The sequence below is a fragment of the Schistocerca serialis genome, chromosome 5 (genome assembly GCF_023864345.2).
Source record: "Schistocerca serialis cubense isolate TAMUIC-IGC-003099 chromosome 5, iqSchSeri2.2, whole genome shotgun sequence".
NCBI lineage: Eukaryota > Metazoa > Arthropoda > Insecta > Orthoptera > Acrididae > Schistocerca > Schistocerca serialis.
The window spans coordinates 487,439,156-487,511,244 of NC_064642.1; positions in this window are offsets into that span (position 1 = coordinate 487,439,156).

Sequence of the window (72,089 nt, forward strand, 5' to 3'; positions counted from 1 at the left end):
TCTCTTTTGTGGGAGTGACTGGAATTTGGTCCGCTGACTTGATTTAATTTTAACACCTGTGCATAACGCTACGTATACAACTCATGTGGTTCCTGCCAACTACGGATGAAGATCGAGAGGCAGATTTCGTATTCCTAGACTTCCGAAAACCATTTGACACGGTGCCCCACTGCGGAATGTTAACTAAAATATGGTCACACGGAACGGATTCCCAGAAATGTGAGTGACTTGAAGACTTATTAAGAAGTAGAGACCAGTATGTTGTCCTCGAAGGCGAGTGTTCATCAAGGACAAAGGTGTGGTCAGGAGCGCCAAGTGAGATACTTCCGACGTTGTTCTCTGTATATGTAAATAATCTAATGGATAAGGTAAGCAGTAATCTGGAGCTGTTTTCTGACGGTGCTCTACTGTACGGAAGGGGGCCATGTTGAATGACTTAGAGAAAATTTGTAGTTGTTGTGACGGATGGCAGCTAGCTCTAAATGTAGAAAAGTACAGCATCAGTAATGTGTAGTTGACAAAGTTTTTATTCTATCGCTTGCGCCTTGTCATGCGGTGATGTAGGGTCGGCCATGGTTACCGGATTTGGCATGTTAATGGTTATGGGGTGGCCGGATGCCCTTCCTGCCGCCACCTCGTACCCCCCAGGACGGATTTACTGTACCCCCAGCTGTCTGCGTCGAGTGTAGATCGTGAAATAGTGTGAACGGGTCTCAAATGCTTGTGAGTCGTGTAACTGATGCCAGACGTGGGGACCAGCCCGGTATTCACCTAGGAGGATGTGAAAAACCGCCTAAAAACCACATCCAAGCTGGCCAGCACACCAGCCGTCGTCGTTAATCCGCCGGGCGGATTCGATCCGGGGGTGGCGCGCCTACCCGAGTCCTGGAAGCAGCACGTTAGTGCTATCGGCTATCCTGGCGGGTTGTAGTTGACGAAGTCACGTCGATTAAATATCTCGGCGTAGCATTCCAAAGCGATATGAAATCGAACGAGAGTATATAAGGTTTACAGTGGCGAAGGCGAATGGTCGACTTCGGTTCATTGTTAGTCTTTAGGAAAGTGTGATTCATCCGTAAAGGAGACCACATATAGAGCACTAGTGAGACTCATTGTAGAATACTGCTCGAGTGTTTGAGGTTCCCACCAGGTCTGATTCACGGAAAATATCGAATTAATACAGAGACCCGCTGATCGATTTCATTGTGGCAAGTTCGATCAACAAGCGAGTGTTACAGAGATGCTTCGGAAAGTCAGATGGCCATCATGAATGGCAACAGTGTCTGTGTTGATGAAATAACTACATCTGTTACAATACAATATCCTTTAGACATTCATGCACGTCTGAAGAAACACACACTGACTCTCACGATTTGCAGCTATGAAAAGTCCTGAAATGGATTCAAATACTGTGAATACATTTTGGCGTCTGTTGCTTGTGACAAATAGAAATTTGTGCCGGATGGGTACTCGAACCAATATTTTCCGCCAGATATGAGCGGTTGCTTTAACCATTTTCTTCTTTTTCATCTTAAATGAAACATCACTGCCTCTACAATTACCTTTTAGCCACTGGCCAGAAATTATACACTACTGGCCATTAAAAATGTTACACCAAGAAGAAATGCAGATGATAAACAGGTATTCATTGGACAAATATATTTTACTAGAACAGACATGTGATTACATTTTCACGCAGTTTAGGTTTATAGACCGTGAGAAATCAGTACCCAGAACAACCACCTCTGGCCGTAATAAAGGCCATGATACGCCTTGGCATTGAGTCAAACAGAGCTTGGATGGCGTCTACAGGTACAGCTGCCCATGCAGCTTCAACACGATACCACAGTTCATCAAGAGTAGTGATTGGTGTATTGTGACGAGCCAGTTGCTCGTCCACCATTAACCAGACGCTTTCACTTGGTAAGAGATCTGGAGAATGTGCTGGCCAGGGCAACAGTCGAACATTTTCTGTATCCAGAAAGGGCGGTAAAGGACCTGCAACATGCGTTCGTGCATTATTCTGGTGAAATGTAGGGTTCGCAGGGATCGAATGAAGGGGAGAGCTACGGGTCGTAACACATCTGAAATTTAACGTCCACTGATCAAAGTGCGAACAAGAGGTGACCGAGAAGTGTAACCAATGGAACACCATACCATAACGCCGGGTGATACGCCAGTATCGCGGCGCCGAATACACGCTACCCAGGTGCGTTCACCTCGATGTCGCCAAACATGGATGCGACCATCATGATGCTGTAAACAGAACCTGGATTCATCCGAAAAAATGACGTTTTGCGATTCGTGCACACAGGTTCGTCGTTGAGTACACCATCGCAGGCGCTCCTGTCTGTGATGCAGCGTCAAGGGTAACCGCAGCCATGATCTCTAGCTGATAGTCCATGCTGCTGCAAACGTCGTCGAACTGTTCTGCAAATGGTTGTTGTCTTGCAAACGTCCCCATCTGTTGACTCTGGGATCGAGACATAGCTGCACGATCCGTTACAGCCATGCGAGTAAGATGCCTGTCATGTCGACTGCTAGTGATATGAGGCCGTTGGGATCCAGCGCGGCGTTCCTTATTAACAGCCTGAACCCACCGATTCCATATTTTGCTAACAGTCATTGGATCTCGACCAACGCGAGCAGCAATGTCGCGATACGATAAACCGCAATCGCGATAGGCTGCAATCCGACCTTTATCAAAGTCGGAAACGTAATGGTACGCATGCCTCCTTACACGAGGCATCACAACAACGTTTCACCAGGCAAAGCCGGTCAACTGCTGCTTATGTATGAGAAACCGGTGGAATCTTTCGTCATGTCAGCACGTTGTAGGTGTCGCCACCGTCGCCAACCTTGTGTGAATGCTCTGAAAAGCTAATCATTTGCAATCTTCTTCCTGTTCGTTAAATTTCGCGTCTGTAGCATATCATCTTCGTGGTGTAGCAATTTTAATGGCCAATAGTGTAGAACAGAGGTAACTAAGGAAACTATTTTGAGTTTTCTCCTATTTTCTTTTCGTTTAACTAGGCAGTGTAAAGAGAATAACAGCAATTTCCTTTAATTAGCATAGTAAACATGAATAAATAGCACCAGGATGCTCCTTATGTGCGAAAACAAATAGGTGACCGCTCGTTTTGAATAAGTCGGTTGTGGAATGCCATCGGGATGCATCGTAAAGCCTTCGATGGTCATGAGAATACAGCTGCACCTATCAACCCTGCTCTCCATGGAGGTTCTGACTCCGGGTCAAGCCGCGACAAATGCTCCATCTTCGACCACTTCAGCTACCTGAGCACGCTCCCATTGCCGGTTCAAACCTCCATCAGTCACGCAGCTGCAATCCAAATGTGCGCACACGTATGAAACTAATGATAGGAATATGATAGTTATTTTGTATCGTTATTTAAACCCCGCTAGGCGTGATTATATCATTGGTGGCGACAGTGTGTCTATGAAGTTTCTGCATGCGAATTCCTTGACATGCATACATCCATTCAGGCATGAATGCGTAACATTTCTCTTTTTATGCGTAGTTTTACGAATGTACAAACGTTTGAATTGAGATTGCATTGCATATGGAGGCTTCCACTAGCGCTTGGACCTTGCTTGGATGGCCTGAGTGGTCGATAGTGTGAATCCACTTTATGAAATAGGTGAATTATTTTTCGAGAAACACTGTTGAGAAAATTTAGAGAAGAGGCATTCGAAGCTGATGGAGAACGTACTTTTCTCGTAAGAACATAAGAGATATTGGTGTTCGTACGGTGGCACACAGTCGTTTCTCGCTCGTTACATTTGAGAGTGGAACAGGAAGGGAAATGACTAGCAGTGCTACAACGTACCCTCTGCCAAGCACCACACAGTTGCCTGCGGATTATTTATCTAGATATGGATGCAGTTGTATACTACAAACGTAAATAATAAAAAGCAGTGCATGAAAAGAGGATACGGCGGACATCTTTAAACCACTCATAGAGTCGTGACTTCGAAAATAAGTATTCACCTTAAAAAATACTAACTTTTCTCAGCACCACAAATTAGGATGCCAGTCAATGTACACAAAGATGCGAACGTAAAGAGGTTTCTTAGTTGTCGAAAAGTGGGTGTCGCGTGTACATGCTAGTATGAATAAGAAACCCTCCACTGCTGCCTCACTGAAGAGCGCGCGCCACGCAGAAAAGCCACCGAGCTCTGAGGCGCTCGATCTCCGGCGCAAAATGAAGTAGAATGGCACAGTGGCATTATGCTCACCAGGCGGGGTCCCCCTGGTCTTCTGTGCTGCTCCCATCCCCCTGTGAGAGGCTCCTGGGATTTCAGAGGGAGACAGAGACGGTAAGAGAGGGGAAGAGAGTGAGAGCGGGTGGGGGGGGGGGGGAGGGAGGGAGGGAGGGAGGGAGGGAGGGAGAGAGACTACCGAAGTAAATAGCTGTGCAAGCAGACCGCCGTTGCGAAGAGACGCGATCTGCTTTCCGCCTCTTTGTTTACTCGCACTTCACAATTAGCTTGATTGCTGTACCGTGGCTAATAAACAGACGCAAAGTGGTGCTGCCGAGTTGAGATTGCCTGCTCCGGCAGTTGAGTGGGCTGTATACATCGAAGCTGTGTTTCGCAATACGGCTTTTTGTTGTAGACATTCCCATTCTTACGGAGACGTATGATGCTGATGCAGTAAAAGGGATAGTTTTTTCTTTTAGTAGTACTATCAGTGTGATACATATTCTAACGGGACTTTTTGTTCCGCTTATAAGTAAATCGGAGGACTTCATATGAGCATAGTCGTCAGCGTCGTCATCTTACATATGGGGATTCATCATATGCCTGTTCTGTCTGCGCAAACTCTATCTTCACCGTTTCCTTGGTCAACCTACGTTCCTTCTTCCTTTCCTGTCGTGATTAAGGATATTATTGTGCGATGTTTCATCTCTCATTGTCTTTGCATGTTCCGTCCGTCTATCAGTGTATTACATGTTTTTTAGCATGTACATTCAACTTATTTCCGTGACATTCCATATTAAATCTGTTATTGTGCAGCTGTTTACTCTCTTTAACGGTATATTTGAATCAAGATGTCTTAAGATCAAACCTAACAGATAATCCCATGTGACGTAGATTAATTTGCATGGATACGGAACGGAATGATCACATAGACGAAGTCATAAGTTAATCATGTGGTAGACCCAGGTTTATTGGTAGTATAGTGGGGAAATAGTCAACTTACAAAAAGGAGGTTGTTTTAAAAAGTCTATTGTGGCCCGCTCTAGAGTATTGTTTAAGTGTGTAGGACCCTTAGCAAGTATGACAACAGATGACATTGAATGTATACAAAGAACGGCAGCAGGAATGTTCGGAATTTCCTTTGCCTCAGCGGAAAAATGTCACGGTTGTTGAAGAAACTGAAGTGGCACACGCTTAGAGGTAAACGCAAACTATCTCTCGAAATCCTGCTTAGCAATATTTTAATTTGAGAAATCCAAGACTATATTACAACCGCTCACACATAGCTTTCGAAGTGTCTGTGACACTAGATTGTGTTAATAACAGTGTTCACCCTGATTCTCAAGCAGGAAGAAACCCTAATAAGTTGTACAACGGAAAGCACCTTTTGGCACGCACTTTTTGGTGGTCAGAAGTAGGTGCAGTTCTATAAAATCTGCTTACAGTAGGCTATAATATGTTAAATGACCATTTTGAATTAAAAACCATTTTGAATATGTCCGTAAGTGACGCTCAGAGCGGCACGCTCTTCTCACTAGTTCTCCAATGCAGTCTCTCTGCTTCAAACGCTTCCTTGCACGATGAGCGTGGAACCCTTATCGGCACTATGCTGTTGACTCATATACTGATCCCTTCACCTCTTTTATGGTTGAGTCCGTGTTGTAGAATCTGTGTTTATTCAATCAAAAAATTGTTCTAATTTTGAAGCCTGCGTTCAGGCAATATACACGGCAACCCAGAAGTCCGTCAACATTTTGAAAACTCACTAATTGACGGAATAAAATAGATAGCGAGTTAAAAATTGACACACATGTCTGAAATGATATGGGTTTTTATTAAAACGAGTACAAAACTGGCCAACAGATGGCGCTGGACAGTAGCATTTCAGGGATGCCGCACGAGATTCGTGTATAAAACGAGTAGTAGTGAGAGAGGCAGTCAGATTATCCCTAACGTGACTGATAAACAACTGCTGGAAGGTACGGTTTCCTGCAGGATGGCGCTCTACCCCATTTCGCTACAATTGTGAACGGCCTGTTGCCGCATCGTATGCTGAGCATCGCATGCTCAGCCCCTACACCTGTCATGCTTAGCCTCCGAGATCCCACTTCCTCAGTTCGTATGATTATTGACAGGAGGTTACCTGGAGTTGCAAGCCTAACACGATTGTCTGACCTCATTAGGTATGTTTCAATCACATCGTTCGACAGCAATATCTCACCTAACCGATTCATGCATAGTGCTCTTCACACATTGTCCCTCGACCACAGGCATTGTTCAAGAATGGCGACCAGCATGTTGTTACGAAAAAGATTTTCTTCGCTAAAAATCAATTATTATGCTAATTATTGATTTTATATCATATTATGAAGTATCATCTTGTGTCGAAGAAATCTGATGTCATTTTAAACTTTTGCGTGATGGTTACCTCACTATTTACAAAAAAATGGTTCAAATGGCTCTGAGCACTATCGGACTTAACATCTGAGGTCATCAGTCCCCTAGAACTTAGAACTAATTAAACTTAACTAACCCAAGGACACCACACACATCCACGCCCGAGGCAGGATTCGAACCTGCGACCGTAGCAGCACAGCGGTTCCGAACTGAAGCGCCTAGAACAGCTCAGCCACTCCGGTCGGCCTCTATTTACACCATTACATGAAGTATTGAATTTTCAAACATTAACTATCTTTGGGGCACCCAGTATATATTTCTACAGTCTTTTTATTAAACATGTATGCGTAATAGATCAAGTCATGGGGAACAACAACTGTTAGAGACAAAATGTTCACTGACACTTTCTAGTGACACTTTGTGTCCTATTCAGTGAGTATGCCCCTCGGAAATAGCATGACGTAGGTAACCAAACCGCTCTTTGCTCCATAGTGTGATGCACATTATCCACTCATCTGGGCTGGACCGAGCAAAATTAAATTTCCTGGTTCTATTCTGTATCCGCTTACAGACACTAGATCGGCTTGTTTTCTTATTGAAAATCAGGCTAGAAATTTACTGGAGTGCTCAGTATGCAGTAAACCTAGTTTGTATACCATAATCCTTTAGTGAAATATCGACGTTTCAAGGCCAGGGAATACTAAAAGCATAGCCGGGAAGCGTCAGCGAACATTTTTCTCCCCATGAACTGATCTAGCCCTCCTAAACAATTTATGAAATATCACAACGCCCCCTCTACAGAATGCCAGGGGCATAAGTTAATGTACTCCTTTATGCAGTACCTAAATATGTACACACATCAACATGTTGGTTATTTGTTCTCTGCAGTGAACAGTCATCCCACAAGTAAGTCACAGACTTTGTGACCTGATGTTTTCTGCGTCACTGGACTTGAACCGCGAATTGAACGACGCTTGTCAGTATAGGTTACCCGTTTGCCATCCATGTGTCGATACTTCAACAATTGACTTGCTGCCCAAGAGAAAATAAGCGTTAATGGCTTGCTCTGACCACATGTACTTGTAGGCACTAACCAACCTAAAAACATACCACTCCTAAGAGTCATAACTATTAGTCTAGGAAAGAAGTAAATACCTACGTTATGTTATTCAGTACACGGTCCTCAGTTACCGATAGGAATATCTGCACTTATACCCATTACATTCTCTTCATAATGTCTGATAACATAGTTAAATATTTTATTGTATGACATACCCCATTTCTGTATACGTACTAAATTTAACTTTACTTAATTCATGTTTATTTTTTTTATGTGTCAGGTCCACCACCTACGTCTTCTAAAACTGTGGAACGTAGAAAAATGCGTTGACTGCAAGCCAGATATGTGTGTTTAACGAGTTATGCTGTGTGAATTATCATTCCTTCTGTCAACTAAACAATCGGTGGTAACTATATTCTTTGTATTTTAGCTATATTATAGATGATGTGTATTTGAGACACCTGAAAACGGCTAAACAGCTGAACCTGTGAATTAGTGAACTATATGTAACAAAAGGACGCTTTGATCCCAACAAGAAAACCACTGCAGCAAATTCATACTATTCAAACAGTTAAAAGTTGATTATCGTGACTCATGCATTTTGACAACTATTTTCTTTCGCCACCATTCGTAGATAATAACGACGTCCAGTGTGTGTGAATATGCCAACGTCAAAAACAAAGCGAATAATATCCCTTAGTGAAATGCGTTGAAATCAAATAGTCTGTAAACTCACGTAAGCTGCACTCTAGTTTTGTAACTACGCTTCGCTTTCCAACGTCAGTGAGAGAGGCCTCAGACTGTCAAGATCTCGCTGTTCAGAGGCAATACATCTGTTAACCAACTATCATATATCGTTTAAAAGTACCGAAATAAAACGAACGAAGCGATGGGGAAGAAATCACTGAAGATGCAATGTCATGAAGTTAAATCAATGGAAAATTTTACATTTAGATATGTTGCACCTGTGATGGAACAAACCTACACCGAGAATCCGAAATCTGTTCCAGACTAGGACTCGGAACGAGGATATCCTACTTTCCGTAAGCATTCGCCTCAAGAATGAGTCACTCAGACAGGTGGGGCTTTTACTACCACTGATGCTATCATCTAAATATTACTACCAGGAGTTCTTCCCCAAGATATCTGGAAATAGCACTACTGAAGGGAAGGATTTCATCTCCATCGAGTCAATCATTTCATTTCATTATCGAGCACTGAATCAATTTCGTAAATTTCGATTGTGGCAGGATAAGCCACGGTCCTCCACCGGCTCTGTTCCTCCGGTGGTACAGTTCCCACATATCCCGTGGAGGACCTGTAGTGACAGTGTTTGGAAATCACGAGTGGCAACACGAGTGACAATGGATGTCTAGTATGGCCAGGAGGAATGGTAAGAAAGACATGGTGACGCATGCAATGCGTCAACATTTCGTTTTTTCATAAACATTATGTCCGCAGCTCGTGGTCGTGCGGTAGCGTTCTCGCTTCCCACGCCCGGGTTCCCGGATTCGATTCCCGGCGGGGTCATGGATTTTCTCTGCCTCGTGACGACTGGGTGTTGTGTGATGTCCTTAGGTTAGTTAGGTTTAAGTAGTTCTAAGTTCTAGGGGACTGATGACCATAGATGTTAAGTCCCATAGTGCTCAGAGCCATTTTGAACCATAAACATTAAACTGTGGAGACAAACTCAAAGTAACTTACACTGACATGGAAAACAGTCTGCGGAAAATTTTTCGACCTCAGCACGTGCGGGGAAGATAATGTGTAACCGAAACCTGAGTGAAATGATCCGCATGTCGAAACGCAAAACCAACGAAGTGTGCAGTACGTGGCCTTGCTCCATCTTGAAGAACCACTGCGGGTTGAATGGCAACGCAGTAGCAAGAAACTGTGGAACGAATTTATTGCGGAACATGCTCGAATAATGTGCACTCTTCACAGTTTCTTGAAAGAAAAAACTATGTTATCGTTCATGAAGCACTTGCAAATTTTCAGTAGCCCAAAAGTGTCCATTTTGAATGTTAACCATGTGCCTCGTTTGAAAACCAAACGTTGTTGAACGTTTGTTCCCCTCCCTCTACCAAGCAGGCAAATAGTAGTCTCCACCTCTTGTGATCTGCAGTGAGCTTCTGAGAAGAGGCCTTCTGGTACATCCGCAGGTGACTTTTAAGAATCCGTTGAACGGAGCGTCTGGATTTGCTCAGTTTCACTGTTGTCTTTCTCCCCGACTTGCCGGGGCTTCTCTGCAGAGCAACTCGTGCGGCTTTGTTATTCCCCGACGAACAAACAGACATCGGCCGAAGTCGAGGTCGCCTCGCTTCCAATATTGATACTTGCAGTACAAATTCATCATACAGCCTGTGAATTGTTCTCTTGGAAGGGGCCCACCGTGTGTTAAACAGTTGTTGAAACCGCGTCTGAGTAACAACATCACTTTTCGTTTCGTGGTGACAGTGCAGCAGAAGTACACTGTTAGTCGTCTATTGTGCCCACGTTGTAAGCACTTGTCTCCCAGCGAAGGTATGGTGAATTACGCGCCATTTCATAACTCGTTTGTTTCTCCAAGTTCTACTGTTTCGCCGGCAGCGGTGGCCGTGCGGTTCTAGGCGCTCCAGTCCGGAGCCGCGCTCCTGCTACGGTCGCAGGTTCGAATCCTGCCTCGGGCATGGATATGTGTGATGTCCTTAGGTTGGTTAGGTTTAAGTAGTTCTAAGTTCTAGGGGACTGATGACCTCAGAAGTTAAGTCCCATAGTGCTCAGAGCCACTTGAACCTCCCAATGAGGTCGTTCTAGTGATCGACACAGGAACAGTTCATCGCCCTTGGCGAAGCAGTGGCGCAATATCTTCTTATTATAAAGACATGTAAGCAATGTGAAGAATTTTGTAAATCCGACACTGGTAAGCGTGCTTTCTAAATAAATCGAACTAAAATCAAAATTTGGTTATTGGTTCCTGTTGCATGTGCTTGTATAACTCTCTGTAGCTGTACATTATTTATTGACCTGCACATAGAGCACAATGCCTGTCTTGCGAAATGGTAAGGCGACCAGAACTCCAGCGAACCCACTCTGAGCATTAACGTCCGTGAGCCTCTTCGCCGACTAGCCTGAGGGCGATTCTTGGGTAGTTTTCCACGATCGTTTAGGCCACTGTTGGGCTGGCCTTCAGACCCCGCATCGGATTATACGATAAAGAAATAGTTAAGATAGGATCACACACAGAAGAATATTTACGCAATTCTCAGGCGACTTCCCTCCCTTAGGTTACCTTAACGACTGTGCCTTTAGAAAGGACATCCGGCGTCAAAGTTAAATTGTAAAGTAATATATTTCAAAACCTAAGAATGTGGACCTGGTACTACACGGGATAGTCACTGGGTAAAGGATAGAAATTCGGACTCATTTATCCTTTATCAGGAAGTTGCATAGCTATGTCACCAAATCACCATGTCAGTCGATGCTTTTTGACCAAATTTGTTGCTGCATCAGTGTGTCTTTGACACATGATGCATTAGAGATGGCTGTTAACCATACGCTGAGGTGACAAAAGTCATACGATACCTCCTAATATCGTGTCAGTCCTCCTTTTGCCCGGATACTGCTTCAGCTCAGTTGAGCTGCTCGACGTGATATGTACTGGAAAAGTCATTAGAAGTCCACTGTAGAAATACTGAGCATACTGCCATTATAGCATTCCACAATTTAGAATGTGTTGCCGGTGCCGGATTTGGTACGCGTACTGTCCTCTCGATTACGTCCCATAAATGTTCGATGGGACTCATATTGCGTGATGTGGATGGATCAATCATTCGCTCGAATAGTTTACAATGTTCTTCAACCAGTCGTAAACAATTATGACCAAGTGAGGTGGCACATCATCATAGCCTCACGGGGTAGCCACGTGGTCTAGGGCGCCTAGTCACTGTTCGCGGAGCTCCCCCAGTCGGAGGTTCGAATCCTCCTTCGGCCATAGGTCTGTGTATTGTCCTTCGCGTAAGTTAGTTTAAGGAAGATTAAGCACTGTGTAAGCATAGGGACCCATGATCTCAACAGTTTGCTCCCATAGGAACTTACCACCACCATCTCGTCATTCATAAAAATTTTATCATTGTTTGGGAATATGAGTACATGAACGGCTGCAATGGTCTCAAAGTAGCCGAACATAACAGTTTCGAATCAATCATCGGTTCACTTGAACCAGAGGATCCTATCCACTCCACGTAAGCACAGCCCATACCATCATGGACCCATCACCAGGTTGCACAATGCCTTACTGACGGCTTGGATCCGTGGCTTCGTTGGGTCTGCACTGCACTCGAACCCTATCATCATCTCTTCCTAGCTGAAATCGGGAATCAGAACACATCGACAGTGGCCCTGTTTTCCAGTCGTCCAGGGTCCAACCAATATCGTCATGAGTCCAAGCAAGACCCTGTAGGCGATGTCGTGCTGCTAGGAAAGGCGCTCCCGTCGGTCCTCTCCAGCATAGAGCATTAACGCTAAATTTCACCGAAATGTCCTAACGGATACGTTTTTTTCGTACGTCTCACATTGATTTCTGCTGCTGTTTCAAGCGGTGTTGCTTGTCTGCAAGCGCTGACAACTCTAAGCAAACGGTAAGTGAAGTCAGTCGACCATTGCGTTGTGCGTAGCCAGAAGTAATGCCTGAAATTTATTATTCACAGCGCATTCTTGACACTGTGTATCTTGAATGTCCTAATGTTTTCCGAGATCGAATGTCCCTTGCACTTAGCTCCTACTACCATTTCGCGTTCAGTCCATTAACTCCCGTTTTGCGGTCATAATCACGTCGTACATCTTTCCAAATGAATCACTTGAGTACAAAAGACAGCTCCGGCAACGCAATGACCTTTTATGCCTTGTGTACACGATTGTACAGCCGTCGATATATGCACACATCGCTAACCCATGACTTTTGTCTCATCAGTGTATTTCGAAATATCAGCTGCTGAAACCACATAAGGAATGGTGACTAAGCATTGTTACAAACTCAAGAAAACCTTAAGTGACATTCTCTTCGTAATATTAAATCTGTCTGAGCCAAGAAGAAGAAGAAGTGTCGAAATTTGTTGATTTTCATGTAGATTCGTTATGCCAGAATTGTAAAAAATAATTCCACTTTACCGCACAATGTAGCCGCTCGGTCTTAGGCGCCATGCCACGGTACGCGCGACTCTCCCCGTTGGAGCTTCGAGTCCTCCATAGGGCATGTGTGTGTGTGTGTGTGTGTGTGTGTGTTGTCCTAAGTGTAAGTTGGCTTAAGTTAGATTAAGTAGTGTGTAAGCTTGGGGACCGATGACCTCATAAGTTTGGTCCCAAAGCATCTTACCACAAATTTCCAAAAATTCCACTTTATTTGGAATATATCGCCTTTCTCGTGTGAGTGCACTGATTAGTTTAGCGTGGAAGTTATCACGGTAACATCAGACCTGGAGCTGGCTGTCATAGATGAGTATAGGATGAAAAAGACACATGTGTTTACAACCAGGTCCTTGGTACTATATGCCATAATGCTTGCCGTCATAGAAGTAGACACAATATGCTTCATTACCCCCGCATTGACGAGTTATCGTACACACTAGCGGAGGCCAACTATTTCGTTGGGTAGAAGTGTTCATTTCACACCGTTGTTGATCTGCTTGTATGACAAGGCCACTACTGTTATAGCCCTCATTACTGAGATACGAAGTATGCAGGGACATTTCGTAATTCATACTCATCTGATGACTAACTTTCTGAGATATACATCATTGTGGAATTACTTGTAGGTCAATGACCAATTACTAGTCGTAAGGAATCGTGTGTTATTTCCAAAGTTACACGAGTCTAGTTCAAGGCCTAAACCTGCCAGTAGCTTTATTAATTTTGAGGCTTTCCGTTTTGGTAAGAAACTTGCTGGGAACCTTTTATAGAACATAGTTTTTATTATAGGAAATAGCGATCTATAATTATTATAAATAAACTGGAAGCAGCCTTGATGGCATAATTTTTTTTATGTTGTGACCGGTTTCTTTCGAGGGTTGCCATGCGCCACCGCGACCGGCAGACAATGATGGTCTGAAGATAGATCTTATGATAAGATCGAAACCGATCAACACATTAAAAAATTTATGCGATCAAGACTGCTTCCAGTTTATTTAAACATGCTTGGATAACTCATTTCGTAAAAGGTTTGTTCTTTAGTGAAACTTTCATGATGGGATCACATTGCTGTGACAACGAAGCAGCTGTGTAAATTAAATTAAATGAGCATTGTTCGCAGTCTGAATCCAACTGATGCCTTGTGTTTATGGTAACCGGATGCCTCTTCCCGTTTGCTGTAGCACGCTTTTGTAATTAGGTGGGATGGGCCTTGGGGAAGAGGGGAAGGGAAGGGGTGACCGGAGAACCGAAACAATAGCTCTGATCCCTCTTCTGTCGTCTCCTGGCCACCATTGAACGGCTGATGACGACTCGTTCCACATTTCCTAATTGTAACTAGAATATTAGTTGAATAGTTCAGCAGTTCGTTTGTCTGTATTCTTTATTATATTTCCAGTAATATTCGATAGAAAAAAACTGTAATATTCCTTACTGTAGTTGTTCTACTGTAGTAACAACAGATCATCATTGGCTCACAATTACTACAGTACCTCTTTCATAAAACTCAGGAAAATTCGAAGTACAGTACAGATCCGAATTCTTGCACGTGCCAAACCTTTTCATCTGTCTCTCTTTACAAGTTGAAAACAATCTTTCGCTCCTTGTATGCTATCCCGGTAAATTTAGTATCTTAATGAATATATTTCAGTCAGAATTGTCAAAGGGTTTCTGTAAATCTACAAATATTGTGGATGAAGGTGTCACTTCTTTCAGTTTAACTTCTACAATAAATTACGTCAGTATTGTCTTGCGTGGCCCTATATTTCTTTGGAACATTAATTAGCCATTGCCTAGATCGACTTTCGTCAGTCGTTCCATTCTTCCGCCAAAAGTTTGTGTTAGTATTTTTTCAGGTACAAACGATTCCTGAAACTACGGGCGCTTAACGGTAAACGAGCGACAGTTCGCCCTGCACATGGACCACCTAAACTGAGATTCATGCAAGTAGTACTCGACTGTACAGTAAAAGAATCTCTGGGCATGCGGCGATGGCACAAATCTTGGGAAAGCGTGTACTAACTCTCTGCCTTGAGTCATTTATTTACTCAGTTTTTTGATAAGCGCCAGTTTGCCATCTACATTTTGCTTATTGATCTACGTGTAACATAATTTACGAAATTTTATGAGACATATTAAATACATCTTATAACTTCTTAAACATAACATCGAAAGTGTACTCTTGCTAAGTTCCAGCGGTGTAGTGGTGGTGGTGGTTAGTGTTTAACGTCCCGTCGACAACGAGGTCATTAGAGACGGAGCGCAAGCTCGGGTTAGGGAAGGATTGGGAAGGAAATCGGCCGTGCCCTTTCAAAGGAACCATCCCGGCATTTGCCTGAAACGATTTAGGGAAATCACGGAAAACCTAAATCAAGATGTCTGGAGACGGGATTGAACCGTCGTCCTCCCGAATGCGAGTCCAGTGTGCTAACCACTGCGCCACCTCGCTCGGTCCCAGCGGTGTAGTAACACCTATAAGTGGTACGTAATTTATCATTTTGCTGCTTTAATTAGACATACACTGGTGATTGCCGTATTAGCAGGTTAGCGGTTATGGGTGATAATATTATGTGGTTCCAACGCTTGTTTACAAAAGTGAATAGTGGGTTATAAATAAACTTCTGTACAAGCAACAGAGATGAGGTTTCTATGAGCGGTAAAGGGATGCGCACAAGAGCCGATAGAATTCGAATTTCTGAAATTAGAGAAGAACTCAATATATTTAACAACATCTATAAGATACAAGAAAACTGGATAAAATATTCCTTTCTTTAATGGGAATATTCTACTATTTCCTGTTCCAATTTCCCTCCTCTTGTTATTTATTTCCGGAAGAGAATGACTACATGGAGGTAAAATCTTAGAAATGTATCTTACCTAATGCACTTAATATGTTTGTCATTTTGTTACCAGTGGTAATCGTATGATCTGTGACAATCATAAAGTTCACGTAAATTTTAACGTTTCTTGTATAACTGGAACTTGGTTTGGTTTTCATATGCATTATGGCGCTTCTACCAGCTGTACAGCATTTCAGGCATCTTTTAAGTTAAGTTTTATATTAATTGGTGAAATTCTCACTTTCAGTCTGTATGTGGCTGTCGACAGCTCCGCCGTTATCTCTGTCAGTATAGGATCTGAATGGAACAGGTGCGATAGTCTTCAACAGATGTAAATCGTATAATCGTCCTCACATTTGATTGTCATCCAGGTGTCATCCGTAGTCTCTCTGTCTCAAGTGTTATTGTGAATTTTGAAGGATAGTCGAGACGAATATCGTGAACATTTTGTGGATTGGTATTCAACAGTAACAAAGTTTTTGCCACAGTTGCTTACACAATAAAATGTCCCATAACTCTTATCACGGAGAACGGCAACGACGAGCATAGAGGTAAAATGATATAGACACATTAAAAAAAGTTTTGCATCACCTCGGTTCTGAGAGTTTCGGGACCAGTAGAGAAAATTGGAATAGATATCAACATAAATATCATTTCCGCCCTTTTCATTCCTCATTAAAACCACACATTGCATGTTTTACCACCATACAGCGAGACCTTCAGAGGTGGTGGTTCAGATTGCTGTACACACCGGTACCTCTAATACCCAATAGCACGTCCTCTTGCGTTGCCTGTATTCGTCGTGTCATGCTATCCACAAGTTCATCAGAGCACTGTTGGTCCAGATTGTCCCACGGCTCAACGGCTGTTCGGCGTAGATCCCTCAGAGTGGTTGATGAGTCACGTCATCCATAAACAGTCATTTCCAATCTAAGATTGGATATGTGACCAAACTGCTGAGGTCGTCGGTCCCTAGGCTTACGCACCACTCTATATAACTGAACGTAACTTACGCGAAGGGCAACACACAGACCCATGCCAGAGGGAGGACTCAAATCTCCGACGGGGGCAGTTTTCAATCTATCCCAAGCATTATCGGTAGGGTTCATGTCTTGAGAACAAGCTGGCCACTCTAGTCGAGCGGTGTCGTTATCCTGAAGGAAGTCATTCACAAGGTGTGCACGATGGGAGCTCGAATTGTCGTCCATAAAGACTAATGCCTCGCCATTATGCTGCCGGATGATTGCACTATCTGTCGGAGAATGGCATTCACGTATCTTACAACCGTTACGGCGCTTCCATGACCACCAGCGGCGTAAGTTGGCCCCACATAATGCCACCCCAAAACCGCAGAGAACTTCCACCTTGCTGCACTCGCTGGACAATGTGACTAAGGCGTTCAGCCTGACCGGGTTGCCTCCAAACACGTTTCCGACGGTTGTCTGGTTGAAGGCATATGTGACACTCATCGGTGAAGAGAACATGATGCCAATCCAGAGCGGTCCATTCGGCATGTTGTTGGGCTCATCTGTACCGCGCTGCGTAGTGTCGTGGTTGCAAAGATGAACCTCGCCATGCACGTCGGGAGTGAGGTTTCGGATCATGCAGCCTATTGAGCACAGTTTGAGTCCTAACACGACGTCCTGTGGCAGCACGAAAAGCCTTGTTCAACATGGTGGCGTTGCTGTCAGGGTTCCTCCGAGCCATAATCAATAGGTAGCGGTCATCCACTGCAGTAGTAACCCTTGAGCGGCCTGTGTGAGGCATGTTATCGACAGTTCCCGTCTCTCTGTATCTCCTCCAAATTCGAACATCATTTCTTTGGTTCACTCTGAGACGTCTAGACATTTCCCTTGTTGAGAGCCCTTCCTGGCACAAAGTAACAATGCGGACACGATCGAACCGCGGTATTGACCATCTAGGCATTGTTGAACTACAGACAACACTATCCGTGTACCTACGTCCTGGTGCCATTACTGGAACTGATAGGCTGTCCGGCTCCTTTCATCTAACAGGCGCTGCTCATGCTTGGCTGTTTACTTCTGTGGGCGGGTTTAGTGACATTTCTGAACAGTCAAAGGGACTGTGTCTTTCATACAATATCCACAATCGTCGTCTATCTCAGGAGTTCTGCGAACTGGGGTGATACAAAACTTTTTTTGATGTGTCTATTAATTTAATGTGACAATATTTACACATTTTCCATTTGGCAAGGTATGCAGTAACAGCAGCAACACAAGCCCACAACTGCTAAACAACATCGTTGTTTTATGCTTTGCATTTTAATTATGTTATACCTAATGTATACCTCTGACACCTGAGAATGGATGCTCATCCGAAGGTACGTAGTAGCGAAGAATATAGAAAATAGTGGATGACTTAATAGTAACAAAAACACACTGCACGGCAACTTGATATCATTCAAGAAATTTTTCATGGTGTGGACACTTGTGCGACTACAGTTGCTGCTAACTGACACTTCGTCAGTAATGAGCTGTACCTCCATCTTCATCTACATAGAGGCACCGCAAGCCACTGTAGGGTGCATGGCGGAGGTTACCCTGTACCACGACTTGTCATTTTCCGTCCTATAAGACTCGCAAATAGACCGAGGGAAAAACGACTGTCTGTACACCTCCATGTGATCCCTAGTTTCTCGTATCTTATATTCGTGGTCCTTAAGCGCGATGCATGTTGGCAGGAAAACAATCGTTCGGCAGTCAGCTTCAAATTCCGATTCTCCAAATTCTCTCAATAGTGTTTCCTGAAAGAAGTCTGCCTTCCCTTCAGGGATTCCCATCTGCGTAATACGTTTAGTTCGAATCTACAGGTAACAAATCTAGCAGCCCTACTCTGAATTGCTTCGACGTCTTCCTTCAGACCGACCTGGTGCGGATCCCAAATACTAGAACAGTACTCAAGAATAGTCAGCACCAGCGTCCCATATCTTTACTGTCAAGCAAAACACTAGTCGTACCGTATCCGAACATTACACGTTTGATCTTCCTACTTATCCTCATTAACTATACCTTTCCCATTTAGGGCTAGCTGACATTCATCACACCAACTGGAAATTTTGTCTAAGTCGTCTTGTATATTCCTACGGTCACTCAACTTCGACAGCTTATCGAACACCACGGCATCATCAGCAAACAACCGCAGACTGCTACCCACCCTGTCCGTCAAGTCATTTATACCGGGTGATCAAAAAGTCAGTATAAATTTGAAAACTGAATAAATCACGGAATAATGTAGATAGAGACGTACAAATTGACACACATGCTTGGAATGACATGGGGTTTTATTAGAACCAAAAAAATACAAAAGTTCGAAAAATGTCCGACAGATGGCGCTTCATCTAATCAGAATAGCAATAATTAGCATAACAAAGTAAGACAAAGCAAAGATGATGTTCTTTACAGGAAATGCGCAATATGTCCACTATCATTGCTCAACAATAGCTGTAGTCGGGGAATAATGTTGTGAACAGCACTGTAAAGCCTGTCCGAAGTTATGGTGAGACATTGGCGTCGGATGTTGTCTTTCATCATCCCTAGAGATGTCGGTTGATCACGATACACTTGCGACTTCAGGTAACTCCAAAGCCAAGAATCGCACGGACTGAGGTCTGGGGACCTGGGAGGCCAAGCATGACGTAAGTGGCCGCTGAGCACACGATCATCACCAAACGACGCGTGCAAGAGATCTTTCACGCGTCTAGCAATATGGGATGGAGCGTCATCCTGCGTTCCAGCAGGTGTTTATCAGTCGGGCTGGGGATGATGCGATTCTGTAACATATCGGCGTACCTCTCACCCGTCACGGTAGCAGTTACGAAACCAGAATCACGCATTTCATCGAAGAAAAAAGGCCCGATAACGGTAGATGTGGTAAATCCAACCCATACCGTGACTTTCTCGTCGTGTAATGGAGTTTCCACGACAGTTTAGGATTTTCGGTAGCCCAAACTCTGCAGTTGTGGGCGTTGACAGACCCACAGAGCGTGAAATGACCTTTGTCGGTCCACAACACGTTACTCAACCAATCGTCATCTTCCACTATCGTTTGAAATGCCCACACTGCAAATGCCCTCCGCTTCACTAAATCGCCAGGTAGCAGTTCATGATGCCGATGGATTTTGTACCGATAGCATCGGAGGGTACGCCTAAGTGCCAACCAAACAGTAGCGTATGAAATGCCGGTGTGACGTGCGACTGCACGAGCACTGACTTCCCCGTGCATAGACGAACCCGCTACAGTCTCCATTTCTTCCAGAACTGTCTCAGCAGCATTACGCCTTGTGCTCGATCGGCCACTACGGGGTCTATCGTCTAAACAACCCGTGGCTTCAACTTCGAAATCATTCTCGCCGCAGCTGCATTTGTCAACGCACCTTTAGCCGTTCGAATCCCCTTCCTATGGCGATAGGATCGTAACGCTGAACTAGCAGATTCCCCATTCTGATAATACAGTTTCACTAAAAGCGCCTTTTCAGGTAACGTCAACATGCTTTGACTGCTGGCGCATCTGATTCTCTCTCTCATTACAGCTCCTTTTATACACGATTGTCATGCGCAGTCACTGACATTTTGCTGTCCAGCGCCATCTGTCGGACATTTTGTGAACTTCGTTTTTTTGGTTCTAATAAAACCCCATGTCATTCGAAGCATGTGTGTCAATTTTTAGCTCTCTATCTACATTATTCCGTGGTTTATTAAGTTTTCAAATTTGTACTGACTTTTTGATCACCCGGTATATAGCGAGAGAACAGCGGTCCTATCACACTTCCCTGGGGCAGTCCTGACGATAACCGTGTCTCTGATGAACACTTGCTGGATAACATACGGGGTTCTATTATTTAATAAATCTTCGAGCTACTCACATATCTGCGAAGTTGCTCCATATGCTCGTACCTTCGTTAACAGCCTGCAATGGGGCACCATGTCAAATGCTTTCCGGAAATCTAGAAATGTGGAATCTGCCTGTAGCCCTTCATCGATATTTCTCAGTATATCACGTAAGAAAAGGGCAAACTGAACTTCGCAACAGCGGATGCTCTCTAAAACCATGCTGATTTGTACAGATAAACCTCATAGTCTAAAGAAAGTTTATTATATTTGAACTGAGAAGTTAGAGATATTGGTCAGTAACTTTGTGGGTCCGTTATTTTGCCTTTCTTGTATACTGAAGTCACCTGTGCGTTTTTCCTGTTTCTTAGGACTTTGTGCTGTGCGAGAGATTTGTGATAAAGGCAAGCTAAGTAAGGGGCCAGTGCCGTAGAGTACTCTTCGTAAAATCGAACTGGGATTCCATCTACACGTCATGATTTTTTTTTTTTTCAAATCTTTAAGTTGCTTTTTTACGCCAGGTACGCTCAGTTCTATGGCGTCCATACGGGAGTCTGTCTGATGGTCAAATGACGATATGTCCGTACGGTTGTCCTGCGTGAATGGTTTGTTGAACGTAACATTTAAGACTTCGGCTTTCGCTTTGCTATCTTCAACAGACACTGGTCAACAAGGGACTGAATGGAAGCCTTAGACTGGTTCAATGATTTTACATGCGACCAGATTTTTCGCGGGTTCTCTGCCGGATATTTTGCTAAGATGCAACGGTGGTAGTTGTTGCACGCTTCGCTCATAGACCTTTTCACAGACCCACGAATGTATACTAACCTTCGCTTGTCGTCGCTTGTGTGTCTCCTTTTGAACTTGAAGTGCAATAGCCTCTACTTCCTCGGAATCTTACGAATTTCGTTGTTAAATCGTGGTAGAATTTTTCCATCCTTCATCCAGTTACTAGGTACGTAACTCTCCTGACAATCTGCTTAAACTTTGCCCATAATTCCTCTACATCCATGTTACTGGTGCTGAAATGTCAATTCACTATCCAAGCAAGATGTTAATAACTGCTCATGTGTCCTATCTAGCAGAAACACTCTCCCAGTCTTCTTGACTGATTAATTAACTTTAGTAATACTTGGTGGCTATAATGACATCATGGTCGCTAATCCCGGTTTCTATACCGACATTATCGATAGGTTCCGGCCTGTTTCTAGCAATAAGGTCTAAAACATTTCTGTTGCGTGTCAGCTACCAAGATAGCTGCTCAAGAAAATTTTCAAAAAACGTGTTCAAAAGTATTTCGCATGACAGTCTCTCCATATCCCCCCCAATGAATCCACATGTTAAAGTTTCCTCCAAATTTTCTTCAAGCTTTGTGCACCAACTTCCGCTATTGAGAACCGTATAAGAAACTCATCGCTTTAACGTCTCAACAGCGACTGTGCAAAGGCATTAAATTTAAATTCACAGCCCGCATTCTGTTGTAACAAAATATTGATATTAGAGTCACAAATACAGTATAATGTTTTAAATCATGGCGAAATGCTTGAGATTTCCATGAGTTTTTGAGAGTATATCGATACTGTGCTAATGTCATTGAAACGGAGGAACTGTAGCAATAGATTCATTACTATTATATTATGAAACGGGATCTGTATATCTAAACAGAGATACAAGTATGTATCACAGTACGATTGGTTTAGCTTTCCTGATACCATCGATCGCGTTACCTGTGCACGGCATTCGATTAACTTTGGTTCTCAAAACGTTTGAAATACCTGTTTGTAGTTTTCTGCATCAATTTTATAACAGAGTTCTCCAATGCAAAAGTAAATGAAAAGACAAATCGCTCCAAAAAACTGACATTCATATACAGTCTCAGATATATCTCCTTATTGCTATTGTTCTTCAGATTCTTTTAAAATTCAGTGATCAGTTACAGCATTGCATTTGTGGGAATGAATGGAGTACACTTGTATTATTCATAGAGTTTCAAATACTTCCAAGATAATACACAAATTTAATACTATGCTGAGTAGGGCAGACATATATCTCACTCGAATGTCCGTTTCGCACATACGTTCACAAAACAGGAATCGGAATTAACACTTCCCACGCGTTTTAGATCGTAAAATACGCCGTCGTGTCTATAAATACACCCGGCGCATTGAATGGGCGTCGCGTGCTGCCCTGCAGTTTCAGTGCGGGCGCACGCGATGCCCTTCGCCCCTGCGAGCAAACAGCCCGCACACCACGTTCCAGCTGCGGCATTCTTACTATTGGACCGTAAGAACGTTGCTTCGGCAGTTTCCATCATGCGCAAAGGGCTATAGGGCACGACCAATATTTCAACATTTGTAAATAGAAAGACGCAACTCTCAACCGTTTTGGGGAATATTGAGGTTGAAAAACTTTTGCTTCATGTATGATCGGTGGGATTGAAGGAGCCAATTGTCCAGTGAGTAAGAGCTCAGTTTCATAAAGATTGAGGCTTGTGAACAGTATTCCGTTGCCGCTACTGCTTTTTGTTTTTCATTTCCACTTAAACTTTCCAGGAAGGAGCTGCTTTGCCAAGTGCAATATTCAAATAATTCCTCCAAAGTGTACTCCGCTGTGCGCACTTGCGACGTTTGCCTTTAAAGGCATGTAGAGGACCTTATAAAAGAACTACAAAAATGTACGTACGTCATGGAAAAGAATAGAGAGACAGCTCCTAGATAAGACTGCATGAAACTTCTATCAATCGTATACCATCACTTGTCAGTGCCAATATTTGTTGAAATGCTGCGACATGCACGGTACGCCGCGAGATTATGTGACGACCAAGAATAGTTTTTGAATGTAATCGAAGTTTTTTTTGTAATAGAAAAAAACTAGAACGTGCAAAAATTCAGCCCTCACCACGTGTGCTATATTATGGAATAATTATTATTTCCTCGTTTCTGCGATCGATATCATGTTAATTCGTGCAGTGCTCCATAGGTTACAGGTTATATTTGTCACAAATGTAGGTACAGCAATGTACATAAATTAACTGTAATGATTCCATTAGAATTTGTCTTGTATCTTTTTTTGATACCAATCTCCTTACGAAAAAAAAAAGTTTTCCTCCATTTTTCACCAAATAAATTACAAAAATAATAAATGTCTCATTAGCTATTGTGATCATCTGTTGTTAGAATTATGTGGTAATAAAAAAGCAGTATCAGCTGGGAGATTCGATCGAGACACCTTGGACTTATGAAACACTGTGCTTATGCTCTTCACTCTTCATTTCTTTCGTCATTGTTCACGGAATATCGTCTGGACGGACGTCACACGGCGGCGCTTCGAGTTCACGTTATATCCTTCACCCAGGTTTCTTTTTTATTTATTTATTATTATTTTTCTTTCCCGTCTCAGAAGTTAGGTCTGGTTGAAAATGGAAAGTGACGCGGACCTTGATCAAGCGTGACTTCCTTTTAACTGTACAGTATATGTTACATTTCATTTAGGAACTTTCGGGTAATTGAACATATATCAATAATTACAGATTTCTGTAGTTGTATATATAAGTTTGGATGTAGCTGTATTGTATTGATGTACTGGTGGATATTGTGTGGTATGACTCCTGTAGTTGATAGTATAATTGGTATAATGTCAACTTTATCCTGATGCCACATGTCCTTGACTTCCTGAGCCAGTTGGAGGTATTTTTCAATTTTTTCTCCTGTCTTCTTCTGTATATTTGTTGTATTGGGTATGGATATTTCGATTAGTTGTGTTAATTTCTTCTTTTTATTGGTGAGTATGATATCAGGTTTGTTATGTGGTGTTGTTTTATCTGTTATAATGGTTCTGTTCCAGTATAATTTCTATTCATCACTCTCCAGTACATTTTGTGGTGCATACTTGTATGAGGGAGCGTGTTGATTTATTAGTTTATGTTGTATGGCAAGTTGTTGATGAATTATTTTTGCTACTTTGTTATGTCTTCTGGGGTATTTTGTATTTGCTAGTATTGTACATCCGCTTGTGATGTGATCTACTGTTTCTATTTGTTGTTTGCAAAGTCTGCATTTATCTGTTGTGGTATTGGGGTCTTTAATAATATGCTTGTTGTAATATCTGGTGTTTATTGTTTGATCCTGTATTGCAATCATGAATCCTTCCGTCTCACTGTACATATTGCATTATCTTACCCATGTGTTGGATGCGTCTTAATCGATGTGTGGCTATGTTAGATGATACGGGTGCTTGCCATGTAGTGTTTTCTTTTTCCAATTTACTTTCTTCGTATCTGTTGATGTTATGTGATCTAAAGGGTTTTAGAAGTGGTTATGAATTTGCAATGGTGTAGCCGATGTATTTATATGAGTGATTGCTTTGTGTATTTTGCTAGTTTCTGCTCATTCTAGAAAGAATTTTCTTAAATTGTCTACCTGTCCATAATGTAGGTTTTTATGTCGATAAATCCCATTCTTCCTTCCTTTCTGCTTAATGTGAATCTTTCAGTTGCTGAATGTACGTGATGATGTATTCTATATTTGTGGCATTCTGATCGTGTAAGTGTATTGAGTGCTTCTAGGTCTGTGTTACTCCATTTCACTACTCCAAATGAGTAGGTCAATATTGGTATAGCATAAGTATTTATAGCTTTTGTCTTATTTCTTGCTGTCAATTCTGTTTTCAGTATTTTTGTTAGTCTTTGTCTATATTTTTCTTTTAGTTCTTCTTTAATATTTGTAATATCTATTCCTTTTTTTTGTCTGTATCCTAGATATTTATAGGCTTCTGTTTTTTCCATCGCTTCTATGCAGTCGCTGTGGTTATCCAATATGTAATCTTCTTGTTTAGTGTGTTTTCCCTTAACTATGCTATTTTTCTTACATTTGTCTGTTCCAAAAGCCATATTTATATAATTGCTGAATACTTCTGTTATCTTAGTAATTGGTTGAGTTGTTGTTTTGTTGCTGCCAGTAGTTTTAGGTCATCCATGTATAGCAAATGTGTGTATTTGTGTTGGTATTTTCCAGTAATATTGCATCCATAATGTGTATTATTTAGCGCGTTGGAAAGTGGGTTCACAGCAAGGCAGAACCAGAAAGGACTTAATGAGTCTCCTTGGTATATACCACGCTTAATCTGTATTGGCTGTGATGTGATATTATTTGAATTTGTTTGGATATTAAGTGTGGTTTTCCTATTTTTCATTACTATGTTTAGGAACTGTATCAATTTAGGATCTACTTTGTATATTTCCAATATTTGTAGTAACCATGAGTGGGGTACACTATCAAAAGCTTTTCGGTAATCAATGTATGCGTAGTGTAGCGACCTTTGTTTAGTTTTAGCTTGATATGTCACCTCTGTATCTATTATCAGTTGCTCTTTACATCCTCGTGCTCCTTTGCAACAGCCTTTTTGTTCTTCATTTATAATTTTGATCTGTGTTGTATGTGTCATTAATTTCTGTGTAATGACTGTAGTTAACATTTTGTACATTATTGGTAGGCATGTTATGGGGCGATATTTTGAAGGAATTTTATCAGGGAGTGTGTATGGGTCTGCAATGTAACTATTAAGTAATTTAATTAGATGTGAATGTGTTGAAGTGAACTTCTTTAGCCAGAAATTTGCTATATTATCTTTTCCAGGGATTTTCCAATTGTACATAGAATTAATTGCTCGGGTGACTTCTTGTTGCAAAATTATCACTTCAGGCATTTGTGGTATCATCTTGTGTGTCTGTTTCTGCTTGTATCCACCGTGCATGCCTATTATGTTGTACTGGATTTGACCATATGTTGCTCCAGAAGTGTTGCATGTCTGTTATGTTTGGTGGGTTGTCTATTTTAATGTGTGTATTATCTATTGTCTAATAAAATTTCTTTTGGTTTGTGTTGAATGTTTGGTTTTGTTTCCTTCTATTTTCACTTTTTTTGTATCTTCTAAGTCGTTTGGCCAATGCTTGTAATTTCTGCTTCTTTGATCTAATTGCTCTATCACTTCTTGTTGTGAGATTTTACCTAACATTTTTCGTTTTTTTCTGACATTTCATTTCTTATAAATTGTGTTAGTTGTCCGATCTCTTTTCTCAGTTTTTCTATTCTGATCTGTAGCCTGTGTTGCCATGCTGGTTTTGTGGGTTTCTTCTTTGTGTTGGTTGGTTCTGATCTCTGCCTAGTGTGTATATTTAGTGTAGTGAGTGCTCCTACATAAACCAGTAGTTGTAACTCTTCCATAGTTGTGTTTTCATTTATTTTGTTGTGTATGATTCTGTCGATAGTTTTTATTGTTGTTTCGACTTGTGGGTTATTTGGCGGTCTATGCAAGAATGGTCTAATGTCTGTATTTGTGTCTTTGTATTTTATATATGTCAGCTGAAATTTTTCTTCTATATCTAACATGTGTGTCACTTCGTGTTCTATTTGTGCTTGTTCTGGTGGCTGTCTTAAGATTTCGTTTTCCTCTGACTGTTTAATTGATGCGTGTTGTCCTTTGTTTGTTTGCTCTGGGATGTTTGAGTCCATTACTGTATTTTCTTCTTCTTCGGATTGCACATTATTTTGTTCCAGTATTTGTTGTACTTGTTGTTTGATGTTTTCTAATTCTGACTGGGGTATCCTGTTATTTTTGATTATTACACGGATATGATCAGCTAGTCGATGTTCTGTTAAAAATTTTAATTCTGGGTATCTGGTAATAAATGTTGTGTATACTTGTGATCTGTATCCAGTTGTGTTGGTTCCTAGGTTTGTTGCTTTGTAATAACAGAACATGAGGTGTCGATTAACTTCATCTGACCATCTCATCCCCTGTCTTTGTTTTCCTTCTAGGGTGGTTGCAGGAAGCATGTCCTGCAAAACACCTCTATTTGGATTTGAGTCATTTTCCAGTTGGCTAGCAGTGTCTTTACCATTGTGGGCGGGCATAGGGTTCAAGCGTCCTCCCCGACCAAGACGGCGCTTGTTCGAGGCTTCTTTAGTTCTGTCCTGAACCAAGTAATCACACTAAAATGGGGGTTAGCCCTATTAGTGGTTTGTTCTTTTCGTCGCCTTTTACGACTGGCAGAACATCCCGGAGGCCCATTCTTTTCCCGGGCCTCCACGGGAATTATTGTTATTATTATTATTACTATTACGGAGAACAGGCAGCCCTCTCACAGAATACACCGTGGTACCGTGCCGGCGATCACTTTTCTGCGGACTACAAGTATAGACTATAAGTAAGCCTAAAGCATTTCAAACTGGATTTTCTCAAAAACGATTGAGAGTTTTGTTTTAGTGTTTACAAATGTTGAAGTCATAGTTGTGCCCTACACACCATGTCGATATGATTCAAATCGGTCAGGGCAAGTTCGTACCTTGCCCTTGTTTGCACAGCTAGCCTACTATTAGTTGCGTTCTTAGCGTTAGGAAGTGCAAACGCCTTAAGAATGTAGTTGATATTAACAGCATGAGTTATTTATTACGAGTATAAACTACAGGTACGTTATGATTCAATGATTACGTAGTCCAGTTTACTACCATTACTATCCCATCAGCTGTTGACGACCTCTGTAAATTGCCCTACATTGATCTTCTTTTACAGCTATTGAACTCCCTTGATTGTATTAAGCATTCAGAAATGATAGCAAACAAAAGTATTTCGTCTAATGAGGATATCTACTGCGTTGATATGGAAATGGATGACATGTTGCACGTCTGGAACCCATCACTGCTCAGAAGAGGGAAGTGTACCATGGGTAAATGGAAAAATTTAACTTCAGAAGTATAAAATAAGATTCTGCTACATCTTGCCTAACTGATTTCGTGAGTACGGAAATTTATTTTATTCTAATCCCATTTGTTGCCGGAAGCCCTGTTGTTTTTCGCCGCAATTAATGTAAGAGAGGGAACTCGTGTGCGCCTTCTGCGTATCTGTGTATGAATCGCGTAAACATTGCTTTGTGCGTTATCATATGTTAACTGTGTGTGTATTGCATTTTCTAAGGCAGAGAGTGAGTACCAGGCTTGTATTTTTCTAAACAAGAGTGAGAATCCGCCTAAAAGCCACACTTAGGTTGGATGGTGTGCCACAGCAACGGCCGTTTTTGGGCCGCGCAGTTTCATTCCGGGACTGTATCGTCACCCTCTTTCGCAGATTAGATAACGGCTCCCTAAGCAGGAGGTTCTAATGCCGTTCTATTGAAGGAAATTTAAAATTAGATCTTCATATGAAGGAAAATATTAAGAGACATACCAAAGTATGCGGGACGAACGGAATCTATGAAAAATGTGCAACTGAATGAATCAGGGGTAAGTGACGCATCCTCTAAGGATTGTAAGTATCGATAACTTGCTACTGAAAGAGACAATACAGAGAGAACCTGAGCAGGCGCAGATTGTAGCTACAATGTGCGTAACTGATCAACAAAAATAATGGGTTTGGTAGATATGAGAAAGAACTATACATAAACAATATTGACACTAGCAATTCATTTTCGTAAAAACTATAATTATATTTGAGAAATTCAAACTAAGTTTTTACAAGCACTAGTGTGGCGGTACTCTTACTAGTATCGTTCAGGGTCCTACCAATTTACCCAAAGGAACACAGGTGCACAGAGTTAAGTTACCGGCCTAGTGAGATTGCACATGAATATGGGGTAATAATCCCTAACCCATTCAAACACTCTAAGACAAAAAAAAAAGGGCAGCAAAAAGGAATTATCCCGACGGGGTGGAAATCGGTAGATTTTACGTACATGTGCAGACAAACAATTCAAGTTTCAGAAAAAATGGATGATTTACTCAAGAGAAAAGGCTTAAAAAATTCATCTACATCTACGTGATTACTCTGCTATTCACAGTTCAGTGCCTGGCAGGGGGTTCCATGAAGCACCTTCAAGCTATCTCTCTACCGTTCCACTCTCGAACGGCGCGCGGGAAAAACGAGCACTTAAATTTTTCTGTGAGAGGCCTGATTTCTCTTATTTTATCGCGATGTTCATTTCTCCCTATGTACGTGGGTATCAACAGAATGTTTTCGCAATCGGAGGAGAAAAATGGTGACTGAAATTTCATGAGAAGATCCCATTGCAACGAAAAACGCCTTAGTTTTAATCATTGCCACTCCAACTCATATATCAGGTCTGTGGCACTATCTCCCCTATTTCGCGTTAATACAAAACGAGCTGCCCTTCATTGAACTTTTTCAATATCATACGTCAGTCCCATTTAATACCGATCCCACATCGCAATACTCCAGAATAGGGCGGACAAGTGTAGCATAAGCAGTATCTTTAGTAAAACTGTTGCACCTTTTAAGTGTTCTGCCAATGAATCGCAGTCTTTGGTTTGGTGTACCCATAACATTATTTAGGTGATCGTTCCAATTTAGGATATTTGTAACTGTAATCCCTAAGTATTTATTTGAATTTACAGCTTTCTGATTTTTGTGACTTATCGCTTAATCGAAATTTAGTGGATTTCTTTTAGTACTCGTGTGAATATCTTCTCACTTTTCTTTATTCAGGGTCAGTTGCTGCTTTTCGCACCACACAGGTAGCTTACGTAAATCAATTTGCAATTCGTTTTGGTCATCTGATGACTTTGAAAGACGGTAATTGACAGCATAATCTGCAAATAATCTAAGCGGGCTACTCAGACTGTCTCCTAGGTCGTTAATATAGCTCAGGAACAATAGAGAGCCTATAACACTTCGCCGGCCGAGGTGGCCGAGCGGTTCTAGGCGCTACAGTCTGGAACCGCACGACCGCTACGGTCGCACGTTCGAATCCTGCCTCGGGCATGACTGTGTGTGATGTCCTTAGGTTAGTTAGGTTTAAGTAGTTCTAAGTTCTAGGGGACTGATGACCTCAGAAGTTAAGTCCCATAGTGCTTGGAGCCATTTTAACCATTTGACCCTATAACACTTCCTTGGGGAACGCAGGATATTACTTCTGTTTTACTCGATGACTTTCCGTCTGTTACTACGAACTGTGACCTTTCTGACATGATATCACGGATCCAGTCGCACAACTGAGGCGATAATCCATAGGCACACAGTTTGGTTGGTGTCGAAAGCCTTCCTAAAATCTAAAAATATGGAGTCAGTTTGACATGCCCTGTCGATAGCACTCGTTACTTCATGAGTATAAAGAGCTAGTTGTGCTCCGCACTGTGGTGCGTGCCCCAGGACTCCAACCGCGTGCTGATGTAGTCGACGGCTTAGAGTTGCTACTGCCACGGCTCTCGCGGCAGAGTAGACACGATGAGATATAACGTCAGTCCCCGTAGATTAACGGGAGGAAAAGACCTGAAAAACTTCCGAAAAGGCGTTCCTCGCGTAGCCGTTGTATCTCAATTACAAGTCCGCAGTGTTTCTAGGAATGCACCATATTCACATAAAAAATCCATTCCCCAGATGCACGCTATAGTCATTTTAGACACTTTCAAGAAATTACATACCAAATACACTTCTTGCAGTTCTACTGCTACCACCCGCACTTGTTTAGTTATCTTCTGCGCATTAGCGCTAAAAGCCCCCGAAACGGTACATCCCGACACTGGTAAAGTGAGTAGCTTCTGTTGCCTACTAACCATACTTAAACAATTACTCGTCATTACGCTGACCGTTGCACCTGTGTCAATCAGAATACTTATAGGAATACAATTAATCTTAGCATCTACTATCGCCTGTATCGTAAAATCCTCTTTGGTGACTTCAGCCCTTGGTTCCTTCATTAATTCGTCTTTGATGTCAGAGCCGTTATTATAATTAAGGACATTGATTAACCCGTGAAGTTTGCCTCCCTCCTCATAACCAACCATCCGAGGAAGGCCTAAAATGACTGGCTTTCGTTTGACCGCCCGTCAGCTGGGTTCCTCGGTGGTTCATGTATCTCAACTAAATGCACTTCATTCCCATTTTGTTGGTACACGTCATCTCCTCTTACATTCCTATTATCAGGTAATGGTATAGGTCGATTAGCATTACGTGGACTACTGGCAGTATTGGGATTATTCCAATCTAAATTAGTCATTTGACACGTTCCCCATCTAGATTTACTCGAAGGCTCCATCGGAGCACAGTTGTTTTGTCGGCCATCGCCACAACATTGGTGGTTTGGCGATTGCCGCCCTACATACTTTCTTTTTCTATTCGTCGCTACTACATTTACTCGTTGAAAACTATTTTGTCCTTGCCCTTAGTTATTGTTTGGTGTAAAAGTACCTTTAGGACGATTATAATTTCCGTTCCAATTTTGATTTTCTTTTTGCCTACGATCGTTTTGTGCATTACCGTTTTTGAAGTTGTGGTCTCATTTATTAAAACTCTTATTATTATTAGACGCCGGCCGAAGTGGCCGTGCGGTTAAAGGCGCTGCAGTCTGGAACCGCAAGACCGCTACGGTCGCAGGTTCGAATCCTGCCTCGGGCATGGATGTTTGTGATGTCCTTAGGTTAGTTAGGTTTAACTAGTTCTAAGTTCTAGGGGACTAATGACCTCAGCAGTTGAGTCCCATAGTGCTCAGAGCCATTTGAACCATTTTTATTATTAGACCTATTTTGGTTCCAGTTGTTGTTATTACCATCATTCCCACTATTATAATTACTATGGTTGCTGTGCCATTGTCTGGCGTCTTCCATTAACATATCTATCGAGTCAATTACTGGTAACAACTGTTCTACTTCATAATCATGTGCATGAGTAAGTTTTTCCCTTATATTGAAAAGCAGCCTGCCCTTCAGTACACGGATTACCTCTCTATTTGAAATAGGTTCTGTCCAGTACCTAGTTTTATTTATGTAGCGCTCAAAATATTGCCTTGATGTTTCTTTTCTAGGGTTATAAAATCCGGGTTGGTAAACTTCTTTCCGTAAACGTTCTTGACGACTCAAGGACCAATATTTCGCCAAGAAAACCCTTTCAATTTCTGAACACGTCTTACACGTTTCGGTAATTTCCGCGGCCCATAATGCAGCTTCTCCTGTTATCTTAGACACGATAAATTGGATCTTATCAAATTCTGACCAGCTGCGCGGAAATATTCTCTTAAATGAATTTATGAACACTTTGGGATTAATGTTGTTTTTGTCACTAGAGAATGTAGGAAATTGCCAATTCTTAAATATGCTGTGTTCCACCTTCAAAGAAGAAACACAACTACGTTGGACATACGGGTCATCCTCTACTTCCCAATGTGAGTTTAATTCCCACGGATCACTAGTAAAGGTGTTAGACTGCATATAGGGATGCTTTGTATCGCAGTTGGATTTCCTTTGACTACCTATATGTTCATTTTCTGGTTTTGCGTCATTATAAAATTGTCTTTCTAATACTCAAGCGAAAACTACGTGATAATCACGAACAACATGATTTTTAATTATATTAAATTGATCAATAAACTTATATGTTAATTCTTTATATTGTTTACCTTAACCGATTAAATAATTATTGATCCATTTAACCGTCTTTTGTTCAATTTTATTCGGGTGGTCCGTGATATTACTATAATTATCTGTTAATGAATTAACCCTTATGGATACCACATCGCATTGTTCCGATAAATTACTCAGATTTTCTTGCAATTTATCGATACAATCGATAATTTTAACATCCAGTTTTTCTTGTTTGGTTCACCTGGATATAACATATTCAAATTTGTTATCTACTTTAACTTTTTGATCCTCAAATCTAGCTTCAACATCCCCTTCCCGACTCTCTATTTCTGAAATTTTACTATTTATGGTTGCCTGTGATATTGCCTGTTGTTCGGCTAAATCGGAAAATTTACTGTGAAACGATGCTTGCTGTTCTGAGAATTTAATATCTTACTGTTCGAGGACTTCAGAAAATTTATTATTAAAAAATGCCTGCTGTTCTGAAAATTGCTCACTCTTGATATTTAATTTTGATAGCATAGTACTTAGTAGGTCTACACCTCCAGAGATGTTCGGTGCGACATTCATTCTACATTCTCGATCGGTACCTTCTCTAACATCAGAATTATTGTCTGGTAATTCTACGACTTTATCCCTTGTTCTAACCCCCGATACACTTGGTATCGCTTCCTTCTCTTGTTCAATAAACGTGTCACCTCCGACATTGACAATGTTCCTATTACTTTCTTCCTGTTCTGGCAAATCACTAATGTCCTCTTCTGATTCAGGAATTCTCTTATCTACATCACGAAGCAGTTTTAAACTTCTTTCAGACATCATGATAACTACTGAACACAACCACAATGAAATCTCAATTAGGACTACAGTACAAAATCTATTCTTACATACTGAAATGATCACTTATTTTGTGGACAACTTACTTTTCTCTGTCGTGATGGATTGTCGTGGCGTGGGTGTGGTCACTGTTGACTGTTGTCCGACGCGTTGCATCGTTCTGCTTGTAGTTCACTCGATGTCGTGGAGCGTTGTCTGCGTTGTGGAGGAGTCACCCCCCACATCGTCTCTGCAGTTGTCGTTGAGAAGAAACGTCGGGCGGTGTGATTTCCGGCGTCGTTAAGTCCGGATAAATCCTGTAAACAAACAATGTGTAGTTGTTGCCCACAACTAGCACTTCGTCCTTGCAACGATCCGTCTAGCTTCGTCTTCTCGTTGAGGCGTCGACTGGCGTCTTTAGGCGCTGCGTTGTCTCCCAGATGAGACGACAGCTGGCGTCTTCGAGCTCCGCGTTGTAGGCGCCAAAATGGCGTGTGTGGCGCGTGCCTCCTGACTCCAACCGCGTGCTGATGTAGTCGACGCCGTAGAGCTGCTACTGCCACAGCTCTCGCGGCAAAGTAGTGACACGTTGCGATATAACGTCAGTGCGCGTAGATTGACGGGAGGAAAAAACCTCAAAAACTTCCGAAAAGGCGTTCCTCGCGTAGTCGTTGTATCTCAATTACAAGTCCACAGTGTTTCCACTTACGCGAACTCGTATAATTGAAGCTTTTTATTAATAGTATTGTTTTGTTAATTGTCCGGATTTGCAGTAGTTATCAGTTCTTCTCTCGTTCGCATAGCACACACCACTGATTGCGAGGAAATATTTTAGTTAACTGTTTTTTCTTACGCTGTTGTCTCGTTGCTATGGAATTGTTGTGCTGGTATGCAGCGAGATCCAGAGATACTCTTTGATTCAGTCTTTGTAAGATTGCGTCGCAATACGAAAATATTTTAAGGTTCACTTCTCAACTAATGACGTGAATATTTACACTTCAATGAGATAGTCTTTCATGAGTAGTCGTTGATTTAGTCATTTATCAATCTATTTAATGATGTAGTCCACACCCTGCATTTAACTCGTAACGAACAGTTTATTGTTATTTTGTCACTAAATACTTATAACTCCCACACCACTCGCACACGGATTAGTTTAGTTAAGTCAGTCCGATTGAGTTATAGTTTCTAGGCTAGTACCACAACTCAACACTTTAGCGTAATTGTTTTATCTTCATGACGTCGTGTACTTGGGTCCTACGCAAGACTAATTGCGTGTATTCTTTCATAGAATGTTCACTTCTTCTTAAGGTCCAACTAATTTAAAGTTAAGTCCAATGTTCACTAATTCCGTTTTTAGATTTCAATTAATCCGTAGTGACGGTTAAATGAATCTATCTGTTCCTGTATCAGTTCATAAAGTCAGTTTCTTAAGGCGTGAATCCCATCGCGCAACAAACACTTCTGGACTCGAAAACAATCTCGTCACGATTCGCAGTCTCAATAATTCAGATCAGAATTGCTCTCGTACGTCTGCACTGGATGAGTTCTAGCAAGCGACTTCTTCTGTGGAAGAGCATTGTAGGCGCATTGAATGTCTTCGTTGCGCTTACAACTCTCTTCCACATGAAAGTTATCTCTGATGACATTACTTTGGACTTAACTTTTGAGATATTAATTTCACATTTGTCACATGGATATTTGTCCATTGCTGAAATACGATGTTTCTTCTTTCTCTTTCGCTAACAAATATGCTCAGTGGTGTACAATGTAGTTAGTGACAAAACTCTTTCGTGTTAGCTCATCGGCAAAGATGTCATAATTGCTAAGATAACTTTCCCTACTTCATGTTCATTCTTAATTGACTTTAAGGTGGTCGTTGGGGCGTTACAGCACGAACCATACTTTCAGAATCCCTGCTGACTATGTGTCAGGAAATCGTTTTCTTCGAGGTACTTCATAATGGTCGCATACTGTATGTTCCAAAACCCTACTGCAAATCGACGTTAGTGATGTGGACCTGTAATTCAGCAGATTAGTCCTATTTCCCTTCTTGGGTATTGGTGCGACATGAGCAACTTTCCATTCTTTAGGTACGGAACTTTCTATGAGCAAGCGGTTGTATGTAATTGCTAAATATGGAGTCAGTAACGTGCTGGTCGACCTTTGCCCCTGACGCAAGCAGTTATTCGGCTTGCCATTCATTTACAAAGTTGTTGGATGTCCTCCTGAGGGACATCGTGCCAAATTCTGTCCAATTTGCGCGTTAGGTCGTCAGTATCAGGATGTGCTTGGACGGCGCTTACCATAATGCTCCAAAGTTCTCAGCTGGTAGGGATCCGGCGTCCTTGATGGCCAACGTAGATTTTGACCATCAGGAATTGAAGAAGCTGAAACTCTCGCCGCATATGGGCATGCGTTACGTTGCTGAAATATGAGCCCAGTATGGCTTGCATGAATTGCAACTAAACAGGGCAGTGAATATACTCAACGTACCGCTGTGTTGTAAAGATGTAGCGGATGGCAGCCAACGGGGCCCTGTTGCGTAAAGATACGACACTCCAGAACAGCACTCCTGGTTGCCAGGTTGTCTGCTTGTGACAATTAGGTTGGTATCCAACCGGTTGCCGTGGCGTCCTAGACACGGCTTTGGCTTGGAATCTCATTGACGGAAATAGTCTTCAGTGATATGTCCCGCTTCAAATTGAACCCCAATAACCAGACACAGATAATCAAACTACATATCACTTCCAGCAGAAACTGAAATCAACACCACTGTATTTTTTCACAAACCTTACAGTCATGCACCTCTTAGAATCTCTAACTAGACTTGAAAGACAGTCCTTATGGTTAAGGATTACTCCAGTATCCTGCTTGAAGCGATGCTGATCAATACTTGCACGAATACAAAACAGAAAATAATTTATTTCAACGTTAAAGAAAGAATCAATTTGCGACTGGTGAAGTTCAGACACACACATGGCTCTGAGCACTATGGGACTCAACTTCTGAGGTCATTAGTCCCCGAGAACTTAGAATTAGTTAAACCTAACTAACCTAAGGACATCACACACATCCATCCCCGAGGCAGGATTCGAAAGTGCGACCGTAGCGGTCTCGCGATTCCAAACTGCATCGCCTAGAACCGCACGGGACTGGTGAAGTTACGGTCTCTTTGGCGTCTACTTCATCCTCTTCCGGCCGTGGACTGAATGCTGGCAGTGGCCAGGGGGCTCATCGATCCTTTTATGAACAGTGGCCACTGTATCTTAAATTACGCTATGATGCATTGTGCAACATGTCAGTTTTTATGAACACATGGAAAATCCCCCTTGTCCGGACAGACTGCCCTTTCAGCTGCCTATGTGACTTCACATGATTGCCTGCTTACACAGAGCGATCTTCGAGCAAGCTAATATATCTCAACTATGAGATCCCATACTCCGAGGAGCTTAGGGAACGATACGGGAGACTCGCACTGCCGACTAGGCAAGGTCCTAGTGGAGGTGATTTGCCATTGCCTTCCTCCGACCGTAATGGCGATGAATGATGATGATGAAGACGACAAGAGGCAGGGAAAATCTCTGACCCTGCCGGGAATCGAACCCGGGACCCTGTGTGCGGAAAGCGAGAACGCTAGCGCAAGGCCACGAGCTGCGGATAAGGTAATATAACAGGACCGATATAAGCGGTTCTTTACTCTAATCCGCCCTCCTGTACAACTCTAACGCTGGATCTCTGAGTCACGTGCTAATTGATTTCAGTAGGCTGTGTATAGTTCCACCGTAACTGTACCCTCCCGTCAGCAACGAAATTCTCATTCAGGCGTGACCCAGGCGCATCAGATGCCGACTGAGGTGTACGGCCGCACGTACGTTGCTATATTCGCGACACAATTGTTGTCAGATTTTTGGATCCGCATTGAGCATTTTGTGCTCTTTTCACACATCGAAATATTTTCGTAAATATTGAATTTAAACCCATGTTCTTGTGTGGTTTTTAGAAAGGAGAAGGAGGCTATCTTACGGTTTAACGTCTCGGTGATGACGAGTTCATCAGATATAGGCCAGCAACTCCTAATAAGGATAAAGTCGGCGGTGTCCTTTGAAAGCAACCATCCCTCCGCGCGGCCGTTACGGTCGCAGGTTCGAATCCTGCCTTGGGCATGGATGTGTGTGATGTTCTTAGGTTAGTTAGGTTTAAGTAGTTCTAAGTTCTAGGGGACTGATGACCTTAGAAGTGAAGTCCCATAGTCCTCAGAGCCAACCATCCCTGAGTCAGACTAAATTTGCTTACAGTAATCACAGAACACCTAAATCTGCATGACCGGACGCATATCTGAACTGCCTTCCGACAGAATGCGAGTCCACTGTGCCAACAAGGTGCCATCTCATTCGGTAGTTACTGAGATGCAGACCTGGAGAACAGCGTGACTAATAACATATACATCCTTCTCCTACCTCTTCAAAGAAATAGGGGGCCATTCTTACGGAGTAAGTAGCTTGTGAGATATGCCCGGTGACATTCTTCTGGACATGTGTCGATTCTGTTGCTTTGAAAAGCGTGAATTCACTTTGCGAGCCTACAGTGTGCGACGCCCGATCGCCAAGAGTGATGTCTACATGAAGGACTGAATCACAACAGTTGTAACCATCAGAACACTGACTACTCTTTCGACCATGTTTGCCTGTTTGAACGACATTGTATTGTGAAAATACAGACGCTTTACAAACACAGACTTTGTAACTACCAGTCTACATTTACATGGCTTGTAACTTTATCGCCGGTGCTATGAAATGGTGGTATGGTATTATTGACCAGAAGGCCACGGCTGTTATAGTTTGGCCGCTTAGTGCTGGTCTTGATATGAGACGCCACTTCAGCGACTCATGCATCGATGACGATAAGACGAAATGATGAGGACAACAGAGACACACAGTTTCCGAGCAGAGAAAAAAACTCCGATAAAGCGGGAAATCGAACCCAGCTTCTCATGATCTAGAGGTAGTAACTGATTTATCTTGTACAGTAGGCGCCTTTAACTGGAATTATTGCCGACTGCGTCGTCAGAAGATTGAGTTTGCAGTCCTTAGTCTCGGTTTAATGAACTGCAACCGGTATTACAACTAAGCAGTCCGCGTTTATGCTCAAGAGCCTCTCCCTCCTAGCATGAATTCATGTCACATAGCGACTCTCAAGAATACGACAGCCGTAAACGTAGTTCCTTCAATTTAAAAGGATCCATAAAGAGATCTGCGCTGTGGCGCAGTGATATGATCACAGCCTCAAGCTGAAAACGCGATAACTATCACGTCAAGTTGAACAAGTCTACGTTACGAAGTGATGTGTTTTAAGAACAACTCTACGAAATGTTAAACACAATCCAGTTAAGTTACAATGAAAGTTGTTTTGTTGTTCAGCGTCCGATGTCACAAAATAATTAAGTGACAACTTCAGGATGTTAGGAACTATGTTTGAGGTCAAATACGCCATTGAACGCTATGAAGAGTACAAAAAGATGTGGAACAGGGTCAGTTAATACGTCCACAGTCCTAAAATCAGGCACGCTCGCTCTGTTATGTGGCGATGCGAGTCATATGATTCTGCGGAAAAAAAATCCGTAGCTTTGGTGCCGAAAACATATATTCATAAACTGTTTTTCTCTTCCCAGCTGACGAATTTAATGGTTTTCAGCGTCAGTCAATACCAGCCAGTTTCTAGAGGACTATAGCTCAAGAGAATCCGCCAGATTATACATCTAGTGCTGAAACTTTCCACTTAACACATAACAGTAAACAGAAAAAGCAAAGCCACGAGGAGAAACTCTCCAGCCGTGATAGATGATGACGTTGTCAGCATAGCCATGATCAATAACGTTGCGGAGAGTTTAATAGCAGAGTTGATGGATTTAATTTCTTTCTAGTGCGTGCTATACACTCCATCAGTCCAAAAAATTTCCAGACGCAGAGAAAGATTAAGATTTTGATATTTTAAAGGTTCAGGTACCCTGAATAGAGTCCTCCCAGTTGCACATAAGCACAGAACTTTTATAGAACCATATAAAACTGTCTCAAGAATCCGTTTTTGAGATAATATGCAAATCACTCGTCACATTCGCACCTTCTTTGGTCTTGGCGAACCATCACAGACTCATTCTGCACTTAGTCGTTTTGTGGCAGATTCGTGCTAATAACACCAAGTCTCGTCACGCGTTATTATTTATTCCAGAAACGAATTGTCCGTGTGTTTCATTTCAGTCAAGTCGCAGCAAGTGTCCACGTGTCATTGTGTTTGTTACAGAGTCAAGACGTGCGGGCCAAACTTTGCCCTCACTTTTCTCTTCTTTAAAACATTCTGGACAATGTTTTCAACACTTTATTTAGAGATGTTCACTACTTAACACTGCTACTCACAATTGACTGGTCGAATACACATCTGTGTTTACAGTTGTTGGTTAAAGCTGCCACCATAGTTACTGAGCCGACGTCGCTTACACACCAGGAATAAAATGAGCCTAGCAACGTTTTGGGCAGACGGTGTGTGTGATACTCAATGGAAGTGAACTACAGCCCAGCCTGTTTGTAAGAACGAAAGCAAACAACCACCTTGTGATTACCGGCCAGTTAGTATCTTACCGGCTGTATCATACGCCCTGGAATATTTTGTTTATGGTCTACTGAATGAATAGTTACGCAATGGGACTGGTCAGGGTTCAGGATGTCTGACTGGCACACTACACAAATGTGAGTGATTCGAATACAGCGTTCTATGTCCGGAATGTTTTCACAGTTCCGTAGGTAATCTACGTACTTCTGAAATTCTGTAGCTGCTGATCACATTACACAGTTTTCTCGATGCCAGCCTGAACTAATCAGCTATTTCTCTTGTTTCTCAAATCAAGTATGTAACTGGATATTTCAAGCCAATATAGAGCAGAAGTGATCAAGCTTTCTCTATATTTATAGAGAATACTCAGCAATCACGAGAATATTCAAAGTCATGAAATGAAAAATGAAGTATATGAGATACTAATATCATCGAATAATGTCATCCTAAAAGAAAATTAGTAGAGTAAAGGTTTTTATTTGGCAGTAAGCGCCGTAGTTAATTAAACAAGGTAATAAACTGGTAGTGTTTACTGCGTATGAAATAGTCCCTAATGATGACTACCAATCCTTAATATTTGTAAAAGGAACCATCTTTTCAACCTTAAAACTAAACATCATAGAAGAACCAAAGCTGCTCAGTCTTAATTGAACAAACACACAATTAAATTATTGAAACACAAAATATAAGTTTAGCGATTCACTAGTAGTAGTTTCCGTTCCGCCGCTACCGACAAAGACATTCAGCTGATCGTGCTTAAGTGTAGATAAAATACTGAAACTAGCAGTGCCCATTCGTTTACTTTCAACTGGTACCCCGTTCTCCCCCCTTTCAGCACGACTGATTCATATTTTGCGGTGCTGGTGAGGTTGAAATTAACCGAGGACTATAATGGACTGACTTCCCAAATATCCGCTTTACAGCTAGTAGCGTTAACGATGTTTTAATCACACTTTAATGTTATAAATCTTATTGTTATGAATATTAGATCGAGGCCAATTATTCTTCCTTTTCTTCTTCTTCGCTCCAGGGATAAGGCAGGGTTCTTGTTCTGGCTTCGCAACATGACTGACTATCGTTTGCTTCCAGAATGAGATTTTAACTCTGCAGCGGAGTGTGCGCTGATATGAAACTTCCTGGCAGATTAAAACTGTGTGCCCGACCGAGACTCGAACTCGGGACCTTTGCCTTTCGCGGGCAAGTGCTCTACCAACTGAGCTACCGAAGCACATCCCGGATATATTCTTCCCTCTGGCCTATAATAGCACATTCTTCTTGTGATCCTCTCCTATGCAGTTCTGTCAACATGCTTTCCCCAATCGTTTCTGTAGGTGATCATTTCTTCTACCAAAGAATTTATTCCTAGTTCCTCCATTACTTTTTCATTTGAAATCTTTTTTAAATGAGTACAACCTTTAACTAGTCTCAAGAATCTCATTTCGGTAGCCTGCATCTTGTTTTTATCAACATTTGTCAACATACAAGTTCCAAATACACAGAGAAAAGCAGGAACCGCCATTACGGTGTGGAACTTAGTGTTTTTTCTGGTTTTAGTGTCTAGGCTTCTATTTATTGTACCGCATGTTTGCTGAAACACAGAAAATACATTTTTTAAATACTTCTCCTATTTACAGCTGACTTATGTTCCTAATTAATTAACACACGTTATTTATTCTAATAAAGTATTATTCCCATTTTGGTTTGTACAGTTTATTTATCTTTTAAGCCGACAGTTTTTATCTTACTTCTGAAACGTTTATAATTATACTTCTCCCGTAACTTCTGTTATATACCCTACTACCTTTGCAGCTCGTCTTCACTTTCGTTTAAAACAATCTGATCATCAGCAAATAACATCGTCTGAAGAGTAAAATTTGGTACAATCCAAATACTTCAGTTTATTTTAAACATCCATTGTCTAATCAGATCATCTAAATAAATTGTAAACAAAGTAGAAGACAAACCATAACACTGCCTTATATCTTGCTTTATATGTATCTTTTTAGTATGCCTTCCTTCTTCGACAAGTGTGCTGATTGTTGTATCTTCATATACACATTTTCGTAAATTAGTTAAGTGATTCGAATATCCTCTGTAAATCATGATTTACCGTAACTTTTCCCTACTTACTCGATAGAATGCTTTTTTGTAATCAGTAAAAGCTATAAGAATATTAGTGTTACAGTCTCTACTTTTTTTAGAATACATGCTTAACCGTGAAAGTGGCACCTGAGTGGGATCATCTGTTTCTACAACTGTTTACCTCTTGTAGTGATTAAACAAGCGTGATGACTCCTACTCTAATACTTAATATTCTTGTATATATTTTACAACCTATTTTCAGAACACTTACACTCCTACAATTTTCATATCTGTTCCTAGCACAGTTTTTTAAATAATGGTATAATTTGGGCATGTGACCATTATCTTGGGATCGATATTCTCTCCTACGTCTATTAATTAATTCAGAAATCTCAGATTTGGTACTGAGCTTCCATGTTTCCATAACTCTGCGTTTATTCTTCCTGTTGTCTTCTTCAACTTCATTTGTTTCAAAGCTATTTTAAATTCTTATAATTTAATGGGATCGACATTTACTTAAAAGGCTCATCATTTTATCCTTCTTCCAGGGAGTTATTAGATCACAAATCAACTGTACGTTGTCGTTCGTCTATTACATTTACATTTGTTATTCTCTTCGTACGTTATCTAGGTGCTTAAGCATTTTATAGCCCATCATTTGGCTCCCAACAGAAATTGGCTCGTCAACAGAAATTTAAAATTTTAGAAACATTCTTTAAGTGGAAAGTGAATAGCGATCGTTGTAAAATATTAAAATTTGGTAAACCAGTGTTTGTGGCAACGGGTGTTAATTTGGGTGCCAACCGGTTTCAGTCTATAATTTCGACCTTCTTTAGGCCGTAGACTCCATGATGGCGATGGACGGAGCAAAACTCGTAAGAACATGGAAGTCAGTTGTCAACTGTCAAGGTGGCGCCCGTGTTTTTACTGATGTTGTTCTGTCCACTGCCACAAGCCGCCAGCAAGGTGCCTACGGAATGAAGATGGTCGAAACTGTAAACCAAAATCCGTTGCCAACCAAAATAAACGTCTGTAGCGACCGAAAATGTTGTACTGACTTTTAATCTTCAGCGGCGCTGATAAATTTGTACCAATCCGATTGATGAGTTTCTCTTAAAATATTTTTCGCTTCATTTCGTTTTTCTCCATACACCCCTCCTGTTTCATCCGTTTCCTGTTGTAACGCTTGCTTTTGCGATTTCTTCACTCCATATCCTGAATCCTTTTGTCTTCCTATTTTCTTTTTTAACTAACATTTCCTTAGATGTAGTGCTTACAATTTTTACAATGTTATCTCGTTCCTCATTAATATTGTGGCTCCTCTCTTGTTTTTGTAAATAATGAGATAACCTCCTTTGATATAAAACTTTTATATTCTCTTCTTGCAATAGATAAATTTTAAACACGTCTTTATTCGTTCCTCATCGCTTTTAATTTTATCCCATCTTGCTAGGAGTAGTATTACTGATGTTAGGAAACAGTGATCCAATGATGAATCACTTCCCCGATACACTCGTACACCTTTTACTTTCGATAACATTTTTTATTCGTAACGACATAGACTGTTAGCGATCTCCGTCCTCTTGCGCCAAAAGTATACTTTAAGGGGGCCTTTTGTGTAGAAGCAGCATTCATTATTCTTAATTTATGAAATGTGCTAACGCTCTCAGCTTCTCTCCATTACCCTTCAAATTACCCTCACCAAATGTACCTACACTCCTGGAAATGGAAAAAAGAACACATTGACACCGGTGTGTCAGACCCACCATACTTGCTCCGGACACTGCGAGAGGGCTGTACAAGCAATGATCACACGCACGGCACAGCGGACACACTAGGAACCGCGGTGTTGGCCGTCGAATGGCGCTAGCTGCGCAGCATTTGTGCACCGCCGCCGTCAGTGTCAGCCAGTTTGCCGTGGCATACGGAGCTCCATCGCAGTCTTTAACACTGGTAGCATGCCGCGACAGCGTGGACGTGAACCGTATGTGCAGTTGACGGACTTTGAGCGAGGACGTATAGTGGGCATGCGAGAGGCCGGGTGGACGTACCGCCGAATTGCTCAACACGTGGGGCATGAGGTCTCCACAGTACATCGATGTTGTCGCCAGTGGTCGGCGGAAGGTGCACGTGCCCGTCGACCTGGGACCGGACCGCAGCGACGCACGGATGCACGCCAAGACCGTAGGATCCTACGCAGTGCCGTAGGGGACCGCACCGCCACTTCCCAGCAAATTAGGGACACTGTTGCTTCTGGGGTATCGGCGAGGACCATTCGCAACCGTCTCCATGAAGCTGGGCTACGGTCCCGCACACCGTTAGGCCGTCTTCCGCTCACGCCCCAACATCGTGCAGCCCGCCTCCAGTGGTGTCGCGACAGGCGTGAATGGAGGGACGAATGGAGACGTGTCGTCTTCAGCGATGAGAGTCGCTTCTGCCTTGGTGCCAATGATGGTCGTATGCGTGTTTGGCGCCGTGCAGGTGAGTGCCACAATCAGGACTGCATACGACCGAGGCACACAGGGCCAACACCCGGCATCATGGTGTGGGGAGCGATCTCCTACACTGGCCGTACACCACTGGTGATCGTCGAGGGGACACTGAATAGTGCACGGTACATCCAAACCGTCATCGAACCCATCGCTCTACCATTCCTAGACCGGCAAGGGAACTTGCTGTTCCAACAGGACAATGCACGTCCGCATGTATCCCGTGCCATCCAACGTGCTCTAGAAGGTGTAAGTCAACTACCCTGGCCAGCAAGGTCTCCGGATCTGTCCCCCATTGAGCATGTTTGGGACTGGATGAAGCGTCGTCTCACGCGGTCTGCACGTCCAGCACGAACGCTGGTCCAACTGAGGCGCCAGGTGGAAATGGCATGGCAAGCCGTTCCACAGGATTACATCCAGCATCTCTACGATCGTCTCCATGGGAGAATAGCAGCCTGCATTGCTGCGAAAGGTGGATATACACTGTACTAGTGCCGACATTGTGCATGCTCTGTTGCCTGTGTCCATGTGCCTGTGGTTCTGTCAGTGTCATCATGTGATGTATCTGACCCCAGGAATGTGTCAATAAAGTTTCCCCTTCCTGTGACAATGAATTCACGGTGTTCTTATTTCAATTTCCAGGAGTGTATAACATCTTTGATCAGTATTTTACCAACTCGGGTATTCTACTCTCCTAATAACACACGGTAATCTCTTTTTACAGGTTTACTAATCTCTGTTCAACTCCTCGAAGAATCTTTCACTGCTTCCTTTCTGCCTTCGTCATGGTCATATACTACAGTTACTGTCAAGCGATCTTTTAGCTTTCGCGTTAGAAGGAAACTGAAGACGTAGAAGTAACTGATGACAGAAATTATGTATAGTATTATGGAAAATCATACGAAGTAAATATAGCCAAACGAGATCGGTGAACAAGAGCGAAAGCAAAAACGAATTACTGCATCAATTTTGCCCTCGTGAAAAAGGAAAACAGATTATCTGTTGCCGACGAAGATCAATTAATCAAAGGCAAATCAATAATTTCAAAGAAAATTTCGAAATTTCAATAGGATTTACTAAAGGCTGTCTTCAATGAGAGTGCGGTGGCTTTCTTTTAACACTCTCTGTGAGGGACGTAACAGTTACCACAAATGTTATACGCTACAGAAGAATATATACTAATATTGGTATATCCATAATTGAAACGGACGACTTGGGACGTCAGTTAGTATAATATATGTTAAATAATGACGAAATTCCTCCAGCTGTATTATGTTTTTTTTTTTTTATTGGCAACTAGTTTCGATGTTGTTACATCATCTTCAGGCCCATACTTGTTGACAGCAACCGTATGTGTCTAACATGCGGTGTTGCTGTCAACAAGTATGGGCCTGAACATGATGATGTAACAACTTGGAAACTAGTTCCAATAAAACCAACACCCTAATACAGCTGAAGGAATTTCGTCATTATTTAATATATATATATACACTAATAATTCGTAATTACACCTTCGCGGGTTGTTATTTGGTAGGATCAAGTAAACATTACGTCTTCGTTTACCAGGCGGCCTACTGGTGGCTTTTCTCGACTAGTACAGCTCCGCCGTAAGAGGGCTGCTGCTGCTGCCTCGACAAGGCCGTGCTCACGTTCACACACAGCTGTTGCTGCAGGAGGCCGCACTTTTGTTAATTATTCTCGTAAAAGGGGCGGACTCCAGTGTTATTTCCAAGCTACCTGTTTTCTTTGTGCGGACAAGGACATCTTGCATTCTTTTTTTCATCTTACCTGGTTCTGAATGCTTGTTTGTATTCAGCAGTGTTTCTGAAAGGTCTTTAACTCTCCTGAAAAAAGCGGTTTCTTTTGATACGATAAAAGAATTATCGTCGGTCTAGAAAAATTTTTTTTAGTAATACATGTGTCATGAAAATAATTTAACTATCACAATATACACTCATCTTCAGAAAGAAAACAGAACACTTTGAACGACAAGAGATAGCTGGTTCATATTCACAGTACATATCTTCTGCAGAAGTGATTAGCATTTCAGTCACGTCGGTGCACCGTGTGCCCTGTTACCTAGTAGGCAAAGGTCGACCACGGGCCCTGATAATTTGTTTCATGCGTGATGGCATCGACGAGAATGAGGCTTCAATGGCGTCCTGTGGTATAGCTATCAGTGCTGCATTCATTTGGTTCCAAAGTTCATCTGCGGTGGTTGGTATTGGGTCACAGTGACGCACCCGAGTTTTCACCATATCGAACACAATCTCGATTGGCGATAAGTCTGGTGACCTAACAGGCCAGGGCAAAAGGCTGACATGCTGTTACACGGAGAAAGTGCATGTCCATGTAGGAACTTGTGGCCGTTCATTGTCTTGCTGAAACGTGGCGTCTAGCGCGTTGTCCAGAAAGGGTATGGCTATCGGCCGCAGGATATCATTCACGTGGGTCACACTGGTCACAGTGCCCTGGATACGTATCAATTGTGATTTGTGTTTGTACCCAATAGCACACCACACCCTGAGGCCTTCAGTTGGTGCCATCTCTCGTGCTAATGCAGTCACTGTAAACCCGCTGGATTCGTCCAAAAACAATCCCTGATGCCATTCCTACCCTCGGTAATGTCATTCCGTACACCACTGCCGTCGAGAATGTTTCTGCAGATTCATCAAAGTTGGGTGGAGAAGAGGACGACGTTCACGTAACCCATCCCTTAATAAACGGCGACGAAGTGCCATCCCTGATAGTGTGCGATGTGTTACACAGATCCACTGTTGCGCCAGAGCCGCAGCTCAGTTCTCCAGTTCCATTCGGATTAGGTGTAGATCTTCTCGGAAGGTGGTCCGGGTGATGTGACATGATCTATCTCGTCGTGCTCTACGGCCTTCCGTGAACCATTCTGCACACGTCAGTTCTGCTGCCGAATCGCTTCGTCCCACACGAGGAGCAGTTTTCCGCATGAATGCATCGCAGTCTCTCATCCCAATAATGTGCCCTCAATCAAACTCACTGATCTGAAGGTACGGTCTGCGCGTACGTCTGCCAGGCATCCTGCTCGTCTGCTCGAGTTACACACATCCATTAAACTAGTTGTGTAGCGACAACGAAAGTCGCAGGCACATTTTATCGGTAGGTGGTGTTTCGCCGCGATGTCGATGTTGACCTTGAACATGAGGTCCGACATGTTTCAAATGCTAATCATTCCCGCAGAACACACTAATGTACATGTCCTGTGGATACCAACGTCCTATCTCTAGTCGTTCAAAGTGTTGTATTTCTTCTGACCACGAGAGTATTTCGAAAAGAATTACATGTATTCGGCTGCATCAGTGTTATCCACAAAACGCTTCTGGAAATCTGTATTCGGGATCGCGTGTAATTCTCTCAGCGAAGCGTCCTTAATTTCATATCGGCCTATGCTTGCAAAATGACGATCCTTTACGATTTGTTCTACTTTTAGGAACAGAAAAAAAGTCACATGGAGTCTCGTGAAGCTAATATGAAGGATATAGCATCATTCCAGAACTGTTTTTGACCAAAGATCACGAACAAGCAACAAGGTATAATTAGGAGCATTATCGTGGCGCAAAAACCACGAACTGTTTCGTCATTTGTTCGGGGGATTTTTCCGGATTGGCCCATGTGGAAGACTTTGAAGTTATAAGTAGCACTCCTTATTAATCGTTCGATTTTGTGACAAGAACTAATGATCCACTTTGCTCTTAAAAACGAAGAAGACAATGAGCATAATCTGCAGATTTCATCGCACTTTTAGAGCTTTTTTCAGTCTTGGCCATCTAGAACACTTGGGAACTTGACACCGACACAACTTCTTTCGTAACGTCTTATTATTTCACTAATATGTTCATTTTGATCACTCATCCACTTTTGACTTCTTATCAACATTTATCTCTTAATATTCACAATATTCATTATAACTAAGTGTCAATCGAAATTGTCGTACCACATTTCAGTTCTAGACTATCGACATCCACCATGAAAATGCTCCCCTGCTCTAATCGAAAAGCTCGCATTGTCCCTAAGACAATGCCCAACGAACGTCCATGTTGTAATGAACTTGTCAGCCCACTGTATGGTACGCTTAGAAGCTGTAGCTGATGTTTTTGTGGCGAAATTTTTATAATCAGATACTAAGTCGTTGAACTGAAACAACTTTCCTCCCTGTTTCTAAATTTTCCCGACATCCTCCCCCCCTCCCCCCCCCTCACCCACCCACAGCCGCCATCCTTACGATGGAAAGCTGCATCATTACACTGGTCTCGCCATATATCCTTTAAAAACTGTATTTTAAACATTGATAGGAAACTGTTGATTTGTTTGGCTGTAAGTAACACCGGAAAAACCAACAGTTTCTCTTTCACCGATTGGAGTCCAGGCAGCGAACCCACAAAATATCAAGACATGTAGCACTTTAGAAAGACATCGATATCTGTCGTCGGAATGTTACGCTAAGGATGGCAATGCTAGTGCTCTTGTAATCAAATAATACATGTGCTACAATGAAAACTGAGGAAAATCTCACATAACAAGAATGAGATTTTGTTACTTTTCGTTACTTGGCTGTTATCGACCGTCATGCGTACTGACACAGAATCAAGAATACCTCGACAGTCCTTTCTATATCTGTCGGGTGTTCAGTGTCTACAGTCGGTTTCGAAAACACGATACTTCGAGTGCACACGTTGCTGTTATCTTCAGGTAACACTTGTAGAATGAGCGTCTTAACTACATCGCGCCGCCTTATTGCTCCTCTGCCTCACCACTTCCAAGGCTATCAGGCGGCACGCCTCTTCGAGCAGAGTGGTGGAGGGATGCGACCGCCCAGAGCTGGACGTGAACTCCACTCCCTCAATGCTCCGTCATCCCGTCGGGCGCTAAAATCGCTCTCGACTGACGTTGTGACTTCACCTAGCTTAGCACTAGGTCCCAGTCTTGACTGAGAGTGAACCCACTGTCAGCCCTGATTAGGCGTCAGTCAGTCGCATCTGTGCAGCTTCCTTTAGAAAACAGTCCCGTAACTGTGAGTCCGAGTTAGCAGTTCCGTTTGTTCATATTTCGATGCGTCCCCTGAGAGCTGCGCAGCCGCTGAATTTTGAGTAGGTTGCGTTCGGCGCGTCTCCTGTGCTCCTGGCACCTTTCTTCGAAAGTGCCTTACCGCATGTGCGTAGAATACGGTCGACAACCGGCCTAGAGAGCCTCAAAACATTGTTCGTCGTACCTAATAGCACACGTGTTTTTGGAAATGTACGCAAAACGCATGTAATGCTACACCCAGCCAAGACTCTGCTGATTTTGTTCCATTCTTTACCGGTGTGTGGTAGATATATCAATATGTTATCCAATTCGTCGTGTTTCATTTACTGGGTCTATGCCTTCTGCTTGAAGCTCTATCGGATTCTTGTCTCGACTTACTTGTTTATCTTGAAGACGTCAAGGTAGCTGAGCTCCCTTTGTAATTCTTCTTCTTCTTCTTCTTCCCATAGTGCATGCCCCTGTGTATCCGTGCACGCAGCACACTGTCACGATGTGAAAGATGATGGCTGCTGTCGAAACATAGTGCTTCGAAAACGACTGCATCCGGCTGGACGCCTGAAAGCAAAACAATTGTTAATTCGCCGGGAAAGCTTAACATCACTCATCACGACAAATCACGGACGTGTTGTTTGAGAAACATCTTAACGAAATTCCGTCTGCTGGGGCGAGTTAAAATGGAAACGTACGACACGCGCAAAAATTTGTAGTGTACCATCGACGGCATTGGATGACCCAGACATTTACATCCCGTTTCCGATATTACCGCGGCGCGGACCGGCGGGTGCGCATGTCCTCCGTTTTAGTGTCCATCCGCGCGTCGAGCCGCATGCAGAAATAGCGCGCTCCCGGCCCCCAGTGACGTCGTAAACCAGCGGCGGGTGGGGGGATTCCCGCTGGCGCATGCGCTCTCACCGCCAGCGCGTCTGTGAACCCCCGTCCCGACTGTCGTATTTCACCGGCCCGGCCGCGTGGCGCCGAGGCGCGCATTTCAATCCCCTGCAGCCCCGCTCCCCGCTCACTACCCCATTCCATCGTCGCTCACCAACCGCCCCCAACTCCCACCCCCTCCGCACCAGCCATTTGCACTCGTCTCGCCCCGCCCAGACACTTCAGTGAGACGCAGACGGCGAGCGAGCCGGGCAGCAGGTATTTTTTTCGCGTCCCGCCCTTCTTTGCTCGGCGATAAGTCCTGAGTAGCCGTGACTTATGGGCCGTGAGGCCGCGGCCAGAACCCGATCGGATTTTCGCAGCGCCGGTCGCCGGCTGCCGAGGCTGAGCCACCAGCTGGCCAGATTGCGGCGATCCTGCCGACCTAAAATTAAATTCTTTCTGCTGATCTCGATCAAGGCATGGATTTCACAACACGTGTCATCCTTACAGGGCTCTATAAAGCGGAAAATCAGTAACTGAAGAGTGGAAGTATCAAACGTTGTAGGTGCCAAATCTCATATTTTTTAGGAGAATAAAAAAAAGATTTATTTCTTTTCCTTCATAACTTATTCACACATCAAAATTTGAGGTGGTGTTCTGATATCACAGAACTATGCTCCTCAACTTGTCACTGCGAAAAATAACGAGAAAAATTAGAAAACAGATAATTTATTAGAAAGGGAGCTGACTAGATCTAAGAGCCGGTAAGGAAGTTTTTGTTAGAACTGCTATTAATACTGAGCCACTCCGTTGTATTAAGCGACAATACAAGCATATAATTACAGCAGCAACATGTTAACTAGTAGAACTGTAGTGAACGAAAATCTTTTCTTACAGTTTTTCCTTTTTGAACAAGAGAGTAAGAAAATGAAATTGAAGACAAAATTCTTTCACTATTGATTTCTGTTTCTCATACAACTCAGTTCTTCGGATCAGAGGTGTCATAGTTTACTGTGGAAGTCCCGTGCTGTTGCGGAAGAAACGGCAACATCGTTAAAAGATCTTTCTATCTCGAAATTGACAAAGGTGGCTGGTCATTTGGATGGAATACGGTATGGCTTACATGAGCTACCGTCTTTCGTTCTTGAATACATTGGTATTTTTCCATTCTTATTTTTCAGACTAAGAATTTTTAATAGCTGTTTGAGATGGATGAGTATTAGACAGCCGGCCGGAGTGGCCGAGTGGTTCTAGGCACTAGAGTCTGGAACCGAGCGACCGCTACGGTCGCAGGTTCGAATCCTGCTCGGGCATGGATGTGTGTCATGTCCTTAGGTTGGTTAAGTTTAAGTAGTTCTAAGTTCTAGGGGACTGATGACCTCAGAAGTTAAGTCCCATAGTGCTCAGAGCCATTTGAACCATTTGATCGTAGTACACTTCGAGGTCTTACACTCCTACATCGACAACAGTGTTTCAGCATCATCTTTAATATCATTGTAATTACGTAGCCTTGGTTCATAGTTGTATCTGAGACAACAATATTGTGTAAACCTTGCAGAACAAATGCGTTGTTGCCCCTCTTCGTTCCACCATATTATCAAAATAACTTTTTTTAGTATATTTTTTTAAACTTACTTTCCTTCTTCCATTACCAAGATGTGTTATTGGTACTATAATATACCTAATATCCGGGGTATAGCTACTGGCTGTTGGTGGGGCTAAGAGGTTATAAAATATCACTCCCTAGGAACGAAATCTATATCGTAACACAGTAAGCTACGCACAAAACAAACCGTCTGGTGGACGGGGGCAGTGGAGGGAAGGGGGGGGGGGGGGGAACGGTGGGTGGACGGCATAGCTTTCAGTAATTAATTAAACAGTCTCATCGTTTCAACATAGAGTATAAGTTCACTTGTAACCAAAAGATGGAAGAAGAAAGAGAATAACCCAATTACTTTAAGAAGAGGGATCATTTAATTCGTTGGGTAGCAACGGATAACGACTTGTTTAATACTTTAAAGTGACCAGAGGCAGTCCACTTATAATGCTTCTACTACTAACAATAAGGAATAAGGATAACTTTACTGTACCACGGCCTAATGCAGAGATATTCTAATAATTCAGACTGAAAAACTGGTAAAGTGATTAGCTGAGTGGTACGTATGATAATAATTTGATATTACTAAGAACTTCCATATGGAATTCATTATTTGACAAAAGCATGTTTCACAGAACGTTTAACAAACAGAGAAATAAATGAAAGTGGTCCCCACTAATAATGATAAGAGCAGTTTAGTAAGCACACAAAGACACTTCATATTCCTTTAAAAATGTGTTCGTTGAGAGTACCTTAAGCATTTATGGAGTCGGGATGGGCACGTGGTAGCGCTCGGTGGCGGCACGCAACTTAATGTCAGTCTTTCCTTCGTGTATCAAAGAGGCTACACTCGAGAAATTTCTGTAATAGTGTTCCAGCCTCACTGCGACGTGCTCGACAGAGACGAAAATTCCGCAAGAAAGACATTCAGCTATTCACGAAGGTAACTGACCACAATACGGCCCACTTAATTTAGCGAAATTTGCCATATATACGGATAGCGGATAGATTTTGGAAATGCAGCTCTATTCATGTACTAAGATAAAGGAGACTACGAGGTGTCTGAAGGACAAGTGATTGGTCACTAATGAAGAACGAAAACTCTTGTTTATTTCTGGTATCTCAAGTGTGATAAACATTGTCCTTACGATCCGAAGATAAATATGCTTACAATGTCGTGCTCCGATTAGTTATCCATACCACAGAGGCCTATAGAGTGTCCAAAGGACATGTGATTAGCCATGAACGAACAAAGAACGAAGCAACAACAAGTATTATGACATAAAATTGTGCAAGAATTTGATCGCTACACGCAGATCTAATAAATGAACGACTCATTAATGATTGAAATTCATTCTGTAGGATCCCTAATAAAAACACACGTGGACATTAGCTCGGCACAAGGCACAACTTCCCAAGTCTCCCAGACTCACAAAATACCAAAATATCGCTCTTGCGCAAATCTTATGATATATTGCTCAACCTCGACCGTCACCTACATGTATACAGCAGTGGTGGGAGAAACGAATGTGCAGAATAGGCTTGCCACACCCTCGCCAACTTAAGGGTGACCATTGCTTACCACTGCACCTGACTGCCGGTACTGCTAACCTATCAGTCCATGCACTAGTATCAAAAACACTGCTAGATTCAGTTAGAAAAATGCCACCGACAAGAAGATACGTTAAATTCATTCTATCATTCATTCAGATTCACACATAGGATTGAGAAAGAAAGGAATAATCCTAATACCCTTTAGAAAAAGGGAAAACAAAGAAACGCACTGACTCTTCTCCTTCGTGAAAGGCAGGTACTGTCACAGACAGATGGAGAGAGATAATAACCACATAAAGCAAGATTAATAAGTGTGAAAGCGATATAATAGACCCTTTTCTACACAAAAAAATGCTTCCCATACACACTATGCTTCACCTAATCAAGGAGACCTTGGAAACCTGCTTTGTCAACAAAAAGGCACTTAGAGCGTTTGACAAAAATGGTTCAAATGGCTCTGAGCACTCTGGGACTTAACTTCTAAGGTCATCAGTCCCCTAGAACTTAGAACTACTTAAACCTAACTAACCTAAGGACATCACACACATCCATGCCCGAGGCAGGATTCGAACCTGCGACCCTAGCGGTCACGTGGTACCAGACTGTAGCGCCTAGAACCGCACGGCCACACCGGCCGGCCAGCGTTTGACATTTCCACTCTTCGCTTGCGGTGTGCTTATAAAACTCCATACTGGCCAAAGAGATTAAGGTATCAGACTAGATTTCACAAAACATAATATAAAGGTAATGACTATATACTGTTGAAATACTTAGAAACATTCCCTTATTTTGATAACACTGACAAATGGAAATTCATATTTTGAATAGTCTTTCTTTCGTAGTAGCTTAAGTTCGTAGTTTTTCGATAGCTGAATTCGTATTTGAACAGTATGTTCCGTTAAGATTCTGATTTTTATTGAAAATCTGACATCGTTATAAACAAGCAAATTAGTAAAACACCTAATAACAGAATTAAAAATATGCCGATAGTATAAATGTGTTATCTCTACCGTATATATGTAAATAGAGGTTTCCTGCTCGTTTCTATATACATATTCAAACCGCAGTAACAGCTATACGAATTTTGATCCGGTCTTGACTGACAGATGCACTGATTCACGAGGAAGGTTTTTGGATATAATTCACAAATATTTCTTATTGGTCTGAATTATGATGAATTAAAGTTCATTTGTGGAAACGATACAATTGCCACGTAGCGAACAGCCGCCAGATCTCTAGAGAGAAGCAATGTCCCGAGAATGGAGCAAGCACGATCAATCTCGCATCTGGTGTGGTAGGTTAGGACCGAAAAAATGAAAAATTCTGCCAGTTCATACATCTTTTGTAAGAAGCAGAATATTTTAAAAATTAAAACACCAGAAAATTACGTTCCAGACGATGTTTAGAGTTTATGCCGAAGTACAGCTTACTTCTATTACTTCAAGTTAAATAAGAACATATTTCTAATTCATACAATACGCTACAAATAACACCAAACACTGAAGAAGAAGAAGAAAGTTTTGGTTTTAAGAGTGAGTGGATATTTTTAGTTAATTTCAAAGAAGAAGAATTTAGCTACTAAAGAAAACTTGAATACAACTGAAGGAAGGTACCCGATGAAGGCACAACCCGGTGACTGCAGGGGCAGGTTACAGCGGTGCCTGGAAGCCAAAAGAAATAGTAAAAGTAATATAAAGTTTCTAACGCTAGAAAGTGTGGCTGGAAATCGAAAAGCTGTAGTATCGAATCCTGAGTGGGAAACATTTTTTCACACTGCCAATTATCCTGGCACTCAGCTCTGAATGATATGGAGATACACATTGCGAAATATGACGACGATTTCATACTGACACTTTCTGCGTCCCTCAGATAAGCAATCGCTGGTCACTCCCTTAATTGTCTACAAATTGTTCAAACAATGGGCCTTGAGTAACTCGACTTTAAAGTATAGTGATAAACATCACCAGGCTGTGATTCGAGACTTACTCGGAAGGAATCAAATATTTTTAACTCATAGTTCCCCTGCAGTCGTTAGAGAATAACTTCACAGCGAAACAACATGGGAGTCAAAGTATGTGGTGTTTTATTTTTTTTGCCACGAGTGAAATATTTTTCGAAAAACTGCTCCAGTATCTTCAGCAACTTTGCTCTGTTTACATAGAGAGCGTTCTTTCAGTAGTTTGGCAGATGACTAAACTTCAGCTTTCATCCTTCTTTCTGTCAAACGTTGATGTGAATCTGGTTCTTTGCGTGGCATGTCCAAGAGGTCTACCATAAAGTGTCAGTGACAAAGAATTGCGGCAATGAATCTCAACAATGCATCACAGCGCTTACTAAGATTCACAAGAGGACTGCTGTGACACGAGGTAGGCATGTTTTTACCTATTTGTTTTTTTTTTGTTTTTTTTTTTCCGTTTACTTTTGACACCCCAGCCAGCCTCCAATACGTACTGAAGTACTGAATCTCCCCCTCTCTCTCTCTTTCTCTCTCTCTCTCTCTCTCTCTCTCTCTCTCTCTCTCTCTCTCACACACACACACACACACACACACACACACACACACACACACACACACACGTACACCGATGACTCACACAGGCCGGCCGGTGTGGCCGAGCAGTTTTAGGCGCTTCAGTCTGGAACCGCGCGCAGGTTCGAATCCTGCCTCGGGCATGGATGTTTGTGATGTCCCTAGGTTAGTTAGGTATAAGTAGTTCTAAGTTCTAGGGGACTGATGACCTCAGATGTTAAGTCACATATTGCTCAGAGCCGTTTGAACCATTTGACTCGCACACAATATTCACATTGGTTGTAAACATATTACGCACTTCACGCTGTGCTCCTGTCATTGCCATGAGGTGTCACTGCAAGCGCCAATTCTATGTGGAACACGTAACATTCATGCCTCGAGACAACTCCACTGCAGCGCACTACATGCATGAGTGCGATGGTGTTTAACATTGTTCTCTAAAATTCATTCGTAATTATACGCAATGGCCCACAAACAAAACACGCTATGCCACACAAGTCGTTTGGCCACAGATACTAGATGCTACCCGTTGTAACCTCCCCACAAAATTTAATAAATAATAATAAGAATATGATTCTATTTTTTGTGTAACCTCAGAACAAAATTGGTTCCCACTTAATGTATCCACAAAATTCTTTTCTCATTTAATGTAAGCTCGAAACAGAAAAATTCCTAAACCTCGTAATAAAAAATAAATTCAGTAACATGGTAAATTTTGGACGACAGCAGTGCTGCGTCATGGCCCTGTAAGATCATTCTGAATAAAAAGCAAAAATTCTTACCTCAATAAAGTCGCCAACTATCTGCTCTTACAATAACTTTTTCCGGCACAGCTCTGTGCAATGCTGGCCGATAGATTTGTCATTTATGAAAGGAAGCAACTGATTTGTCTTTTGCAACAATCGGAATGATTATGGATTGGAGAAATTAGTAAATTCTTTAATTGAAATGAATGCTTCTAAAAAAAATTACTTTATATCACAAAGATTATTATTAGGACATTTTTAAAACATTTACATCGGAGTTCACATAACATTACTAGATATGCGCGAGGCTGGTTTTTGCCTTATACAATAATACTCAGGCTCCGGCATCGCTGCACCGCGACCGGCCAGCCAACACGATACACCAGACCAGAGCAGAGCTGGCGCTGCAGTCCCGAACCGCGGGACTGCTACGGTCGCAGGTTCGAATCCTGCCTCGGGCATGGGTGTGTGTGATGTCCTTAGGTTAGTTAGGTTTAAGTAGTTCTAAGTTCTAGGGGAATTATGACCTAAGATGTTGAGTCCCATAGTGCTCAGAGCCATTTGAACCATTTTTGAACCAGAGCAGAGCAGACTCCACACAAGCGCAGACTAGCGCAGACTAGCAACAACTTACTGCTACAGCTACACAGTCAACACTGCTCTCTGGTCAGCGATTCTCTTATACCTTGCATATCGCAGGCAGCGCATGAGCAATACATCGAAATTACATCTGCTCGGACCTCTTACATAAAATTACATCTGTATTACATCTGCTCGGACCTATTGCATAAAATTACATCTGCTCGGACCTCTTACACCGTGCTAAGCCGGACCGCGTCGCTGGTTGAAATACAACCTGAAATTACTTCCTCATTAAGAATAAAGTTGTTTACTGAGTCTTGTATTTCATTTATCTCCTGTCTTTAAGCAGTCTAAGACAGTTTCTTTCTGTCATCCTTCTTTGTGCAAAATGTGACTGACGAAAATTGAAGGATTAATGTTGAATATAATATACACTGCAGGAACAAAAAAATAGGGCACCTGGAAAGACGACGTCCATTTTGATCCAATGACTGCATATGCCACCTGAGGGATAGCAGAGCGCCATCTGTAACTACCCTGTAATAGGGAATGCTCACAGCCAAAAGACTCAGCACGGAGTGAAGCAAGCAGGCGACCATGGCACCGAGACGGATTCGTGCTTCCTGCACAAAACTGGCCGAGTTTGACGGGGATCAAATTGTGGCCTTCCAAGTGACAGGATGGTCCTTTCAGAGAATATCTACTCAACGCCGGGTCAGTTGTGCGAAGATGCTGTTACCACTGGTCAAGTGAACATTCTCACACCTCTGGAAGAGGTTCTGGACGTATACTCAGCGTAGGCGCCCGCCACGATCGTCGTACTGTAAGGGTAGCAGCCGGCCCCTGTGACCGAACGGTTCTAGGTGCTTCAGTCCGAAACCGCGCTGCTGCTACGGTCGCAGGTTCGAATCCTGCCTCGGGCATGGATGAGTGTGATGTCCTTAGGTTAGTCAGGTTTAAGTAGTTCTAAGTCTAGGTGACTGATGACCTCAGATGTTAAGTCCCATAGTGTCTAGAGCCATTTGAACCATTTATGGGGAGCAGTGGCAGATCGTACAGCTACCACAGCACAGATAACAGGTCTTGTAAGCAAAGACGTGTCAACACGAACTGTTGCGAACCGCTTATTAGCAGTGGGACCACGGGGCTGCATACCTCTAGCCCGCCTTCGTCTCACGCCACAGCCTCTACGTCCACGGCTCAACTGGTGGCGACAAAAGATCACTTGGAAGTCAATGACGTGCCATGGTCGTCAGCGATGAAAGCAGATTCTGTCTGCGCACAGGTGACGTTCGTTTGCGCATGCTACGTACACCAGGTGAGCGCTGTCTCGTTGCGTGCATTCGTCCAAGACACATTACTCCCACCTCACGCCTTACGGTCTTATGGTGGCCCAGGCGTTATGGTCTAGGGTGAGTTCACTCTCGTCCACCTTTGCTGTTTCTGGAGGGGACGCTATCCACCACTCTTGAGGCACAGAATGCTGTTACACCGGTTCTTTTGCCGTTCTTAGAACAGGAAGGTGAAGTATTGTTAAAACAGCATACTGCTCAACAGCACACTGCGCGTGAAACTCAAAGTGCTCTATAGGACGAGCAGTAACTTCTGGCTTCCCTGTTTAGCGCGATCTCGAACACTTGTGAGATGTGATGGGACGAGAAGTGACTCGTGCGACCAGCCAACTAACAACTCTTACAGAACTAAATGAAGACGTCGAGCAGGCGTAGCATGAAGTATCCCAGGATACTGTTCGCCATCTGTACGACAGATTAGATTCCAGAGTTAGTGCCTGCCCGCAGTGCCGCCCTTGTAGGGTATATCACATACTAATAAATGTGTTTCAGCATGGGACGAAACCTAGAACCGCTAATGCTGCTACTCCAGAAATATAATCGTTTCTTGTACTCCATACCTACTTTGCCACAATAAACTTGAGAACTAATTTTTTCCGGCAGTGTATGTAACCTTAAACTCTGAGATAAAATGTATAAATGTTCTATACACCACTCATATCCCTTACTTCTTCACCTAAGTACAGCATGAACCTACCTGAGATACATGTCCATACCGTCTCAAGAATCGGGTATAAACATTGCCACAGTTAGTTTTTGCAGACAACGACACTGAAATGAAAAAAAGAGCATTTCCATACTCTAGCAACCTTTTTCACACTCATCAGTAGCTTGGTGATATTTACCCTATTTATGATTTTAGTATTTCAGGCCCTATATACCTTTCACTGTAAAATGGGAGTCAGCTTGATTTCATCATTACTCGTTCATTATTTCAAACGGCTTAACGGTGGTAAGACGAAAATTGGCACTTAAATCTGCTGCTGTAGAGAACAGAGCTTACTTTGGAGTGTTGTTGTACATAGAAAAACGCCATATAATTGGAGACCAAAAGTGAATAATGTTTTGACAACCACTGTCCGCACTAAGGAATACCCCCGACACTTATCTCGACAGAATTGCTAGGCAGGTAACTTTGAGTTGCTGTGCGAATTCCGAACATGCGTTTTACAGCATTTTCTTTAATAGTGGCTTCTGCTTCATTCTGAATGCCTTTAATTACAGCTAGAATGCCTCCTCAGTAATAGAATTTCCAGAACCTTCAGACGTTATGGCGAGCAAAACTATACACAAACAAGCATTCGGAATGCTATTGAAACAGGAAGTTGGCTTTATTACTCCTACTGGCGTCCACGATCTGATGTTAGAAAATACATGGAGCAAAGGTAAGCTAGTTATAATAAATATTAAACATTGTTTTTTTAGAAAAATAAAATACAGCAACTCGCCTCATTCACTACTACAAATGTATTTACTCGATACTACTTGACGGAATAGTAGTAGCTCCAGGACTCGAAAAACAACGGCCGCCCAGCGGAGTGCTGATCTCATGCCCCACCATACCGCGTCCAGCGACGACACTGGTGGAGGGTGACACTGCGGTCGATTGGTACCGATGGGGCTGCCAGGGTGTGTGTATGGAGTTAACTTTGACGTTGCAGGCTGTTCAAAGTGTAACATACTTATTGTTACTGTGGTCTTCAGTCCAAAGAGCGGTTTGCTGCATCTCTCCATGGTGCTCTATCGTGCACAAGCCTCTTCCATCTCAGAAGAACCCTCCTTTTGGTCACCCTCTATAATTTGTACCCCTCATACTTCCCTCCAGTACTGAATTAATGAGCCCTTTGTGTCTCAGAATGTGTACTGCGGAAAAAAAAATTCTTTTCTTTCGAATTCTTTTTAGAACCACATCATTAATGACGTTATCTATCCATCTAATCTTCCATGTTCTTCCGTAATACCACAGTTCAAAGGCTTCTATTCTCTTCTTGTCTGAACTGCTTGTCGTCCAAGTTTCACTTTCACTACAGCTGTACTCGACACAAATACCTTCAGAGAAGACCTCCTAAAAGTTAAATTTGTATTTGATGTTAAAAGATTTGTCTTCTTTAGGAAAATGGATTTCAAACCCTAAATACGTTGTCTCTGTTGTCTCAGTGAAGTGGTCTTCCCTCGTATTAGTTATCAAGAGGACCTGATACCTTCTTCCCAATTCCTGATGCCATCATCTAAATGTAGCGGCACCACCGTTTAGGATAGGTAAAGTTAGTTTTTTGCAATATTCTGAGCACAAGCTACAGACAGGTGTGGGCCAAAGTGGTGTGTATGGCAAAACAGAGGTGCACAGCCATGTATAAATAGGTGCGGGTTTCTAATGAGATTCATTCAGGTGTGGCAGCTCTCCTGGACGGTGCAGCGTGTCACACCACCAGCCACACGCAGCAGCATATGGGGCGCCAGCATTCCAGTCCACGGCGGGTCGCTGATTCGACCCTCTGACGCACACACGTGGTCCGTAGCCAGCCAGTGGCGGGCCGCTCCATGGCTCGCTACCGTGGGCAGTCGTCCTGGCTTCCAACACATGCCGGAGGCATCCCGAGGCGAGGGCCGCAGATTGAAACGCCGGATCATGGGCGCTTGTTGTCGCCGCGATCTCAGCCACACCGGTGAGAAGCAAGCAGCTGTCTGCCTACGGCTCACACCGAGCAGCACTGAGTCGGCAGGAACTCAGACCGCTGAGCCAACTGATGGCATCATGACAACGCTGCATCTCCGCTTGCATACAAGGCCGACACACAGTGCGAGCACAAGTCGCTGAGGCAGCAATTCCATGCAAGCCGTTTGGCAAACAGTGAAGTGGTGTCCTTAGCATTGTGGGAACAAGTGATACAGAAGGAGAGGAATGGGGGCACTGTAGTTGGAAACAATAAAACACTTGGAAAGCCCATACAAGCCTTAATGCGATGTCTTCTGTCTATTTCCACTACAAAAGAGTTCATCTTGTTTGCTACTGCCTTCACACAAATTCCAGAGACAAATTAAGGTGGTTTACAGATATTGTATCTTGAGGCTCATAAACAGCATACCTGCTCAGTTTTTTTACAGCGTGTTGGCTGCGAGAGAAATATAATGTGGGTCAATTTTGCTGGCTAAGAATGTACTGACAAACATCTCCACTGGTACTCAAGCCTTAGATTCTACCACAGACTTTCATGATTCAATGCTGGAATCAAATACCATTACTCGAATGTCGAGCCCAATGAACACAGTACCGTCACAGACTGCTGCACAAGAACCAACAGAATGTGTAGAAGTAGTAACAGAACTTCATTTAATGTCGAAGGGATTTCTGCTAATATGTTTCTCTCTTTCAACGTCGAAGATTTTCATGCAAGTCAGTTTTTAAGCTACTATATAGCACCAGTATTTAATATTACTAAATGGAATATGATGAAAAATGTGTAAAATTAAAATCGATAAAAATTCATTATACACACATCAAAAGAAGTTTTGCATCACCCTGTTTCCCAGAACCCCTGAAGACAGATGTTGTCTCTGTGTATTGTAACATAGACACAGTCCCTTTGACTGTTCAGAGATGTCACTAGACCCGCCCGAAGACGTAAACAACCATGCATGAGCAGCGCGTATTAGATGGATGGAGTCCGACAGCCGATCACTTCCAGTCATTCCACCAGGAAGGAGGTACACGGCTGGTGTTGCCTGCAGTTCAACCATGCCTAGACGGACAATACCGCAGTTCGATCGCGTCCGCATTGTTACTTTGTACCACGAAGGCCTCTCAACAAGGGAAGTATCCAAGCGTCTCGGAGTGAACCGAAGGGATGTTGTTCTGACATGGGGGAGATCAGAGAGACAGGAACTGTCGATGACATGCCTCGCCCAGGCCGCCCAAAGTCCACTACAGCAGTGGAAGACCGCTACCTACGGATTATGACTCGGAGGAACCCTGACAACAACGCCACCGTGTTGAATAATGATTTTCGTGGAGCCACAGGACGTCATGTTATTGCTCAAACTGTGCGCAGTAGGCTGCATGATGCACAACTTCACTCCCAACGTCCATGGCGAGGTGCATCTTTGCAAACACGAGACCCTGCAGCGCGGTACAGATGGGCCCTGATGTTTTGGGGTGGCATTATGTGGGCCGACGTACGCCGCTGGTGGTCATGGAAGGCGCCGTAACAACTGTAAGATACGTGAATGCCATCCTCTGACCAATAGTGCAACCATATCGGCAGAATATTGGCAAGGCATTCGTCTTCACTGATTGCAATTCGCACCCCCATCGTGCACGTCTTGTGAATAACTTCTTTCATGATAATTACGTTGATCGAATAAAGTGGCCAGCATGTTCTCCAGACATGAACCCTATCGAGCATGCCTGGGACAGATTGAAAAGGGCTGTTTATGGACGACGTGTCCCACCAACCACTCTGAGCGGTCTACTCCGAATCGCCATTGAGGAACGGGACAATCTGAACCAACAGTGGCGTGATGAGCTCGTGGATAGTATGCCACGATGAATATAGGCATGCATCAATCCAAGAGGACGCGCTACTGGGTATAAAAGGTACCGGTGTGTACAGCAATCTGAACCACCACCTCTGAAGGTCTCGCTGTACGGTGGTACAACATGTAATGGGTAGTTTTCATGAGCAATAGAAAGGACGGAAATGATGTTTACGTTGATATCTATTCCAATTTTTTTGTACAGGTTCCGGAACTCTCTAAACCGAGGGGATATAAAACTTGTTTTGATGTGTGTAGTTCAATATTGACTTTTAATGTTTTTATAGTACTTGTAATGACTCAGAATAATAAGACCTACGACGATAAGCGACTTTAATTAAAAAAGATTTCCATCATTGACTCGTGCAGCTTACATGAATCAGTGTGCCCTAATACACCCAATTTTGCTACTACTGTCATTCTAACAGACAGCTGTATATTAAATGATCAAAAGTATCTGGAGACGCCTAGATAATGTGGAACTGAACATTTCTGCCACGAGAGGAGGATCTGCTAGTATAAAAGGAGGCAGGGAGTATCATGATGCCACTGGAAAAGTGGTAACAGCCAGGACAGCTCACTGACTTGGACGTGGACCAGTCATTGGATGCCAACTGAGTAATAAACCGACCAGGAGCGTCACAGTCCTTCTAAAGATGCCCGACTGTTGGTGATGTGACTGTGACGTGGAAACACGAAGGAATAACCACAACTGAACCTGGACCCTGCAGGGCCAATAACACTGCGGAGCGTGGGTCTAAAAATCATACGAAATGAGCGCAAGTAATCACTCCTGAGCTCCAAGGTGCTACCAGCAGTAGAGCTTGCATAATAGCCATGCGTAAGAAGTTAAATAGATTGGGGTAGAATGGTCGTGCAGCTCCTCGCAAGCCACACCTTTCTGTAGTAACAGATAGGCTACGCTGAAGGTGGTGTAAGCAGCATAGTCAGTGGACAGACGATGACTGAAAATGAGTTACCGTTATTGACGATTCACATTATGCCTTTTGGCAATCCAATGGAAGGATTTAGGTTTGGAGAATACTTAGAGATCGTGACCTTTCATCACGCGCAGTACCAGCATATAATTGCGAAGGAGATGGCGTCACAGCATCTGGTGTTTTCTTGTTTAGGATGTGGTCCCCTTATTACACTTATGGAAACGCTAAACGTGGAAGGAAATGAGCACATTGCATAGAATTGTGTACCGCATACACTACTGGAACAGTTCGTAGACGATGATGGTTTGTGCCAGCACGGCAGTGCACCCTGTTAGAAAGCAGCGTATGTATGGCAACGGTTTGTGGACTATAACATTCTTGAAAAGGACAGGCCTGCCCAGGGTCCCGATTTCAACGCAGTGGAACACGCTCGAGATTAATTAGAGCGTCGACTTCATCCGACACCAAGGCGTCCAGCATCACTGACTTCTCTGGTTTGGAATGTTGAGGCAGAATGGGCTGTCCTCAGAAGAGTTCAAGTCGCGATGATGATGATGATGGGTGGAGAAACCCTATATTAATGTCCACTTATAAGTGTTCGGATACTTTTGATCGAATAGTGTACATTCTGTGGATTGTCAGGTTACATTTATTTTTAAAAAATAATTCAGAGATCCCATAGCAAAGATGATGGTGACAGTTAAAACGTGGGGATCAGATTTGCTACAGAGCGACTGTACGTTCCTGATTTAGCCACCGCACAACCACATATCGGCAGGCGTCCCGGTTTCGGCCGATATCGCTCGCTATCTAGCATATGGTAACACAATGGCGTGTGTTGATCGTTACACAACAAGTGCCACCTATCTACAGATAGTTGGGAACCTCTCCAAACACTGCCGATGCGTTGGTTATTGATTGTATTAATCATACCATACGGCTATATTATCTGTTAATAACATTGTCTGAGGGGCATAATGTGATTAGATAGGAGCCATACACCACTGATCATGATTTGAAGTTATTCTCCCTATGGTTACCGTACGCTAGACCTTGATCAACCGTTGACTTTTTCTTCTCAATTTTCAACTCAAATATTTTATGGAGATAAGTTACTTTGTTGTGAGAGATCGACCTGTACTCTGACAGTAGAATTTCTGAAATCTTACCTAGGTACTTTGAATTTTGTCAACGCATAGTGTAAGAAACAAACAACGGCGAAAAGAAATACACGCAGTTAATCTGTGAACAAAATAAAACACACAAATCTTAGATAGGCGCAGACTATAAATTAAGAACCTCAGGAGGACCCATGGTAACCGTTTGTAGCTCCATAACGCTTGCAGTAAGGGGAGTCAGACATGGGCTAGAATCCACAATGCACAAATTCACATCGTTTGGACTCCCCAGCGAAATCTCCTTAGTGAAGATTTGTCTTGTTTCTTGTAACAACATAAAGTAGTCCACAGTCTGCGCATTTACAATGAGCTCACTGGACAATACTTTACTCACCTTCATAGAAAAGCAAATCCGTCGGTATAAGGCGCTGTAGAAGATTTGTATCTGGCATCAGGTAGCCATGGCCTTGCACCCCTAACCTAAATCATGACAGTGCATTGGTGTGTATATGCCAGCCAGACGGATTAGGGAATTAGGACAGTTTGATGGGTCGACGTCTCGACGTGACAGAATAACAGGAAAGACGTGCCCGTGACCAAACCGTGAATTCAGTCGCTGATTTGTTACTATGTCGACATGGACTGTTCAACATGTCCAAAATGGAACTGCGTTTCATTATCAGAGATGTGAAGCGACGTAATAATGGTGGCCGTAAAGGGACACGAGCCGACGGGCAATGGAGATTAGTGTCCTTGTCTCTCCAAGTTTTTATCCAAACGATGTAACATTTTCCCAAATTTTGTTCCAAATTTTGTCTAATTTCTCATTCTAGTTTTCAAGATTTATCTCAGTCCTGTTGTTTAGCCTGTGACTTTGTTTACCTTATCTCTCCCCTTTGAGTTTCTCAGGCATATGTGAAAGATCGGCACTATCACCAACTACCTCCTCATGCTGAAACTTTGAATCGGTGAACAAATACTGTCTGAATCTGCATCTACTTCTTCCCCCAAACTATTCTCCGTCACTAAAAGTATTTTCAACTGTCTCCTCGCTGTTTTGTATCAAATCTTCTGCTTCCTACAGCTCTTGATTGTCAAACCTACTGTCGTCACACACCATGAATATTTTATACGAAAACCACACAAAACAAAAAGAAAAGAAAAACTCTCCCAAAGCAAAAAGTCTTCCACGCGGCCTACTGAATTTGTAGTAAAGATCAAATAATTGTACCGCTAGTACTCACAGTTACATGGTCCAGTTTGCTCGTCCTCGTAAGTTTTTGGTCCCAGAATGTTTCAGTGTCTAGTCCAAAATTGTTCAATCCAAATAAAATAGTTTTTAGTGTTGATGTTGAACATGGTACAACTGAAACTCTGAAGTTGGGTTTAGGACTTTGACCCGAATTGAAACATTGTTCCAGCTCATTCTCCTTGTTAATTACAATTGGCTTCTGTCTGGACATGAACTGCTGCTGTCAGTGAATTCAAGCCAATCTCAACCAGTTTCTAAGCGATTATTGAAAAAAAAAAAAAAAAAACTGAACAACATCTTACTGGAGACGTGTAGTATGGTCGGACTTTCGGCGATTTTGCGTATTTTGAAACTATGGAAGGTATCGAGCGGACCGACAATCCAATCAGGCGTTTAAATCGTCATGTGTGGAGGATTTATTTAGGGCCGACGTTGGTTCAGTGAAATTTTGGGAGAGCTTTTTTTCCTATTACTTGGTGCTACTCACTCAAGATACCGTGGTTCTAAACGAGGATATTTTTAATTAAACATTCTCGGTGACTGTGTGTAGCCATTTCTTCATGATGAGTTGGCTTTGAACACTTTTACCTTCGAAGCTAACAAAATCCGTCTTTACAAGGCTGCACGCATGCTGAATGCAAATCAACTCGTCCTTTGAAAAGAAAACGTCTAGGGATATTTGGAACAGTGGGTGAAACTTAGCAATCGACATCCACTCTGTTCGATAGCTCTACGGGATTTAGTCATTAATGATTTCAGCTGGATGTACCAAACCTGAAGCAACCTGTAGACTTTCTCCCTCGGCCGAATGTAGGTCGGTATCAAGTCTAAAGCCATGGGCACACTGACCGTGCTCTCGGCCAAATGTAGGTCGGTATCAAGTCTAAAGCCGTGGGCACACTGACCATGCTCTCGAACGTCAACGCTGAACGTGCCGAGTTCAATGTGCTGCTGAACACTCAGAAACAATCGGACTTGTGCCTGTGGTACCCCTGCCTCAATGTGGAATACGCGACCGCACCGTGCTCCAGCGGCAGTTCTCGGGTACATCTGACTCACAAGCACACTGTTTATGAAAAGGACGGGAGTGAAATTTCTGCGTTAGCTCTATTGAAACAATTTATCTCTCTTGTCGATGTGCTAGCAATGTTGTTCTGTCCGTAGTATACATAAACAAAAACTTCAGTATCCGTGAACATGCTATGAATCACAACGGGAACCACCTAACCAGTCAATAAGGACATCCTCTTATAAAAGTTCCATTACAAACAGTGCGATACAAATTTACTGTAGGTCTCCACGTAAGATAAAAATTATGAACCTCACTTTTTAGTAGAACATCAAGGTCATTTTTACTTGATCACCGCGCCTGTTCACTAACACAATCTTTACAGTATATAAATTACAACACTTGGAACAAGAAGCTGCAGAATATCTTATTGCAATCAGAGCAAGCTCTCTTGTAGATAAAGAGAGTCCAATAAACTCACTGCTAAAAAAGAGGGCACTTACATTTACATAATATGGGATATTACAGAATATACTTCTGTCAGACTAATAACGGAAAATGCGAAGGTTAGTAAAAAATAAAAGTTTGGATCCTTTGAGAGGCAAACTAGCAATGTATCACTAGTCGCTTTGCAAGTCAGTGTCTACATCCATTACGCTGCAACGAACACGAATGATATAGAACACAATGTACACGTTACCATCTCCTAGTAGCTTTAATCGTAGATTCGTAATCAACTGACATTAAATAATGACGAATTCCACCAAGAACAATGCGCTTTTGATGGAGTCTCGATGCATCGTTGTCTTGAAACGGCATACCTTCATAACACGCAAGTTGCAATAATTATTTAATCAGCAATACGACATTCCCCGTCGTTTTACTACAAAAAATCGCGCAATAAACGCCAGGTTTTCAAGAGATCCTCAATTTGCTGGTGCTTAGAAACTGCATATATACATGTGGAGTCCAACTGAAAGCCAATGTGGCGTCTCCTGACTCTGCACTATACAGATGGCCTCGTGTGGGGTAGATGGCGTTCTTCCATCTCACTGGTCTACTTCTAAAAGCACGTTCAGGATATCGGACATGCTAAATACTCCTCAGAGTGCTTTTATGGCGCTATGACGTCAGAAACTCGGAACGCTCAGCGTTCGAATGCTCGGTCCATGTGCCTACGCATTACGCTCGCCTTACATGGCGTCTGCGTGGCAACATCTCGGAGTTGTTAATTTTTTTTATCTGGTTTATTTAGTTTGTTTCTACAACATGACAGAGAAACTGAAGTGAAAAGAGACGGATTTCTGAAACATCCAGATTTGATTACATTTCCTTGGATTGTAATGTCTTTTCGTCGTGTAAAATTACATGGATTGGCTGAAGTTACAAAAAACTCCCAACAGTGGGCTTCTCACAGCTTATATTCCTCAAACAATATTCTTGGAAGTTTCGAGAACGTCACGTTCTTTATTCCATAACCTGAACTGGCATAAAATACCAAGTAATTTCAGGCAAATTAACATAAACGAATGAAACCTGTTTGTTTTCACAAATAAAATTTATGTAACATACTACCAGACTGTATACTAATTACCGTTGTTTTCGGAGATTTGAAAGTAATTTTAGTTCCTTATCGAAACGTTAATTACTGGTAAAGGTTGAATTCAGTAAAAAGAATCACCCCAAAATTGCTATATATCCACTTTTCAATTGAAAACATCTACTTTACAAATCCGACAGTGAGCTGAATATCCTGTTGTTTTGGCAGCCAGTTACACCTCCGGCGACCGGTAAGAAGTGCCAACGTGAGCCTGGTCGCTGACATCAAGTTACAGATAAGACCCGGCCTCCGAGCTTTTCATGATACTTCAAATCGTGGTTTGTGATTGTCTCTTCCTCACTTACAGACGGCCGTTATGGCCGAGCGGTTCTAGGAGCTTCTGTCCGCAACCGCGCTGCTGCTACCGTCGCAGGTTCGAATCCTGCCTCGGGCATGGATGTGTGTGAAGTCCTTAGGTTAGTTAGGTTTATGTAGTTCTAAGTCTAGGGGACTGATGACCTCAGATGTTAAGTCCCATAGTGCTTAGAGCCATCTGAACCATCTCACTTCCCATATGATTTTGTGACCTGTCTGTTTACTGAATTTTAACTGGACTACGTTTTGAGTTGCTGTTCTTCGGATTATTGACGGAATGACCTTACCCTGGAATATTGAGATCATAGTCTTGCTGTGTTCTACAATTTCCGACGACCGACGCCAACTGTAATTGTGAAGTATCAAGTAATTACATTTAATGCATATTTTCTGTACAATAGTGGTATGTTGCCCAATAAGAGGTATTGTAAAGCGTTAGAGTTGTAAACGAGTCTTGGAATTAGCAGATGAGAGTCATAACGAAACCAGGGAAACGTGTAGTCGGTGAAGGAGCTGCGTAGTCAGCCGCTTCGCAAGACAACGGTGGCAACAGACGATACTTCTCCCGAAGCGTGACGGAGCCTGTAGAGGCATAGCAACCTAGGTACGACAGCTCGGAGATAAGCGACACGTTCCAGACGCTTGGGTGCGACGTACTCGCCGCAGCAAACAACAAAAACCGTCAAGGAGATGCAGTATTGAAGGATGCTCGAACCAGCCTGTCATCGTCGAACAGCTGGGCAGTTATGCGACGCAGAGTCTGCGCTACTCTGTGCCGCGCTACTGATGTACACACTTCTGCCTCAACTTGGGCACAAGTCACCTTAACCTGTGGGCCCCAGGACAGCTCCGCAGTTGGCCGCCGCCCTGCGAATAGAGCAAGGAGGTTCCAGCCATCTCTGCCCTCTTCAGGTCTACGCTGTAAGCCCGCGGAGTGACACAGCACGATGTCTGTTTGCTCGCCGCTGCTAGCCACACTCATTACGGCCAAGAAACAGGGCAACTTGGCGAAAAAGCACCAGCTGTCCAACAGCGGGACGTATGGCTGAATAACATCCCACCCTAAGCACACGAAGCTCAGAACGTAGGGTGGCGATATCTCATACGACTGTTCATCGCTCGTTGCGTGAGGAGTTACTGCATCACGGGAGAGTTCATCACTTTCACGAATCGGACTACCTGGGAGTTATATTGTGAGCCTGGATAGTGCAGATTTTTCTTCGGAAGAAAGCATTTCTTTAAGACGTACTCATGACAGATAAATTCACGTTGCTCGCGAAAGTCTTCCGAATATGCAGAATTTGCACACCCGGGCAGATGAAAATCCCCACACCATTCAGCAGGGCAAATTTCAAGCCAGATATTCTCTCAATATGCGTGCCGGGATCGTCGGAGATACGCTACTGGTTCGCTTGCGGGGAACTGCTATCTTCAACTGTTGCAATCTTGAAACTTCCTGGCAGATTAAAACTGTATGCCGGACCGAGACTCGAACTCGGGACGTTTGCCTTCGCGGGCAAGTGCTCTTCCTCCTGAGCTTCCCAAGCACGACTCACACCCCGTCCTCACAGCTCTACTTCTGCCGGTACCTCCTCTCCTACTCTTCAATCTTCACAGAAGCTCTCCTGCGAACCTTGCAGAACTAGTACTCCTGAAAGAAAGGATATTGCGGAGACATGGCTTAGCCACAGCCTGGGGGTTGTTTCCAGAATGAGGACGGGTCGTGATTCGTGCTTGGGTAGCTCAGATGGAAGATCACTTGCCCGCGCCAAGGCAAAGGTCCCGAGTTCGAGTCTCGGTCCGGCACACAGTTTCATTCTGCCAGGAAGTTTCATATTAGCGCACACTCCGCTACAGAGTGAAAATCTCATTTTGTTGCAGTCTTCATTGGTATATTTTCTGGATGACATTAGATACACTTGAGAAACGTCTCAGAACGTTGTCTATTCATGGTGGGATATCTTCTCAGGTCAGCAGAGAAGTTGATCGGTATTTAGATCGCCACTTTTCAAACAAATGAACTGGCCAGGGAGGCCGTGATTGCTGGCCGCCAGGATTCTCGATTTAAATCCACTGGATTTTCGTTTATTGGAGGCACCTCAGTGAACTCGTCGGTAGCCACTCTAAGACGACTAATCCAAGAAGC